This window comes from Spinacia oleracea, chromosome 3 (genome assembly GCF_020520425.1).
Source record: "Spinacia oleracea cultivar Varoflay chromosome 3, BTI_SOV_V1, whole genome shotgun sequence".
Classification (NCBI taxonomy): domain Eukaryota; kingdom Viridiplantae; phylum Streptophyta; class Magnoliopsida; order Caryophyllales; family Amaranthaceae; genus Spinacia; species Spinacia oleracea.
This window is the reverse complement of record NC_079489.1, coordinates 117542134-117614222: the sequence shown is the minus strand read 5'-3', so window position 1 is coordinate 117614222 and position 72089 is coordinate 117542134. Positions and strand designations below refer to the sequence as shown.

The following is a 72089-nucleotide window of genomic DNA, read 5'->3' as shown; positions in this document are numbered from 1 at the left end:
GTAGCGATTCCTTGCTCGGAGCGCGCTGGCCTGCGCAGCAACACGCGACATAGCACAAGGCTGCGCGCAGCGTGGCCAGCAATGGCTCCGTTTGCGTGTGGCGTGGCTACCTGTGGCGTGTGGCTGTGTGTGCCTTGTGCAACGATCGATCGAGCGGGGCGCGCTGCCTCGTGGCTTGATGGGGCTTGGGCGCAAGCCCAAGTGCCTCGTCTTGCGACGATTGGTACGTTTTGATTTTAATTTTGAATTTTCAGTTCGGAAATAATTTTAATTAACTTTAAAATTAATAATTTAAATTGTTTTCTCGGGATTTTAATTTTGAATATTATAATTATTATAAATTTTAATTTATACTAATTATTTTACTAAAATTAAAACCTTGAATTAATTTAAATTCGACTGAAAATAAATTAAATAAATAGATTCAATTATAATTTTATATGAGCTTTAAATTTTAATTAAACTTGTATGTTTCCGGTTAGACTAGAAATACATTTTTATGTTTAAAATTAGTAAAGCATATAAAGTTATTTGTTTAAGTGGGAGCAATTTTAGTCATAAACTCTTGATTAGGTCTACAAATCCCTTAAGGTTAAACAACTTGATTAAAATTAATAAGGACTGAATAATTGGTAGATTATTGGTGCCCTTAATTAATTGCTGCAAATATTTATGTGATGCATAACGTGTTTTACTAACCAGCTATGTGGGCCATTCATGATAATGAATGGGTGAATGGTATATATTGTATATGTACTGTTTTGCAGGTTATGAAGTGACTAGTATGGCCCAAATAGGATAGGAAATATGGTCTGCGTACCATTAATTTGAATATAATTGGTCTAAAGTACCAAAATTGTTTTTCAATTCAAATATGGTCTGCGTACCATCAAATAGTTGTAATTAGTTTAATTATAGCTTATCCTATTTGAAGAAAATGGCGCCTCCCACGGAGATTTTCAAGACGGACTTTGAAGTTGAAGCTTCAAGATGAAGTCGGGCCATACTAGATCACATTTATCTTATGCATGTTTTAAGTTATTTATTGCTTTTAAATATGTCTTAAATATGCATGAGATCAAAGCTTGATTATGTTGCATGATTAAGGATTTTAGTTCACTTAAAATCTAACCAACATAGTAAGAGCCTTAAGTTCCAAGCTTATAAATTGAGTTAAAAGGTGCCATGCCAAAATAACACTTACTTGGATATCCTTTCTTCATCGATCTTAGTAATAGTTTTCCGCCATAGCGAGGTGTTACTTATCGATACTAAAGGGGTAAGGTACACAAATAATTGTGAGTACATGTTAGTTTTGGTGAAACTCGACGATATAAGTAAGGAGTCCTTTTATGTCGTGGCAAAATCGATAGGTTTACCTAATAAGTTCTTAGACGTACCTATCAACCAAGAGTAGTTTCTAGACTATTGGCAAAAGGCTTTTGCTTACCTAAAAGATTTTAGAATTGAGTCTAAATACATAATGTGCTTAATTCTTCAATGGATTTTAGGATCTTGGAATCATTTTATTCACACCTGCCGGAACACATAACTTGAATAAAATGCTTAATGAACATTGAAATATGCATGTATGCTAGAATTTAAGTTTATTAAGAGAAACTGTGAATGGTTATTTATTTGTTTAGTCTTTTTCAATTGTAGTTTTAATTATGGGAAACAACAATTCATTCAACATTCGATCAATTCTCGAAAAGGAGAAGTTGAGCGGGAAAAACTTCCTTGACTGGCAAAGGAACTTGCAAATAGTTCTTATGCAGGAAGAAAAGGAGTATGTCCTGGAAGAGGCGATTCCCGAAGCCGCAGGCGAAGGGGTCACTCAGGCAGCCCTTAATCGTTGGATTGATGCCAACAAGGAAGTGAAATGTCTAATGCTTGCAACCATGAGTGCAGATCTACAGAAAACGTTCATCAACTCAGATGCTTTCACGATCATCAGTGAGTTAAAGAACATGTTCCAAGATCTGGCTCGGGTCGAAAGATTCGAGACTCATAGACAAATTCTTGATACCAAGCTTAAGAAAGGCGAGCCCGTAAGTCCACATGTTCTCAAAATGATTGGACTCATTGAGAATATGAGTCGGCTGGATCAGCAATTCTCTCGGGAAATGGCTGTAGACACCATGCTCCATTCTCTTCATAACGGGTATGATCAGTTCAAACTGAACTACAGTATGAATAGTCTGGACAAAACGATCACTGAGCTTCACGGTATGCTGAAGACCGCTGAAAAGACGCTCAAAAGTGATAAGCAAGATGTGCTTATGGTGCGTGGGGGTAAGTTCAAGAGATCTGGAAAGAAGAGGAATGCTAAGAAAGGTGGCAAGAAGGCCAGCCCAACTAAGCAAACTGGCGCCAAGTCTGAAAAGAGGAAGGTCAGTCAACCCACTTCTGAATCCGAATGCTTCTACTGCAAGAAGAAGGGGCATTGGAAGAGAGATTGCTTGAAACTAAAGGAAGATCAGAAGAACGGAACAGTCGTTCTATCTTCAGGTATTTTCGTTATAGACTGTACACTTGTTAATTCAACTTCTTGGGTATTAGATACAGGTTGTGGCTCACACTTATGTTCCGATTCTCAGGGACTAAGAAGAAGTAGAAAGTTAAGCAAGCGTGAAGTCGACCTACGAGTGGGAAATGGAGCAAGGATTGCTGCATTAGCTGTAGGAACTTATTATTTGTCGTTGCCCTCTGGGCTAGTTTTGGAACTGGAAGAGTGTTTCCATGTTCCAAGTCTTACTAAAAACATCATTTCTGTTTCTTGCTTAGATGCTAAGGGATTTTCCTTTTTAATAAAAGACAATAGTTGTTCGTTTTATTTTAAAGAGATGCTTTATGGATCTGCTAGATTAGTCAATGGACTTTATTTATTAGATCACGACAAACAAGTTTATAACATAAATACCAAAAAGGCCAAAAAGGATGATTCAGATCTCACCTATCTGTGGCATTGTCGATTAGGCCATATTAACTTGAAACGCATGGAAAGACTTCAAAAGGAAGGAATTCTAGAACCATTTGACTTAGAGGATTATGGTAAGTGCGAATCATGTTTACTTGGCAAAATGACAAAGCAACCTTTCTCTAAAGTTGGAGAAAGAGCAACTGAACTATTGGGTTTAATCCATACAGATGTATGTGGACCAATGAGTACAAATGCTAGAGGTGGTTTCAGCTACTTTATCACTTTCACTGATGACTTCAGTAGATATGGTTATGTCTACCTAATGAAGCATAAGTCTGAATCCTTTGACAAATTCAAGGAATTTCAGAGTGAAGTAGAGAATCAATTAGGCAAGAAGATTAAAGCACTGCGGTCTGATAGAGGCGGTGAACATCTGAGCTATGAATTTGATGACCATCTGAAAGAATGTGGAATTCTATCAGAATTGACTCCTCCTGGAACACTACAATAGAACGGTGTGTCGGAACGGAGGAACTGAACCTTGCTAGACATGGTTAGGTCAATGATGGGTCAGGCCGAACTTCCAATAGAATTTTGGGGACATGCACTAAATACAGCTGCACTCACTATAAATAGAGCTCCGTCTAAAGCTGTTGAAAAGACTCAATATCTGTTATGGTTTGGAAAGCCTCCAAAAGTGTCTTTTCTTAAGATTTGGGGATGTGAAGTATACGTCAAACGATTAATTACAGACAAACTTCATCCAAAATCTGACAAATGTATCCTTGTGGGCTATCCAAAGTAAACAAAGGGGTATTACTTCTACAATACATATGAGAACAAGGTGTTTGTTGCTCGAGATGGTATCTTTTTGGAAAAGAATCACATTTCCAAAATGACAAGTGGGAGAAAAGTAGACCTCGAAGAAATTCGAGTCGAACAACAAACTCTAAAGAATACTCAAGATGACATTCAAGATGAAACTCAGAGATCTTTAGAAGTATCTGGTGAGGATCATGGTCAATCTAGAGATGTGACCCCGCGTAGATCGCAGAGATATAGATCTCAACCGGAAAGATACTTAGGTATTTTGACGAATGAGAGCTATGATGTTCTATTACTTGAAAGTGATGAACCTGCGACTTACAAACAAGCTATGACGAGCCCTAGCTCCAAGCAATGGCAAGAAGCCATGCAATCTGAATTAGACTCCATGTCAGAAAACCAAGTATGGGATTTGGTCGATTTGCCAGATGGCTACCAAGCCATTGGAAGCAAATGGGTTTTCAAACTGAAAAGGGACAAGGATGGGAAACTTGAAGTTTTCAAAGCTAGATTGGTTGCAAAAGGTTATAGGCAAGTCCACGGTGTGGATTACGATGAAACCTTTTCACCGGTTGCAATGCTAAAGTCTATTCGGATAATGTTAGCAATCGCTGCATATTACGATTACGAAATATGGCAGATGGATGTCAAAACTGCTTTCTTAAACGGCGTTTTAACAGAAACTGTGTTTATGACACAGCCTGAAGGTTTTGAGGATCCAAAGAATGCTAAAAAGGTATACAAGCTAAAGAAATCAATCTACGGATTGAAGCAGGTATCCAAGAGATGGAATATACGTTTTGATGAAGCAGTCAGTGACTTTGGTTTCATCAAGAACGCAGACGAATCTTGTGTATACAAGAAGGTCAGTGGGAGCAAAATTGCTCTCCTAGTATTATATGTCAATGACATATTACTTATCGGAAATGACATTCCTATGTTGAACTCTGTCAAGATTTGGCTTGGGAAATGTTTATCGATGAAGGATCTAGGAGAAGCACAGTACATATTGGGCATCAAGATTTACAGAGATAGATCTAAAAAGATGATTGGACTTAGTCAAAGCACTTATATCAATAAGGTGCTTGATAGGTTCAAGATGGCAGACTCCAAGCGAGGCTACCTACCCATGTCTCATGGAATAACTCTAAGCAAGACTCAGTGCCCAAAAACACTTGATGAGCGCAGACGAATGAATGAGATTCCATATGCATCATTGATTGGTTCAATAATGTATGCTATGATATGTACACGCCCGGATGTTGCGTACGCACTCAGTGCTACGAGCAGATACCAGTAAGACCCAGGAGAGGCACATTGGACTGCTGCCAAGAACATTATGAAGTACCTGAAAAGGCACAAAGATGACTTCCTGGTCTATGGTGGAGATGATGAATTAATTGTTAAAGGCTATACGGACGCAAGTTTCCAAACCGACAAAGATGATTTCAGATCACAGTCTGGATTTGTCTTCTGCCTCAACGGAGGAGCAGTAAGCTGGAAAAGTGCTAAGAAAAGCACCATAGCGGATTCTACAACTAAAGCGGAGTACATTCTGCACATGAAGCAGCAAAGGAAGCTATATGGCTAAGGAAGTTCATAGGTGAACTTGGTGTAGTCCCCTCCATTAAAGGACCAATAGCCCTGTATTGTGATAATAACGGAGCTATTGCACAGGCAAAGGAGCCTAGACACCACCAAAGAGTCAAGCATGTACTTCGTAGATTTCACCTTCTACGAGAGTTCGTTGAAAGAAAAGAAGTCGAGATAAGAAAGATTGGAACTGATGACAACATATCAGATCCATTGACTAAACCTCTGCCGCAGGCGAAGCACAACTCGCACACTGCAGCTATGGGAATCAAGCATATTGGAGAATGGCTTTGATGTCCTTATTTAATGTTTTAAAGTTTTAGAGTTTAATTCTTTGTAAAATATTATTGGTTAATCATTCACAATAAATGAATTGAATTCATTTTTCCATTTAATTTGTGGTTTATTAAATGATGAGTCCTTTCAATTTGACGATATATTCAAGATAGACTGTCAGGACCAGTCCTGTGATTAAGAAATGTCTATCAAGTGAACTTGAATGTCAAAGGTTGAAAATGGTCCCTGGTCGGAGTTTTCTATAAAATTGGACGCATAGAAAACGTTAGACGACTAGAATGCAAGATGACTAGTAGTTCTGTTTCTTGAACTATGTGGACATGGCAATGTCAAAATCATTTGCATAGATACTTACTTTGGGAAGACTAGTATCGGATAGACCTATGAAACTTTACTGTAAGAGATGAAAATCTGTCATAAGTAAATTTCATTAAAATTATTAGACACTAAATCCTCAATACCTGAGTGATTTGAGATTACGTGTTTGAGAACTGGTTACTTTGACGTTGACCAACCGTCGCACCATAAAAGGAGGATATAAAGGCAACGCTCAGGTAATCACCTATCAAACGAAGTCTAATCTCAAGATCGCAAGATTGGGATTGTCATCCCATAAATCGGGATGAGATGCTTAAAAGTTGTACAAGGCCACTCGGAGAGCTAGAAACTGTAAAATGCATGGCCGTGCTCGGATGAATCATAGGCTATGATTATCTTTTTATTTGATCAGTTGAACTCTGAAACCGAGAAACACCTCTGGACATAATAAGGATGACAACTCTTACCTTATGTTCAAGAGCAAGCATCGAGAGACAAAGGAATTAGGTAAATGCACACTTGGCCCTAAGGACAAGTGGGAGACTGAAGGAAATAGTGCCCTTGGTCCAAGTATGCATATAATATTAAGTCTAATAAATGCGGTTCAGTATTAATTAACAAGTTAATAATTCAGTGAGATCAAGTGAGCTGAATGCCTGACTAGAGGCCGCTTCAGTTCAAGTGGAATTAATTATATTAATCCACAGCTTACTCTTGACTGAACCCGTAGGGTCACACAAATAGTACGTAAACGGATCAAGTATTTAATGGCATTAAATACTCCATCTATGGATATTCGGAATCGACGGATCTTGGTTTCAGTGGGAGCTGAGATCGTCACAGGCAAGAAATGAATACTCCGGAAACGATGATATTGCCGGAAACGGAAATATGGATCGTATCGGAAATATAAATATTATCCAAGTCGTAGATGTTGCCGGAAACGGAAACATGGTACGTATCGGAAAATATTATCGGAAATGGAAATATTGCCGGAATCGGAAATATTGCCGGAAATGAAATATTGTCAGAATCGGAAATATTATCGGAATCGGGAAATAATTCCGGAAACGGAAATATTATATTTGTTCGAAACGGAAATTAATTCCGGAATCGAAAATATTAAATATTGTTCGTATCGGAAATAAATTCCGGAATCGGGAATTTAATCGGAAGCGTATCGTACGAATGAGCATCGGACGAGGCCTGCCAGACGAAGGCCCAGCACGAAGCCGGGCCATCGCCAGCAAGCCAAGCGCACCACACGAACAGCCAAGGCCACGCCAGGCCCAGCGCAAGGCCAGGCCCATCAGGCCGTGGCAGCGCGCGCATCTGCGAGCAGTGGGCTGCGAGCATTGCTGCTGCTCGCGTGGGCTTGTAGCTCACGTGGGCCGAGCGGCCGTGTGGGCTGTGCGCGGGCATGGCCTGCACGCTTGCGGGTCATGCTCGTGTAGAGTTTGTGTTCGCATACGAAACCTAAAGAGTATAGGATTTGTTTAATGATTAAATTCCTAATCCTAAAAGATAAATTAATTAAATAAGAATTCTACTAGGATTCTAATTTAATTAATTTGTATCCTAGTAGGATTCGATTACTTATTCCATAGCCTATAAATATGAGTTAAGGGCTCATAATTTATATCGAGTATTCAAGTATTCAAAGTGATTTTGAGAGCAAAATTCAGTCACATAATTGCCTACAAATAGCCGAAAATTCCAAGTACCTTAAGGGCGATTCTAGTTGATCAAGCTTAAGCCGGATCCGGACGTGCTGTGGACTATCTACGGAGGGACGACACCTCGAGTCCTAAAGACTTGTTCTTGTTCGGTTCGGACGCAGCTAGGGAGGGCACGCAACAAAGTGTATGCATCTAAACTATGCTAAATGATTATGTGTAAATAATATGCTTTCCTGGATTTATGGTTTTTCCGCATGATTTATGTTTTGTCATATGAATCATAACCTAACAGCGTGGGCCGCAAGGCTTGCGCGGGTGGTGCTCGTGCTCGTGTACGGTTGTGTGCAATACAAATCCTAAAGCTATTAGAATTTGTTCTATGATTAAATCCTAATCCTAGTAGATAGATTTTTTTTAATAAGAGTCCTAATAGGATTCTAATTAAACTAAATTGGTATTCTAATAGGATTCTAAGTCATTTTCCATAACTCTATAAATATGTGCCTAGGGTCACAAATTTATACACGTAAGATTCAAGTATTCAAAGGTAAGATTTTCGCAAACATCAGCCATACACTCTTGCCCTATTAGCCGAAATTTATAGTACCTTAAGGGCCATTCTAGTTGGTCAAGCTTAAGGCGGATCTGGACGTGCTGTGGACTATCTACGGAGGGACGACACTTGGAGTCCTAAAGACTTGTTCTTGTTCGGCTCGGGCACAGCTAGGGAGGGCACGCTACAAAGTGTATGCATCTGAATTATGCTAAATGAGTATGTGTAAATAATATGTTTCCTGGCATTAAGGTTTTCCGCATGATTTATGTTTTGTCATATGTATCATAACCTAACAGTGGTATCACGAGCCTCTTATTATTTTTATAATCTAAATTGCATGAACATGGTTAAATTTTACAAATTTGCAAGGAATTAAAGGGGTGATTAGTTTTCGTAATTAATTGCAAATTGCGTTTATTTAATTATATGTACGCAGTTTTTCGGCAGAATATTCGTTACTCAACCAAATCGAGTGATTTTTGTGTCAATTTCGCATGTAAAAGGCATTCTAAAATTTTGACAAAAATAATGGTTTTGGGCCGAACCCAGAATTCCCAAATTCGAAGCCTAACTATGACTTTTCGGAGGTTTAAGTTTTTCAAACGCAAAAGTTTGTAAATTTAAGATGTTAAATTGAATATTTGCGATTCTTGTTGATAAATCTTGAGTTTTTGATTGACCTACAATATATGTTTAACAATTATGAATGCCTAGACTTGTTAATTATACAACCTAATTTGTAATTATGATTAATTTGTTGAAATATGAATAATTTAGAATTGATTTATTTTTCATAATTAATTAATAATTTAATTAGGTATCCATGATTAAAATCCACCATAAAAATTGTTAATTTGTGTTAAATTTTTAAATTTTTATGACCTAAATTTGAATCCATGTTAATCGGAAATTAATTGATTAATAAATTTTCGATTTTTAGCCCTAAAATTATGAAATTAATATGTTTTATTAATTTGTCAATAATTTTAAATTAAAAATTTTAATTTTTTATGAAAACGCCCATAAATGTTGCACGCACAAAGCAATGGAAGCTACGTGTTACCCTTAAGGGGTTTTGTATAGTGCGAGCACGAGACGACGAGCAAGGGAGCTCGTCCCCCGTGCGGTACGAATGCAGCGAGCAACGAGCGTGGCATGCACAAGGCAATGTGCCTAAGGGGTGTGTGCTACGCGTGTGGGCGATGGGGCAACGGGCGAGCAAGTGCAGCGAGCAAGGCAAGCACGCGTGGGCAGCGATGGATGCTGCGCCACACATGCGTTGCCTCGCCCAGCACCACGCCAAGGCATGTGCCAAGGCAGCGACGAGCTGTCCAGCAAGCCATGCCCAGCAGCGCGCCAAGGTGATGGGCGAGTGGGCTGCGCGCAAGCTTGGCTCGCTGGGCCTGACGCATTGGTGCGTAGTTGCTTGGGCTTTGCGGTACGATCAATCGAGTGACAAGGGGTTTGTTTCTTGTTGGACTTGACGAGGTATGGGCGCAAGCCCATGGCCTTGTCTTGACCCGATTGGTTCGTCTTAATTTTAATTTGTAATTTTCAGTTCGGAAATAATTTTAATTAAAATTTTAAAATTAATAATTTATATTGTTTTCTCGGATTTAATTTTGAATATTATAACTATTATAAATTTTAATTTATACTAATTATTTTACTAAAATTAAACCTTGAATTAATTTAAATTCATTTAAATCAACTGAAAATAAATTAAATAAAATGGATTCAATTATAAATTTATATGAGCTTAAAATTTTAATTAAATTTGTATGTTTCCGGTTAGACTAGAAATACATTTTTATGTTTAAAATTAGTAAAGCATATGAATTTATTGGTTTCAGTGGGAGCAATTTTAGTCATAAACTCTTGATTAGGTCTACAAATCCTTTAAGGTTAAAACAACTTGATTAGAATTAATAAGGACTGAATAATTGGTAGATTATTGGTGCCCTTGATTAATTGCTGCAAATATTTATGTGATGCATAACAATGTGTTTTACTAACCAGCTATGTGGGCCATTCATGATAATGAATGGGTGAATGGTATATATTGTATATGTACTGTTTGGCAGGTTATGAAGTGACTAGTATGACCCAAATAGGATAGAAAATATGGTATGCGTACCATTAATTTGAATGTAATTGGTCTAATGCACCAAATTTGTTTTTCAATTCAAATATGGTCTGTATACCATCAAATAGTTGTAATTAGTTTAATTATAGCTGTTCCTATTTGAAGAAAATGACGCCTCCCACGGTGAAATTCAAGACGAAGTTTCCAATCCATTTTCAAGACGGACTTTGAAGTTGAAGCTTCAAGATGAAGTCCGGCCATACTAGATCACATTTATCTTATGCATGCTTTAAGTTATTTATTGCTTTAAATATGTCTTAATTATGCATGAGATTATGGCTTGATTATGTTGCATGATTAAGGATTTTAGTTCACTTAAAATCTAACCAACATAGTAAGAGCCTTAAGTTCCAAACTTAAAAATTGAGTTAAAAGGTGCCATGCCAAAATAACACTTACTTGGATAACCTTTACATCAATCTAGTAATAGTTTTACGCTCAGCGAGGTGTTACTTATTGATCCTAAAGGGGTAAGGTACACAAATAATTGTTAGTACATGTTAGTTTTGGTGAAACTCAACGATATAAGTAAGGAGTCCTTTTATGTCGTGGCAAATTCGATAGGTTTTCCTAATAAGTTCTTAGACGTACCTATCAACCAAGAGTAGTTTCTAGACTATTAGCAAAAGGCTTTTGCTTACCTAGAATATTTTAGAATTGAGTCAAAATATATAATGTGCTTAATTCTTCAATGATTTTAGGGTCTTGGAATCATTTTATTCACACCTGCCGGAACAATAAATTCGAATAAAATGCTAATAACTTGTTTAAATTGCATGAATGCTTTAATTTTCAAGTTATTACCCATGATAAATGTTTAGACTTTGCATCAATGTATGTTTTAATTATTGTTTATAATTAAATATCTTGTGTAGACACCTACTTTTGTCCCCATTCCCGAAAGGGAAAGGTTCGATGATGAAAGCATAAAACTCCACTTGACAACGCATCTCCTATAAAATAACGAATCTCAATTCCCCTTTTTATTTCACCCGAAACCTGCTATTTATAGAAACCTGCTAAAAATAGTAACTGCCGTAAAAGGTAGCTTCTAAAAGTGGCAAGTCATAAAAGATAGAAACCTGTCAGAATTAGGTGTTGCACTCCAACATAAATCCTAAATGAGATAGAAAACTGCGAGAATCCTATTCCTAATATGATTCGGAAATAAGAGTTACGTATTAATTAAAATCCTAACGAGCCTAGAGTTCGTAACGGGCCCAGATGCATTCCGTCATGAAATTGATACGCACTAAAAGACTCGATTAAGTCTCAAACTCTACGGATTTCAGGAATCCGAATCTGACTGAGAAAACAGCCCAGACCCTATTTTCAACGCCTGGCTCTGGGCGCTAAAATCTTTGGCGCCCAGGCCTGGGCGCTGAAATCTTCGGCGCCCAGCCCTGGGCGCTGAAAATACCTGGGTACGTGTTTTTTCCTAATTCTTTGTGGATTAGAACTCTGCAATTCTATCTTTCCACGAACTCTTCCCTATAAATACAGCCCCAAATTCGACGTGAAAAGGACACACACACACAATTCATATTCTGAGTATTGACTCCAACCCTTAGCCTAAGCCTCACGCTGCGAAACTGTTCACGCGTTCTGTCGCAATCGATCCGTAAATCGAACAGAACGTATCCTGTCCCAAAATTGAGATTCGTTAAATAAAAAGGAGAAATAGCTAAGTCAAAGTGGTTAGTTTTCTGAGAACCGTGATGCACCTCTCAAGGGTGCGTCGTAATGTGCCCCTTCTCGATGATTTAATCGCTTTCCTCGCCCTTTTTATGAACTGTTAAACTAACTAAATTTGATTGTTCTATCACGCCTAACAAATATAATATTTTTGGGAAATTGGATTATCATGATAGGTCCCTTAATGCAATCTAAATCAAATAATCGCGATCGATCTAGTATTATATGTTGCATATTGCTAAAATCAACTCAGATTAGTTTAATAGTTAACGCATGTCCCTTCAATTATTTATGCTGAGCTAGTAAGGATATCCTGCCTCTGGAGTTATCGACGAGCGAAGTACTCCTCTCGATAGTTACAGTCCCCCGAACCCTCAATCTCTACCTTGCGGGTGTATGTTGAGAGATCCCCACACCAGGGATCACAAGGGAACCTACGGCCGTCGTGGTCAAACATAATTGCACTCCCTTTATGTCACGATAACCGGGTTTTGTCAGTTTTTCTCATTGTCGTTAAAAACTGAATGGCGACTCCTATATTACTAGTCAATTGGGTGTAAACTCACAGGAAATCCAATTACACTTGATTGAATAAAAAGAATCGTCACACCCACGAGGGACGAGGTCACGCATTAGCCTCGTGCTTTTTCGACCCCCTTACAGTGGCGACTCCACTGGGGATAGTGAAGGAAATACTCGTGCTTGTAGGTAATCAAAATAGCCGAAGGGTGAAACGATCCTACCCCGCGTTTATTTCCCCATCAAGTTCGGACGACCTGAAAATCAGCATATTAATGTGAACGGGAAAAACCGCATAACGAATCTCGGCTCCCTCGGGAGTTGGGACTAAGGATACCTTTTTTCGCCAATAGGGGGGTGCATACGCCGCGCATGTTGCCCACTCGGTACTTGTGCAGGTAGTACACCTATCCCGAACCCAATCGCTCGCTCATTAGGTCCCTCTCGCCTGCATGCCCCCTTGGCTTGCACTTGCGGGTTGGCCTCTTGAGCGAAATTCATCTGTTGAAGACACTACCTCGACCGGGGCATGTGTTGGATCTACGATAGAAGCGGTACCAAGCCAGGCGCAAATAACTACCCATAGAAGCCTATCATAAACTAAATGACATGTTATTATCGCCTCATGATGAATGTTAGTTATGTGTAGCGAAATATGTGATTGTGTGTGACAAACTATCCTAGAAAACCAACGACCTTAAAAATTGCCCAAACATTCATAGACTAATTTGCCAAAGAGTTATACCGAAATACGTGTTCCGCAAACCCGAATGATCGCCACAAAAAAGCGACGCTCGGGATGGCCTGTAACGAATCCCACAAACGCTGCACAACGCGTAAAGGACGTTATTAGGCAAGCACGCAAATCGAAGTCGCATAAACAGAAGTAGACTTAAACGGAAAATGAGAATCAGCCAGGGACGCATTTTCAACGCCCCTGGCTGGGCGCCAGAATTTCTCACGCCCCGCGCTGGGCGCTGAAGTTGCTGCTTGGCCTTCTGGTCAGGCGCAGCAGCCTCCGTGCCTGCGCAAAAGGAAAATACGTAGCACAAAAAATGTTCGTAAAAAGAATTGCTACGAGGGCGAAAGAAAAGCACTCGATTTCAAAAGCGACTCGTAAAAAAATTAATAACTCTTTGCGTCATTGTTAGGCCTCCTACGACGACAATGCTCGGCACTAAAAAACCGAACATGCTAACAACTATGAATGTCACACGGGCAAGTGTTTCGAAAATCTAAAGAATGACCAAAAGAAAAAAAAACCAAAAAGTGTACCGACTAAAGAAAGAGTGAAAAACCAATATAGAGAGTCGAAGTCTAGACTAAGTAATGCTTGAAACTTTGGGAACCTAAACTTTAGCTTATCTTATGCCTAGGACTGGTCCTGCCACTTGGTGCCGATCAGAAAATCAACGGTTAGTGCGTCTCGAAGATACATCCCCAACATCAGGTTTAGTGACTCCAAGCTCCGTCCGTCATCCCTCATTTCAAGGATCTCCGCTTCCCCAACCTCGATTCACACCTTCAAACATGTCCATCGAAGATTTGCAAGAGCAGATGGCTCAAATGACCCGACTCATGGGCCAACTGAAAATGGAAAATGAAGCCTTAGCGTCTGCACAAGCCAAAAATGACCTCGATAACGAGAAGAGGATTGAAAAAATGGTCCTACAGCAAACCATGGGGAGCAAATACTTCTCCCTCGATCCTGAACCTTTTCCTGGAAAACTACCAGAAAAGTTCAGTTCATCTGACTTACCAAAGTTCAAGGCCACGGACAACCCCCGTGATCATCTACTGAGCTTTGTGAATGCCATGAACTTGAAAGGCGTGGATAAGTCCATGTACTTACCTGCCTTTCCTTTGTCCTTGGAACCTGTGCCGCTCAAATGGTACTATCACCAGGACCCTAAGATCTTCCCCACTTGGGAAGACTTTGTCAATGTCTTCATCAAGCAATACTCGTCGAACATGGATTTCCAAGTCACCATGCGCGAGCTGGAAGTTCTCTTCCAAAAGAAAAATGAGGGTTTCACGACCTACTTTGCTAGATGGAGGGACCAGGCGGCCCAGCTAATCAATAGGCCTCCCGAAACAGAATTGGTCCAAAAATTCATTGACAACCTGGACCCGGCTTACAGACAACACCTTAGGTACCTGGGACTTGACACTTTCAAAAGAGTTTATGATGTGGGAATAAAGATCGAGGACGACCTCGCGAAAACCATACAAAGCAAACCCAAATATAAAAACAACACCTATAATCGGGGTAACACATCCCAAGCCCAAGAAGTCCATGCTGTAGAAGAGACTCCCGCCCGCAGAAGCCCTGGAAGATGGGTCCGAGACCGAAAGTTTACCCCAGTCGGGTCGACTTTGGTACAAGACTTTGAAAGACTAACCAATCAAGGAAAGATGAGACCTATAGGCCCCACCCGTGACCCTCCTGTCAAAAGCAAATATTGGGTCGAAGGTACTTACTGCAAATTCCATCAAGGAAATGGGCATGACACTGAAAACTGCTGGAATCTAAAACATACGATCCAGGACATGATAGAGGATGAAGTGATACCTCTCCCTAACGTTGGCAAACCCAACAACAACAAGAGCCCACTCGGCTCTTGTCACATCTCTCTCGACCAACCAGAGAATTTCGACCCCACGGTATACATCACGCCTCAAGGTGCACCACTCGCTGTGGTCCCTATGGATCGAATCGAGAGAGAAGTGTGCGGTGTGTGGAATGATGATGCTGAAGATATTTACCTATCTCAAGTATCGGGCCAGGACTTCTTCACCGAAACTTGGCCCGGGTATGCTCTCATTGACACCACCCCTCAGGAGCCCGAGGTCGACAACCTCACCCGACCCGGAAGAATATACCAACCGGATATTCACCCACCTCCTATGGACGACATCCCGGTTAGGCAAACTCCTGAGAATGGACGGCACGCCACCGTCGCAGAAGTCATTGAAAATCCTCTCCCGAAACAACTAAAAAGAACCAAGGCCGAGATTACCATCTGGGATCCCATGTGTACTTCAAAGGAACATCGCGAAAAGCTCATTCGCTCACTCGACCTCATCTTAGTACCTACAGATATCACACCTGACTCATTGGTTAGCCATGTCACGAGAGATGCCGGAGAAAAAGCCATAGTTTTCACTGACAAAGACTTGCCCAAAGAGGGGGGTGCTCACAATAAAGCCCTTTACCTAGTGGTTGGATGTAAAGGACAAAACATCCCCCTAGCGCTCGTAGATAATGGTTCAGCGGTTAATGTCTGCCCATTGCGAACCGCCCATTGCTTGGGGCTAGGAAATGATGACTTCCAAACCTCCACGCAAGGGGTACGAGCTTATGATAACTCCCGAAGGCCTGTATTGGGAAAAATCAACCTTACCATACAAATCGGGCCTGTGGCACGCACCACGGAGTTTCAAATAATCGACATCAAGCCCACTTTCAACCTCCTCTTGGGGCGACCTTGGCTCCACGACTTAGGAGGTGTGGCTTCTACCTTGCACCAAATGGTTAAACTTAACCATAACGGGGTAATACTAGAAATCCGCGCCCCTCCTCTCGACGTCAGTTGTACTATGGTTGGAACGGCCGAAACTGCAGACGACCTTTACGGGTTTCAAATGGAAGAGATCCAGTTCATCGAAGATTATGATCCAGCATTCCTAGACCCGCATGCATCCCGAGTCATCCCTAGAATGCTGTTAGCTCAAGGTTATTTCCCAGGAACCCCACTGGGCATAAGGAAGAAGGAATACACATTCCATCCTTTTACCAACAAATCTACTCCCTTTGGCTTAGGCTATGAACCAACGGAGGAAGATATTGCTGACCGCCTGTCTAGGCTACGCCTTAACAAAACCAAACAAACCACCCTCCTTTCCCCGTATCAAAGGACCCTTAACGGGATGTTCGTTCGGGAAGGAGAAGAACACCCATGCTGTGATTTCCCTGAACCCTTCGTTCAGGATAGCTTGCTAAAAGCCGGATTTGAAATTTTCCATGACTGCCACACCTTGGATGAGGCACCCCACCTCACCAAGACTAAAACAGCTGAAATATTAGACAACCAGGCTCTATGGACATTGTTTAACGAATCGAGGCCTATGGAGAACGAGACTGTGATGACTACCGTAGCTTTACAAGATGAAGGTTTTGATCCAACCCGGTTAATCTCTCCCGCATCAACACTAGAAGAGATCGAGAACGGATGGGTGAAGACATATCAGTGGGTCAATGCAAAAGGAATGGAATTCAAGATGAGTACCGGTGAAGGACCGAAGTTTTATGAGACTAAACCCCAGGCTTGAGCCACATATAGCACCATTAGTAAAAAAGCGCCTAGTAGTTCTTTAGATTGATAGAAAAAATAATAGAGACTTTAGATGGTCCTAAGGCCCCTTAGAATATAGGTCAGTTTTATTTCAGTGTGTTTTCCTTACTTTCGGAATCAATTAAGGCGTAATCTTTCTCCTAATTTTTTTTATTCTAACACTAAATAAACACCAAATGTACTTGCAAAATACAAAAATAAAGAGGCGGCCCACTCTAGGCCCAACAAACAAAGCCCACTCGGTTTTGAAATAGTGCCATGGGAACCAATTCCCGAAACCCACAAAATAAACCACGCTATCCCATTTATATCCCCAAAAACCTAAAAAGCCAACCAGTGTCATCATAAGAGTCAATCCATGCAACCCAAAATCAAAGGAAATCAAAATCCAAAACAATGCAAATGTTACCAAAAAAACAGATTCATAAAACATAATTCCATCATACCCTTCACTAACAACACGCACTTCAACCCACCTCAAAAGCCTACACAAAGATCTTCATAACTTCCGCACTCTAACCCCATTTTCAAAACTGTTTCGAGTCACGAATAGAAAAAATTAATCCGGACGAAAACGTATTTCACGCTAACAGTCAAAAAAGCCTCCAAAATAGCCTCAAAATTGACTTTAAATACGAGCAAAATATCAAGGCACAAAAAAGAAATAAATGCAAGAACATGTGAAGCAAAGCGTCAAAAATTGACCTCCCAAGTCATTTTCAGCGCCCAGGGTTGGGCGCCGAAATTTCTGACGCCCCAGCCTGGGCGTTGAAACTCTCTGCCTGACAAAAATTTTCTTTTCAGAAGTGCTCGTCATTTTATCCGCACACAACGGAAAAATAACGAACACTTGGGGGGTACAGTACGTATCCAAATAGGCTTACCAAGAATATAGCCATACAAATTAGTCGAATTTCGAATTTCATATTTTACGCGACTTACGGCAAAAAAAAACAACGGCAGACGAAAATAATGATAATACTTCACTCATTTGACCGGTTAAGTAATATGCTTCCACCTCAGGGCACATCTACCGAAATCCGGCATATTAGAACTTATTCTAAAGCTAGAACTACGCGCGACCTGATTCTGACAAGATACGTAGGCAATCTTACCAAGGATTCGGTCCGATATAAAAAAACACATATTCTTTGTGCAAAAAGTGTTAGACACATAAAATATAAAAAAAGAGGAGAAACAAAAGTAAATGAAAAATAAAAATACGCCTTTATTGAAAAATAATAAGAAGGAAAACAAAGTGCTAAGAATAAAAACAAACACAAACTGAAATAAATAGAGGGCACCTACACCCTAGCAAGAACTACACTACTCTAGTTCTTCCGGATCATCAAATAAAGTCTTGTAGAGGGCAATGTTTGCAGGATCCACCCCCACAGTCTTCTGCGCTGCCCCAATATCAATCTCCATAAGAACCGGCTCCTGGACACTAACTTCCAAAGATGCCAAGGCTTCAGAAACATTCTCAGTTATAGACCGCTCAGCCTCAAGGGCACAGGCAATGGTGGGAGAAGGATTATTATCAACTGGACTAGCCACTGTTTCTACAGGCGGCTGAGCCTTCCTAACCCATACATTGTTCCGGCAACGATCTCCGCGAGAGGTTGCATTTCTTTTAACAACATCAGGCCCCTTCATGTTAGGCATCTTTTTAGGCCTGAAACTGGAACGGGGAGGAACTTCCTTTCGCTTTCGATCAGGACGAGCTTTCACAGTCTTAATACTATAGGTACGAGGTTTGGCAGAATCAGGACCCTCATACTTAACACGAATACGAGGTATCAAAAGCTCAGCCGGCTCCCCATTACGAGCCTTGGCCCTCACATCTTTATCATCGGAGCTCATCCACCACTTGTAGTTTTCAGAAAGACCCACAAAGCCATTTGTAGCTACAGCTCAACGCGGGAGACCATCATAATACTTAGCCCACGCTAGGACCCGTGTTTTTGAAAAGGCCGCTACCTTAGGTGGTACCGTATCAGAAAAGGGGATAGTCTGCCTTAAACCATATTGACGCATGACTCGGTAAGGGAAAATATAAATGGGACGAGATAGACCCAACAAGGAAACATAAACCAATACATCAGAACCCCCTATCTTAGTAGTCAAACCCCACCATGGTACCACCCACTTAATAGAACAAATGCCATAAGTAAAAAAGGAGGTCCATTCGGCCTCGTCCTGGCCTTGGTGCAAGTATTTTCGGTTACCCAAGGCTATAGGGCGATAATGTTTAGGATCGGCAGGAGCTTCCAAAAGTCTAAGCCGTTCCGCAAGCCAAATCTGCAGAAACAGGGTACGATCAAATCAAAAGAATGAAAAGAAAAAAAAAACGGTCCCTGGGGCGCTGAAACTCAGCCCCAGGCAAAAGAAATATATGCAAAAGGGGCGTATGCGTGCGCAAAAAAGAAAATTGATTACCTGCAGTAATAGGGGGCTTCCCTTAAAATGTTCAGATTTGGCATCCTTCTTCAGCTCATCCGCACTCAGCAAGGTCTCGGCAACAACCAACGGCATGATAGAATAGAAACTTTCCATCTGGCTAATCAAGGGGATCAACCTTATGTCACCGAACTCACCATTGTTATTCTATAGCAAATAGTGATTCAACAAGCAAAATACAAGGGCTCGAATATTCAATTTCTGTTCGGTCATATTCTTACTAGGCCTAAAGTGATGTTTTACAAGTTTTGCCAAGTGAACCTCGTCACCTACAACAATTTCAGCAAACATGTTATCATCTAGTCCTAGGAAAGTCCCTATGGTTGTTTTACCCTCTTCAATAGTGTCAGGGGTAACAGGAGTAGCATTAGTAGGATAACCAAGGATCGCAGCAAATTCATCTGGCAAAGGACATATTTTGTTGCCCCGAAAGGCAAAAACATGATGATCGGAGTCCCAAAAGCTTAGGGCAGCATGCAGAAAGTTATAATCAATATTAATTTGTTGTAAGCCTAAAAGTGCCTCTAAGTGGTATTCTTTTAACAAAGCCTTTTCTGTGGGAGTAAGGGCCCGTAGCCAACGCCTAACAGTCCGTTGGAGTGAGAAAGTAGGGATCGACATGGCAAAAGCAATGAGTAATTAAAACACAGCAAAAAAGAGAGAAAGAATTTGAGAGTGGTGGAAAATAGGGACGTACCTAGCCCCTATATATAGCTGGACGCACCCAGTGACATCCTGATCCCATTCGGAAACGTGTTAGGAAATCCGAAAGTCAAATATCACCAGGAAAAGACTTTCAGCACCCACGGCTGGGCGCCGAAATGTTTAACGCTTGGCCTTGGGCGCTGAAAATGCAGCCAAAGGCCCAGATTTCACAAAACGCGGAACAGGAAAGGACTTAAGACCGTGTTGCTAAACACGAGGCCCTATTGCAAGTAGGATCAAGCCCAAAGCACCCTTAGCTCCCAAATAAGCAAAAAAAAACATTAAAACTTGGTCGAAACTTAGACTCGTCTCAGAAAATGCTTATGTACACTTTTCAAAAAACAAGTTAAATATCATGGTCATTCTTCGAAACACCATAAATGTGTATCGTTAAGTCGTTGGTTTTCCAAATAAAAAAATGTTTGTCTGTCAAAGGATTAATCCGGGCCAAGCTAAAACCGGATGTCGCCTGAAAACTAAAGTCGCACTCCACGGCTTCGCTAAAGTAGCACACTACTATAAAAGGTCGCTCGCGCATACGAGCATGACCCCAAACATGATTACAAGATGTGAAAAACGACCGACGAGCCCCAGTGCTTGGGGGCTCGCGAAAAATAGACTCCAACAAGGAGCGCACGATCAAAATCACATTCCCGGACTGCGCCATACACCATATCATGTTTGGATATCTAAAAAAAAAACAGGTTCGACCTCAGGGAAAGGTCGTCATTGACACTTGTGCACGGTCCTCTGATCGAAGACCAAGTCGAGCCGTAAAAACTAGCTCAAAATCACGAGAGCAGACGGTCGCAAGACAAAGGTCCGTCTGAACACGTTGTCAGCCCACATTCAGGTTACAACTAAATTCGAGCATCCCTCGAAAGAATTCGCTCTTGCAAGAATGAATAAAAAGAAATTCTCAAAAGAAATCACAAAAAAACCAAAGAAATAGGAACTTGCCCATCTTCAGTTGGCAAGACCGCGGCACGCGAATCCCAAATAAAAAAGACGAATTCAGGTTCGCTCACCTCCAGCGAGCGGGGCGTCCACCCTTAGCGGACAAGGCTCGCCCACCTTCAGCGGGCGGGGTCTGCGTCATTAGCCGCGCAGGTCCTTAGTTTTCGAAAAATAGAATCTTCAAAAAACAAAATAAAACAGGCTCGCCATCTTCAGCTGGCGGGGTCTACGGCGCAAACCACGTAGGTCCTTATTTTCAAAAAAACACAAAACAAATTTCAAAATAGATTCGTCCACTTCTATCGGACGGGGTGTCCACCCTTAGCGGACAGGCTCGCCATCTTTAGCCGGCGGGGTCTACGTCACAAACCGCGTAGTTCCTTATCTTCAAAACTTCAAAAACAGATTCGTCCACTTCTATCGGACGGGGTGTCCACCCTTAGCGGACAGGCTTGCCATCTTTAGCCGGCGGGGTCTGCGCCACTAACCGCGCAGGTCCTTAGTCGCTGCAGCGATAACTTTTTATGGTTTTCCCTTTTCCAAAAATTAAAAAGATTGGTTTTTCGTTTTTTCCAAAAAAGAGCGATGTGCTGGATTTTCCTTCGTTTTACGTCCCATAAAAACAATGGGGTTTTCTCGTTTAGCTAGCCCTGAAAATGAGAATCTTTAAAAACATTTTTACCTCGTGATTGGGCTTGGCCAGGCCCAATTACACTTTATAGCTTTGATTTCGAAAACATCTGTAGCTACTCCCAATGACAAAGTGAGGGAGTTTCTACACCTCTTTAGATACTTCCAATGACAAAGTGAGGGAGTATTCTATACTATCCATTGATAAATCCCAATGACACGTGAGGGATATGTCGACATTTCAAGTGATGACCCTTAAGTCAAATGTTATCACTCGGGGGCTCGTGAGACCCTCGCAAAACAGGTCACATACACCATGGCTTGTGTGACGCACTCCGTCTAATACTTTGTCCATCATCTTACCCCAAGACTCAGTCAAAGTAGGGGCTAACTGTAGACACCTACTTTTGTCCCCATTCCCGAAAGGTAAAGGTTCGATGATGAAAGCATAAATCTCCACTTGACAACGCATGTCCTATAAAATAACGAATCTCAATTCCCCTTTTCATTTCACCCGAAACCTGCTATTTATAGAAACCTGCTAAAAATAGTAACTGCCGTAAAAGGTAGCTTCTAAAAGTGGCAAGTCATAAAAGATAGAAACCTGTCAGAATTAGGTGTTGCACTCCAACATAAATCCTAAATGAGATAGAAAACTGCGAGAATCCTATTCCTAATATGATTCGGAAATAAGAGTTACGTATTAATTAAAATCCTAACGAGCTTAGAGTTCGTAACGGGCCCAGACGCATTCTGTCATGAAATTGATACGCACTAAAAGACTCGATTAAGTCTCAAACTCTACGGATTTCAGGAATCCGAATCTGACTAAGAAAATAGCCCAGACCCTATTTTCAACGCCTCGCTCTGGGCGCCGAAATCTTCAGCGCCCAGGCCTGGGCGCTGAAAATACCTGGGTACGTGTTTTTTCCTAATTCTTTGTGGATTAGAACTCTGCAATTCTATCTTTCCACGAACTCTTCCCTATAAATACAGCCCCAAATTCGACGTGAAAAGGACACACACACACAATTCATATTCTGAGTATTGACTCCAACCCTTAGCCTAAGCCTCACGCTGCGAAACTGTTCACGCGTTCTGTCGCAATCGGTCCATAAATCGAACAGAACGTATCCTGTCCCATAATTGAGATTCGTTAAATAAAAAGGAGAAATAGCAAAGTCAAAGTGGTTAGTTTTCTGAGAACCGTGATGCACCTCTCAAGGGTGCGTCGTAATGTGCCCCTTCTCGATGATTTAATCGCTTTCCTCGCCCTTTTTATGAACTCTTAAACTAACTAAATCTGATTGTTCTATCACGCCTAACAAATATAATATTTTTGGGAAATTGGATTATCATGCTAGGTCCCTTAATGCAATCTAAATCAAATAATCGCGATCGATCTAGTATTATATGTTGCATATTGCTAAAATCAACTCAGATTAGTTTAATAGTTAACGCATGTCCCTTCAATTATTTATGCTGAGCTAGTAAGGATATCCTGCCTCTGGAGTTATCGACGAGCGAAGTACTCCTCTCGGTAGTTACAGTCCCCCGAACCCTCAATCTCTACCTTGCGGGTGTATGTTGAGAGATCCCCACACCAGGGATCACAAGGGAACCTACGGCCGTCGTGGTCAAACATAATTGCACTCCGTTTATGTCACGATAACCGGGTTTTGTCAGTTTTTTTCATTTTCGTTAAAAACTGAATGGCGACTCCTATATAACTAGTCAATTGGGTGTAAACTCATAGGAAATCCAATTACACTTGATTGAATAAAAAGAATCGTCACACCCACGAGGGACGAGGTCACGCACTAGCCTCGTGCTTTTTCGACCCCCTCACATCTTGCACTGCAGTAAACCCTTTTAGAAAGGTAACAGTAAATTTCCTCGATTGGTAGTGAATCCAAGAACTATTCACGGAAATGAGAGAAAATGAGAAATTTAAAATGTACGTTTCTTATAGCGACTTTTATGGTTGTTTTCGAGTATCAAAATCGAATGGCAAACCAATTGGTGCTTGTGAATTCAAAATACACTGTAGTTTTGAGATCATAAAGCATTGAGCTTAAACGCTCAACTTTACCAATGGTTAACAACCTAACATCTTTGTCCATTTAATTCTCGAACGAGTCTAGTCCCTAGACATTCGAATAGATCGATGCTTAGAGAACTTTAGAAGCTTCTGGTAAGATCATCTAGTTGAAACAAAATATTCAACATAAATTAAAATGGTAAGAACCTTGTTGGAGTGACATTGGACATGTCTAAACAAAATATAAAAGTAAACACTAAAGAATACAATTCTTAAGACTATAAGAAAGGGTACAAGAAATAGGAAAACAAGGAACAAATGAAAGAAATTTTACGATTTCGTTTCTACCTATAAGTTTATGTTTAAAGAGAAGTGACCTAGCAATCAAACTTCCTTGGTATCATATACCGCTTGAGGTTCTTACTTCGGTAATAACTCAAACTATGGAAGCTAGGCTACACTAATGGCCTACAAGTGGGAAATGAAGCATGACAATGCTACATTAGTTGTAGGGTCATCTAGTTTGTTTTAAGTCCTTTCAAGGCTGGAACTTAATGGCTATTTTGTTCCATAATCAACATACCTAAATTTCTGCTTCAAATACAGAAAGACTCACATTCAGAAGAACAAAAACAATGCTTGTTTGTTTGTGTTATTTGAATGAAATGGTCATTTACGGGTTGAGTCAATATGCTTGATTAAAACAAACAACTCTTTAACAATAGAACTTTACTAGGTTCAAATCAACCTATTGATTTGAGTTCCACAAACCTTTAGCATTGTTACTTAGACCATATCAACAAGTTAACATTTAAAAGCTCTATTTTGATGGACTTTTGAAAGTTGATTGATTTCTAGATCAATTTAAGACAAGCTAGTCTTACTTGTTGAAAGTAACAAAAGATATGAACTATTGTTAGAACGCCTAGACGATAAAGTTCAAAGCTAAAGAAAGATTTATGACTTTATTATTTCACCTAGATTTGAGTTAATATGGATTTATTTACTCAAAGTGATATAAGTTTGAATCCGTTTTGCTAGTTCAAAGATTCAGAAGTATAAAATCCACATGGCAAGAAATCATAAAGATCTAGGTTAGATCATAACGATGATTACTTTAAGACCAAATATGATCATCTATGATTGTGTGTTGTAATTTCACATCTAGCTCCATAAGATATGGCATATCTATGTTGGAATGATCGAATTCAATTAGTACTTGATTCGATCAAAGATGAATCATATAGACTTTTTCTATAATTTCTAAAACAAAATGCTCAACTACCACCAAACTAAACCAAATTCGTCAAAGCTATTGAAAAGTAATTTCGGAATATCTTTTCATCTAAAGAGTTCCTAAACTCAGTGGGAGCTTAGTGTTTGTTATTCAACAAACTAAAGCCCAAGTATAGATATATGTTTCATTGTGATTTATTCAAATGAGACACAAGGGTATTGTTTCTACCACAAAATTTTGAGAACATAATGTTTGTTTGCTCGAAATAATGTCCTTTTGGAGATTCGTTTCCAAAATGACAAGTTGGAGAAAATAGACCTCGAAAGTCTTTGAGGCGAACAACAAAAATAAACGGAGATTCCGGAGGCTTTTCGAAGTTCTTCAGAAAATCCGAACACATATTCTTAAGGACTTTAGAAGTGGCTTTAAAGAATAGACATCTCTTAGAAGACTTTACAAGTGCTTCAAGGAGAACAGAATATTCAAAGGACTTTCAAAGTATCTGTTGATATTCTATTGTTTGATGTTCTATACCCAAGTAGGCATAGAGTTCAAGTCACTGAAACTATGAGATTCTTCTATTAGATAGTGAAGAAATATGGAGTTCAGGTCACTGAAGCTATGCGATTCTTCCATTAGATAGTAAAGAAACCTACAACTTGCAGTCAAACTATTATCATGTAGATTAATGAGTTTGTGACCCGTAAGAAAGCTATGATGAAACCCATATTCCCTAAAATGGTTAGAGGCCATATATAGACTCAAATGTTTTAAATGGTTAGAGGCCATAAAACATACTAAATGTTTTGATGACAAAATTGAAATTTTGTTGATTTGCAAGAATAGTTTCACACCTATTGGTTGCAAGTTTGTTTTAAGGATAAAAACCATCAAACATGGAATTGTGTTCACACACAAAGCTAGATTAGTTGCTAAAGGTTAGAAGCAAATTCACGGCGTGGATTGTGTTGAAGCCTCATGCAAAATCGTAATGCTTAAGTCTATAATTCAAGCAATGATTGCATATGGCAATTGGATGACAAAACGTATTCCTCGATCAAATGTTGGAAGAAAACTATGTACATGGCATGTCATAGGATTTGTGGATCCAAATAATGCTTGAAATGAATGCTAGCTTATGAAATCTAAGTACAGATTTAAGCAAGCAATTGGGAATTGGAATTGTATTTTAGTGAAGCTAATAAGTATTTTAGTTTCATAAAATGTACATGATTCTTATAGATATATAAGAAGTTTAGTGGGAGTACATAAAACTTAATTGGTCCTATGTGTGTCATACACATATCTCTCTATTGTGAAAATAACATTCAAATGCTAATAACTTAGATTTGAAAATTATTCATCAATGACGGACCAAGGCGAAACTTAGTGCATATTGGGTATTAAGATCCATTGACAAAGATCTTATAATATTGTTCTGGATTAAGTAATGGCATTTACTAAATGAAACACGAAAGACTCCATTGGAGATATTCGACCCCATATGAATAAATCTAAGTAATGTATGTTTGAACTATGTATAAGCATTTACTAAGTTAAACATCAAAGAGTCTAAATGAGATTCTTCACCTATATTATATGTCAAAGAATTTAGCTGGATTTAGTATCTACTGGAACTAGAATGAGCTAAAGGTACATGAATAGAATTCAATTGGGAATTATTCTGCAAACGAATTTATCATGTGTGATATAATATGAGGATCGCCAAAAATGTGTCGTATGGCTTTAGGCATGACGAACATATACCAATCTCTATTGATCTAAGTAAAGATCAACTAGATTGAGATCAAGAAAAACTTATGGTACTTGAAAAGGTACATAAGAGTAGCTCTTGATTCAAGGAAATAAAGATATGCTAAATATTGATGCTGCACGCATAAACACTGGCAGAGGATCAAGCAAGATTCCTTTGGAGTTAACCATTTACAAGGACGAGCTAAAGAGCATCATGTTTTGAAATGGCAACATGGATTGGAGACCATGAGTTGTTGCGTGGGAAATTAAAATAATAATTTCTATGTTCTAAGATACAGCTGGAAAGTCTTCCACGTATCTGTGAACTGCTTGGATAGGTAAATCCAAACAAAGCATCAATGGAAACCTATACAATTGAAGTAAAAGTACTTATTGCCTAAGAAGCAATGAAACATAGTTGTTTACATAAAGAGTTCTTCACTGAACTTGGGTAGATCACATGTCTGTTGACTTAATGGTTCTTCATTGCAAAATGCGTAGAACCACTATTGAAGTAAGAAAGACTAGATCACACAATAAACAAACTCTCTTATCATCCTATCTCAAAGAACATTCGATGAAAAGGATATTAAGATTGGCAAAGCATGATAACTAAACCTATGCAACAAGTGAGAGGCAACACTCACATTGTAGCACTGGAAATCAAGCATAGCTTAGAATTCCATGAACTATTTTAAAAATGGGTTTGAGGCCCATGGTTGTAAAACATTGGGGTTGAATATTTATCATATATGAAATGTATTTTCATATTCCATTTAATCTTGGTTTAGTATTAAATGATGAGTCCCTTCAATTTGACGAAATATTCAAGATAGACTGTCAGGACCAGTCCTGTGACTAAGAAATGTCTATCAAGTGAACTTGAATGTGAAAAGTTGAAAATGGTCCCTGGTCGGAGTTTTCTATAAAGATGGACGCATAGAAAACGTTAGACGACTAGAATGCAAGATGACTAATAGTTCTGTTTCTTGAACAATGTGGACATGGCAATGTCGTAATCATTTGCATAGATACTTACTTTGGGAAGACTAGTATCGGACAGACCTATGAAACTTTACTGTAAGAGATGAAACTCTGTCATAAGTAAATTTCATTAAAATTATTAGACACTAAATCCTCAATACCTGAGTGATTTTAGATTACTTGTTTGAGAACTGCTTACTTTGACGTTGACCAACCGTCGTACACCGTAAAAGGAGGCTATAAAGGCAACGCTCATGTAATCACCTATCCAACGAAGATTAATCTCAAGATCGCAAGATTGGGATTGTCCTCCCATAAATCGGGATGAGATGCTTAAAAGTTGTACAAGGCCACTCGGAGAGCTAGAAACTGTAAAATGCATGGCCGTGCTCAGATGAATCATAGGCTATGATTATCTGTTTATTTGATCAGTTGAACTCTGAAATCGAGAAATACCTTTGGACGTAATAAGGATGACAACTCTTACCTTATGTTCAAGAGCAAGCATCGAGCGACAAAGGAATTAGGAAATGCACACTTGTCCCTAAGGACAAGTGGGAGACTGAAGGAAATAATGCCCTTGGTCCAAGTATGCATTTAATGATAAGTCTAATAAATGCGATTCAGTATTAATTAACAAGTTAATAATTCAGTGAGATCAAGTGAGCTGAATGCCTAGCTAGAGGCCGCTTCAGTTCAAGTGGAATTAATGATATTATTCCACAGCTTATTCTTGACTAAACCCGTAGGGTCACACAAATAATACGTAAACGGATCAAGTATTTAATGGCATTAAATACTCCATCTATGGATATTTGGAATCGACGGATCTTGGTTTCAGTGGGAGCTGAGATCGTCAAAGGCAAGTAAATGAATACTCCGGAAACGATGATATTGCCGGAAACGGAAATATGGATCGTATCGGAAATATAAATATTATCCAAGTCGTAGATGTTGCCGGAAACGGAAACATGGTACGTATCGGAAAATATTATCGGAAATGGAAATATTGCCGGAATCGGAAATATTGCCGGAAACTGAAATATTGTCAGAATCGGAAATATTATCGAAATCGGAAAATCAGTCCGGAAACGGAAATATTAAATATTTGTTCGAAACGGAAATTAATTCCGGAATCGAAAATATTAAATATTGTTCGTATCGGAAATGAATTTCGAAATTGAGAATTTAATCGGAAGCGTATCGTACGAATTAGCATCGGACGAGGCCTGCCAGACGAAGGCCCGGCACGAAGCCGGGCCATCGCCCAGCAAGCCACACGCATCAATCGCACACAGCCAGGCCCAGCGCAAGGCCAGGCCCAGCAAGGCCTTGGCGCGCACGGAACAAATCTGGGCTGCGACATTTGGGCTGCGAGCGAGTGCAGTTCGCGTGGGCCGCAAGGCTTGCGCGGGTGGTGCTCGTGCTCGTGCTCGTGTACGGTTGTGTGAAATACAAATCCTAAAGCTATTAGAATTTGTTCTATTATTAAATCCTAATCCTAGTAGATAGATTTTATTTAATAAGAGTCCTAATAGGATTCTAATTAAACTAAATTGGTATTCTAATAGGATTCTAAGTCCTTTTCCATAACTCTATAAATATGTTCCTAGGGTCACAAATTTATACACGTAAGATTCAAGTATTCAAAGGTAAGATTTTCGCAAAAATCAGCCATACACTCTTGCCCTATTAGCCGAAATTTATAGTACCTTAAGGGCGATTCTAGTTGGTCAAGCTTAAGGCGGATCCGGACGTGCTGTGGACTATCTATGGAGGGACGACACTTGGAGTCCTAAAGACTTGTTCTTGTTCGGTTCGGGCGCAGCTAGGGAGGGCACGCTACAAAGTGTATGCATCTGAATTATGCTAAATGATTATGTGTAAATAATATGTTTCCTGGCATTATGGTTTTCCGCATGATTTATGTTTTGTCATATGTATCATAACCTAACAGTGGTATCACGAGCCTCTTATTATTTTTCTAATCTAAATTGCATGAACATGGCGGCTAATAATGATTTTATTTGATGACAAATCATAACATTTGTAACCACGATTATTAGGGGGTATCCCAAGAAAACACATGGGGTAGACCGGGCTTGAAGTTTGTAGGTTGTGGATGGAAATAAAGGATAACATAAACACCCGAAAACCCGAAGATGAGAGTATGATGGATCCTTTTGATAAAGAACTTGAAGAGGAGATGAGAACCCCAATTTTTTTAGTTGGAAGAATATTGTGGAGATAAGTTTCCATTTGTAATGCATGATGCCAAAATGAGGGGGGTAGGGAGGCATGGACAAGAAGAGTGCGGATTATGTTGTTAATGGGACATATTTTTCTTTCGGCTTTCCCATTTTGTGAAGAAGTATGTGGACATGTGTAGACACCTACTTTTGCCCCCATTCCCTAAAGGGAAAGGTTCGATGATGAAAACATAAATCTCCACTTGACAACGCATCTCCTATAAAATAAACGAATCTCAATTCCCCTTTTCATTTCACCCAAAACCTGCTATTTATAGAAACCTGCTAAAAATAGTAACTGCCGTAAAAGGTAGCTTCTAAAAGTGGCAAGTCATAAAAGATAGAAACCTGTCAGAATTAGGTGTTGCACTCCAACATAAATCCTAAATGAGATAGAAAACTGCGAGAATCCTATTCCTAATATGATTTAGAAATAAGAGTTACGTATTAATTAAAATCCTAACGAGCCTAGAGTTCGTAACGGGCCCAGGCGCATTCCGTCATGAAATTGGTACGCACCAAAAGACTCGATTAAGTCTCAAACACTACGGATTTCAGGAATCCGAATCTGACAAAGAAACGGCCCAAACAGCAATTTCAACGCCCAGCCCTGGGCGCTGAAATTGCCTGGATCCTATTTTCAACGCCCAGAGCTGGGCGCCGAAATCATTGACGCCCAGGCCTGGCGCTGAAAAATACTTGAGTACGTGTTTTTTCGTAATTCTTTGTGGATTAGAACTCTGCAATTCTATCTTTCCACGAACTCTCCCCTATAAATACAGCCCCGAATTCGACGTGAAAAGAACACACACAATTTATATTCTGAGTATTGACTCCAACCCTTAGCCTAAGCCTCACGCTGTGAAATTGTTCACGCGTTCTGTCGCAGTCGATCCATAAATCGAACAGAACGTATCCTGTCCCATAATTTGAGATTCGTTAAATAAAAAGGAGAAATAGCAAAGTCAAAGTGGTTAGTTTTCTGAGAACCGTGACGCACCTCTCAAGGGTCCGTCGTAATGTGTCCCTTTTCGATGATTTAATTGTTTTCCTCGCCCTTTTTATGAACTGTTAAACTAACTAAATCTGATTGTTCTATCACGCCTAACAAATATAATATTTTTGGGAAATTGGATTATCATGCTAGGTCCCTTAATGCTATTTAAATCAGATAATCACGATCGATCTAGTATTATATGTTGCATATTGCTAAAATCAACTCAGATTAGTTTAATAGTTAACGCATGTCCCTTCAATTATTTATGCTGAGCTAGTAAGGATATCCTGCCTCTGGATTTATCGACGAGCGAAGTACTCCTCTCGGTAGTTATAGTCCCCCGAACCCTCAATCTCTACCTTGCGGGTGTATGTTGAGAGATCCCCACACCAGGGATCACAAGGGAACCTACGGCGGTCGTGGTCAAACATAATTGCACTCCCTTTATGTCACGATAACCGGGTTTTGTCAGTTTTTCTCATTGTCGTTAAAAAATGAATGGAGACTCCTATATTACTAGTCAATTGGGTGTATACTCACAGGAAATCCGATTACACTTGATTGAATAAAAAGAATCGTCACACCCACGAGGGACGAGGTCACGCATTAGCCTCGTGCTTTTTCGACCCCCTCACAGTGGCGACTCCACTGGGGATAGTGAAGGAAATACTCGTGCTTGTAGGTAATCAAAATAGCCGAAGGGTGAAACGATCCTACCCCGCATTTATTTCCCCATCAAGTTGGGACGACCTGAAAATCAGCATATTAATGTGAACGGGCAGAACCACATAACGAATCTCGGCTCCCTCGGGAGTTGGGACTAAGGATACCTTTTTTCGCCAATAGGGGGGTGCATACGCCGCGCATGTTGCCCACTCGGTACTTGTGCAGGTAGTACACCTATCCCGAACCCAATCGCTCGCTCATTAGGTCCCTCTCGCCTGCATGCCCCCTTGGCTTGCACTTGCGGGTTGGCCTCTTGGGCGAGATTCGTCTGTTGAAGACACTACCTCGACCGGGGCATGTGTTGGATCTACGATAGAAGCGGTACCAAGCCAGGCGCAAATACTACCCATAGAAGCCTATCATAAACTACGTGACATATTTAATTTTCAAATCCATGTTTGTAATGTAGTTAGGTGTAGCGAACTATGTGACTATGTTATGATTGTGCGTACGAATAATGCTAGACAAATAATGCTAGAAAACCAACGACCTTAAAAATTGCCCAAACATTCATGAACCAATTGGCCAAAGAGTTATACCAACATACGTGTCCCGCAAGCCCGAACGATCGCCACAAAAATAAGCGACGCTCGGGATGGCCTGTAACGAATCCCACAAACGCTGCACAACGCGTAAAGGACGTTATTAGGCAAGCACGCAAAATTGAAGTCGCATAAACAAAAGTAGACGCAACAGAAAACGAGAACCAGCCAGGGACGCATTTTCAACGCCCCTGGCTGGGCGCTAAAATTTCTCACGCCCACTGCTGGGCGCTGAAGTTGCTGCCTGGCCTTTTGGTCAGGCACAACAGCCCCGGTGCCTCTGCATAAGAAAAACATGCGTAGCAAAAAAAAACTTTTCGAAATTTTTTTTTGCTGCGAGGGCGTATGAAAAGGCACTCTATTTTAAAAGCGACTCGTAAAAAAATAAAATAACTCTTTGTGTCGTTGTTAGGCCTCCTACGACGACAATGCTCGGCACCAAAAACCGAGCATGCTAATTAAACGACCTTGAATGTCACATGGGCGAAGTATTCAAAAAAATAAATGTTCGAATAAAGTCTTCAAGAAAAAATAAATGTTCAAATAAAAAAATAAATAAATCCGAGTCTAGACTAGGCTATGCCAAAGTACAATCCAAATCCTAAGTCTTAGTTGTCTTATCCATATAATCGGTCCTAATGCTTGGTGTCGTTCTGCAAATAAAAAGGTTAAACCATATTGAGTCTCCCTTCCTAACATTTAAATCAGTAAGCACCCATAATAATTGTCATCCCTTGGTAAGGATCCACGGCCTGAACACTCTCTCTCACCAATAAAAAGAATATATTATAGTACTTGCAAAATGGAAACAGTCACATTCTGGAAATCATTCCCCCATAGTCGCACAACCCCCAAAGTGAACCTAAGGTATCAATACCATTGGCAAAAAATTAATGGCCTCAAGGCTTATGATCACATTGGGTCACGACTATCATAGTCCTCTCGAGCCACTCGCTCCTTTAAATACTCCTAAGTACGGACTAAAAGATTTTCCATGAATGCAACATGACCAACCATGAAAATACCCAAATCGGCATACCATAAGGCTACCATTGGGGTAAAGCAATACACACTAAGAGAGAAGCCGCACTAATGATTCTAGTCTTGCAAAAATAAAAATTCGATCTCCCCAATTAACTACCTTGCCAACATTAAGCAAAACGGCGCATGACAAATGAACACCCAAGGGTTAAAATCTAAAGTGTCAACCAACGAAAGTTATGGTCCAATTAGCCTAAGTCTGAGAGTCGCTTGGTCAAGTATTATAGGCTTACGCCACGTCATTATTTTGAGTCTAGGCCACCTCCTTATATTCATACACGGGTTATAATCAGAAAGATTAATGAAAGTTCGAGTCTAAATCACAACTTCCAGTTAAATCCCGAAAACTGGAATCTGAAAAGAAGCAAACAAATTATTTTCGATGTAATTCTTTCGTTAAATTTCAATAAGGTAAAAATAACATTTTGAATCTACGCTATTTGCACATTTTAAGAAACGACTAAATACGCTTACAAAGTAAGACAATTTAAAAGGTCCACCCTAGGCCTACTAAAATTAAAGGTCCACTATAGGCCTACCAAACGAGGCTCACTCAGTCTCGCCTCGTGACACAAAGACCACAACCATCTACCTTTTAGCCCAAACAAAAAATTTGAAGGATTTATGTTGGGGAGAAATCCCGAGAAAAAGAAAAAAATAGAAAGAGAAAAGGGAGAGAGAAAGCCATGAAATACTTAAAAAGAAAGAGAAAAGGGAGAGCGAAAAGAGCGAGCCATGGAATACTTATCCCGTACCTCCCAAAGTGCAACATTTACCCAAGTAAACGAAGGAAAAGAACTGAGTCAACCAATCATGCCACAAAAGCTACATAAAGTTCTACGATGTCTACCCTTTCCAATCCTTATGCTCTTAGACGTCTTCGCTCTGGGGTCCCCGTTCAGCTCATTTAACCCATCCATGTTCTCATTGCCATAAACCAAGAAACCATTACCTCGACTCTTGTTCTTGGACTTGTTATCAACTGCAAACCACGTACGGCCATTGACACGTGCGTCATGCCCATCATTTCCAAAGTCCAAACCTGCTCTTACACCACCATTAGCATAATGACCATATAACTTGGATACATCCTGTTGATATACCCTTGAGCCGTCCCCATGCTACTCATCGGCCTTGGAAGATGTAATCCTCATGCTTGACCAATACCTATACAAATTATCCTATGTCATTCAACCCATCTTTCAAACCGCCTTGAGTCACGAATAAAAAAGGAAAACAAATGAAAAGTGCAAAAAAATAATAAAATGCGAATAATAAAAAAGAAACTTTGCAAAGCGCCTCTAAAGTTAGTCTAAAAAGAAAAAGAAGCATTTAGAGCACCAAAAAAGGTTCGCCAGAAATTATTTTCAGCGCCCAAAGCTGGGCGCCGAAATCTTTAACGCCCCAGCCTGGGCGCTGATTCTCTCTGCTCGCCAAATTTTGTCTAGAAGTGCTCGTCATTTTATCCGCACATGCACGGAAAAATAACGAACACTTGGAGGGGTACAACACGTATTCAGATATACGTACCACCAAAAAATACATGTACTAGATATACGTACCACCAAAAAATACATGTACTCAAAAAAAATATATAAAACAAATTTTTGGCTTACGGCAAGGCAGCAGATTAAAATAATAATAGACTTCACTTATTCTACCGTTTCAAATAATATGTTTCCACCTCAGAACGTACTTGTTTAAAATCGGCATTCTAAAAAACCATTTTCTAGGCTAAGAACTACGCAAGACCTGATTCCAAATTAAATCTATTTAAGGCGGATACATAGGCAATCCATGATTCGGTCCAACCAATATTAAAGCCTATAGAAAAACAAGAATAAAAATAGAGGCCCCTTATTGAAATTTAATTACTTGCAACCCAAGTCGAAAGAAAAGTCAAACGAAGAATCCAAGTCAACAAGATGCCAAAACGAGCACACATCGAAAAATAATAAAGGCACGTACCCTTGCCAGAAGATGCACTCACACTCCTAGGCACTTAGCCAAGACTCAAAAGACCGCTTTGCCTCAATTGAATGGGGGCTAGCGCAAGCGTCCATGACCTCTAAAGTACTCGACTTGACCCTCCCTAAAGCGAACTAACTCACTTAAAGACCTTCTTTCACCACTAGACATAGTCGTTCGCTTAAAGACCTTCTTTCACCACTAGACACAGTCATGATCGCCAACAAGTAGTAAAGGCAGTAAGCTTGCAATAAAAAAATTGTTCTACGGCATCGCCCCATCGTTCCTTCGAACTCAGGGCACCCGTTCATGGTAATTCGAATGCTTCCTAATCTCCTTTGAAAAAAAAATCAGACATTGTCAATAGGACTTGGCACTTAACCAAGGCTCACCCTACTCAGACATATGACACGGGCATCTAAAATCGAAATCTAAAAGCATCATTAATGGGAAGACATAATAGCAACTGGGGGCTAAAAAATTGAAGTGAAAGAGCTAGGGAAAGAACTAAGTATACCTTGACCTTTTGTACGGACATACACCAAGTAAATCTAAGTCAAATTGAAAACGGTTTATATTCCCGCAATTCTGGAAAAGATAGGCCCTAAATGCCTTAAAGCATATGCCAAACGGGCACAAGTATATCTTGACACCTGCACCCTGGCTTCCAGCAAATCCTTAGACAGCATTCCAAAATCGTAACAGTATTTTGATTCACTCATGTAATCCTGTAAGAACCCTTCTATAAGTCAACCTACTTAGGACACCTCGGATTGTACACAGTAGGACTCGGATTTCAAATAATTTTCAAAGGCTTCTTCGAACATAATAAAGTGTCATTGGTTTAATCTAAGTATGCGTTTTGCAAGTAAGTCAAAGATATTTCTAAATATGATTATGGGTAAAGAAAGGCCCCTAGCTTTTGGTCAAGGCACACTTCAACATGTGATTACCTTGACCATGGCAATGTCGCAAAATACGACATTTACAAGAGAAGTAGCAGGTCACTACTCGAACGTACCTCGCGCTAAAACGAGTCTAGTTCAAACTATTCATGATCCATGTCACCATGAATGCATAAAGACGTATGCAAAGCATTATAGCACCAAGCCATTCCCGTAGCTACAATTGGGGGCTTGAGAAAAACACTCTAAAAATGCTCGAAATGACGATTTTATCGCAAATTCTCGACGCTAATGCTATACATACATCACAGGGGCACAATCCTAAGCTTTAATCGTGCAAAACGAACCTTAGAATGGCTACAACCTCTCTCAAATTCTAAGCGCTACTTAGAATATATAAAGTCACCCCTCTAACAAGGGTAACTGAAAATCGCAAGTCACCAAAACTCCGATCAAACCACTGCACATAACGCTCGCCCTATAAAGCGCCCGTTACACAGTCTACATCGTTCCAAAGCAAAAGCGAAAGAAAAAAATACTGTCAAAGTTCTGCCCAGAAATCATTTTCAACGCCCAGAGCTGGGCGCCGATATCTTTAACGCCCCAGCCTGGGCGCTGAATATCTCTGCTTGCTAAATCTTGTCCTGATATAAAAACAAGAAAGAAACATCTATGAATCCTTGCATCGAACGAAGTAATAAGTCGTGCACGCCCACGCAGAAGGTGCTACACTTGTTCGAGCACCTGAACGACTGAGCGCGATAAAGTACTCCAATAATAATGATATCCCAACACTTGGAGGAATGTTCTAAGACATGCCGTTAGGCCACACAAGCCTACGTTGCACCATAAGTTCAAACATCCCACAGTACAAGTCTAAAAAAAGTAAGGCACATTGCACTAATGCAAGCACGACCAAGAGTAAGAGGCAAAGACTACTTATCGCCCAAATACAAGCCACACGACTTCTACATTAAGGATTAGAGGTAGCAAAACATTACCTACCACGGAAGGGATAGCTCGCACCTATACGAGCGAAACCCCAAGGCATCTTTCTCGAAAGAACCTACAAAAATCGTACGCCAAAAGGAAACATCCCAACATGCATACTTGGGGGCTCCAAGCTACGAAACAACCATAGCAAAATAAAAAAATCCCGAAGCAAATGTTTGAACAAACGAAAGGGCACGATGTTTAAGCCCACCTCGTGAATGGGCCTGAACCCTATCAAGCTTCTAAGCAAACTATTCAAAATCAGTCATTGCTAAAAAAAAAAAATATGATTCAGGCAAACTGATTAATGGACCGCACACAACGGCCATTCTATGAACGCTCGTTCGCACATACATATCATCTTTTCTAAGTATCGAACATTTACGAACGCGTTCAAAAGAAAAAAAGAAAACGAACGAACGAACAAGAGGCCAACTGTGTCATCAAGAAAGCTCGCCAGGAATTATTTTCAGCGCCCAGCTCTGGGCGCCGAAATCTTTAACGCCCAGGCTTGGGCACCGAAAATGATCCCAGGCCCTCTTTGACTTCTATAGGGCCCTGCCATATTCATTTGACTTGAAAGTTGCCGATTTCTTTATTGAAAGTCGCACCTCACGGCTTTGTTAAGAATAGCACACCACTACAAAGATCGCTCGCACTTACGAGCACAATCCCAAACACGATCAAGGACATTACAGAATGCGTATCCCCAAGGAACCTCTTTGACAAGAAATGACCGTCAAGCACGAATGCTTGGGGGCTTGAAAGAAAATATATAAAAAATAATATTCCCAGACTACGCTGTATGAAGTCCCATGTTTGGATGTCTCAAAAAATAAAACCGGTTTACGACCTCAAGACAAAGGTCACCATTGACACTTATACATAGTCCCCTAATCAAGGACCCAGGTAGTGGCAAGATTGAGCCATAAAGACTAGCTCGAAACCATGAAAGATGATGACCACAAGACAATGGTCCGTCTAAACACGTTGTCAGCCCACGTTCAGGTTACAACTAAAATCGAGCATCCCTCGAAAGAATTCGCTCTTGCAAGAATAAATAAAAAGAAATTCTCAAAAGAAATCACAAGAAAAAAATGATATAGGGACTTGCCCACCTCAATCGGGCAAGATCGTGGCACGCGAATCCCATATCGAAAAGACGAATTCAGGTTCGCTCACCGCCAGCGAGCGGGGCGTCCACCCTTAGCGGACAGGGCTCGCCCACCTTAAGCGGGTGGGGTTTGCGTCACTAGCCGCGCAGGTCCTCAGTTTTCCAAAAATGAAGTTTTCAAAATTCAAAGTGAAACAGGCTCGCCATCTTCAGCCGGAGGGGTCTACGGCGCAAACCACGTAGGTCCTTATTTTCAAAAAATAAACACAAAACAAATTTCAAAAGCAAGATTCGTCCACTTTTTCGGACGGGGCGTCCACCCTTAGCGGACAGGCTCGCCATCTTCAGCCGGCGGGGTCTACGTCACAAACCACGTAGGTCCTTATTTTCAAAAAGCACAAACAAATTTCAAAATAGATTCGTCCACTTCTATCGGACGGGGTGTCCACCCTTAGCGGACAGGTTCGCCATCTTTAGCCGGCGGGGTCTACGTCACAAACCGCGTAGGTCCTTATTTTCAAATTTCAAAAACAGATTCGTCCACTTCTATCGGACGGGGTGTCCACCCTTAGCGGACAGGTTCGCCATCTTTATTCGGCGGGGTCTACGTCACAAACCGCGTAGGTCTTTATTTTCAAATTTCATAAACAGATTCGTCCACTTCTATCGGACGGGGTGTCCACCCTTAGCGGACAGGCTCGCCATCTTTAGCCGGCGGGGTCTGCGTCACAAGCCGCTTAGGTCCTTAGTCGCTGCAGCGATAACTTTTTCTGGTTTTCCCTTTTCCAAAAATTAAAAGGATTGGTTTTCCGTTTTTTCCAAAAAAGAGCGATGTGCTGGATTTTCCTTCGTTTTACGTCCCATAAAAACAAGGGGGTTTTCTCGTTTAGCTATCCTTGAAAATGAGAATCTTTAAAAACATTTTTTACCTCGTGGTTGGGCTTGGCCAGGCCCAATTACACTTTATAGCTTTGATTTCGAAAACATCTGTAGCTACTCCCAATGACAAAGTGAGGGAGTTTCTACGCACCTTTAGATCCTTCCAATGACAAAGTGAGGAAGTTTCTATACTATCAGTTGACAAATCCCAATGACACGTAAGGGATATGTCAACACTTCAAAGTGATGACCCTTAAGTCAAATGTTATCACTCGGGGGCTCGTGAGACCCTCGCAAAACAGGTCACATACACCATGGCTTGTGTGACGCACTCCGTCTAATACTTTGACCATCGTCTCATCCCGAGACTCAGTCAAAGTGGGGGCTAATGTAGTCACCTACTTTTGTCCCCATTCCCGAAAGGGAAAGGTTCGACGATGAAAACATAAATCTCCACTTGACAACGCATCTCCTATAAAATAAACGAATCTCAATTCCCCTTTTTATATCACCCGAAACCTGCTATTTATAGAAACCTGCTAAAAATAGTAACTGTCGTAAAAGGTAGCTTCTAAAAGGGGCAAGTCATAAAAGATAGAAACCTGTCAGAATTAGGTGTTGCACTCCAACATAAATCCTAAATGAGATAGAAAACTGCGAGAATCCTATTCCTAATATGATTCGGAAATAAGAATTACGTATTAATTAAAATCCTAACGAGCCTAGAGTTCGTAACGGGCCCAGGCGCATTCCGTCATGAAATAAATACGCACCAAAAGACTCGATTAAGTCTCAAACACTACGGATTTCAGGAATCCGAATCTGACAAAGAAACGGCCCAAACAGCAATTTCAACGCCCAGCCCTGGGCGCTGAAATTTCCTGGATCCTATTTTCAACGCCCAGAGCTGGGCGCCGAAATCTTTGACGCCCAGGCCTGGGCGCTGAAAATACTTTGGTACTTGTTTTTTCCTAATTCTTTGTGGATTAGAACTCTGCAATTCTATCTTTCCACGAACTCTCCCCTATAAATACAGCCCCAAATTCGACGTGAAAAGAACACACACAATTCATATTCTGAGTATTGACTCCAACCCTTAGCCTAAGCCTCACGCTGTGAAATTGTTCACGCGTTCTGTCGCAATCGATCCATAAATCGAACAGAACGTATCATGTCCCATAATTTGAGATTCGTTAAATAAAAAGGAGAAATAGCAAAGTCAAAGTGGTTAGTTTTCTGAGAACCGTGACGCACCTCTCAAGGGTGCGTCGTAATGTGTCCCTTTTCGATGATTTAATTGCTTTCCTTGCCCTTTTTATGAACTATTAAACTAACTAAATCTGATTGTTCTATCACGCCTAACAAATATAATATTTTTGGGAAATTGGATTATCATGCTAGGTCCCTTAATGCTATTTAAATCAGATAATCACGATCGATCTAGTATTATATGTTGCATATTGCTAAAATCAACTCAGATTAGTTTAATAGTTAACGCATGTCCCTTCAATTATTTATGCTGAGCTAGTAAGGATATCCTGCCTCTGGAGTTATCGATGAGCGAAGTACTCCTCTCGGTAGTTACAGTCCCCCGAACCCTCAATCTCTACCTTGCGGGTGTATGTTGAGAGATCCCTACACCAGGGATCACAAGGGAACCTACGACCGTCGTGGTCAAACATAATTGCACTCCCTTTATGTCACGATAACCGGGTTTTGTCAGTTTTTCTCATTGTTGTTAAAAACTGAATGGCGACTCCTATATTACTAGTCAATTGGGTGTATACTCACAGGAAATCCGATTACACTTGATTGAATAAAAAGAATCGTCACACCCACGAGGGACGAGGTCACGCATTAGCCTCGTGCTTTTTCGACCCCCTCACAACATGCAAGACGAAATAAAATCCCATTAAGTTTACAAAAATCCCAAAAGGCCCATTGTCGAATTCCCTCCCATTATCACATTGAACATTTTTAACGTCCCTTTCAAATTGAGTGCGGATGAATGCTCTAAATGTTGAAAATGTTGAAAAAAACATGTGATTTTTTGACAAAGCAAATGTCCACAAGAAATTAGAGAAATCATCCAACAACAAAATATAATATCGACGGCCCATAGAGCTTAAAACCGGAGAAGTCCAAAGATCACTATGGATAATGTCAAAAGGCATAAAAGTGTAAGAATTCGAAGAAACAAAAGGCAATTTAACATGTTTTCCAAGAGGACAAGAGGGAAAAACATGCATATTGTGAGTTCGAATACACTCAATGAAATTATTCTTCTTAAGGGAGTCAAAAACAGGAGCTCCCGGGTGGGAAAATGCCATAAAGTAGGTGCTAAAGCAGCAAAAGTGGATGGTGATTGAGCAACATGTTGGGTTATTGGATAGAGGTCTCCCCGACTCTCACACCTCAGTAGGCGCGTCCCCGTCGGAAAATCCTTCACAGAAAACCCAAACGGACCAAATTCCACAGAAATTGAGTTATGAGAGGTGAATTTTCGTACTGAAACTAAGTTTTTCACAATTTGAGGAGCATGAAGCACATTATTGAAGGAAAATGGGGGGTTCGGGGATGAAAATTTGGTATGACCGTACCCATGAATTGGAATTGAATGACCATTACCGACAATAATACCACGATTTTTGCTCTATTAAAATAAGACGAAATGCTACCTTGTGCGGAGGTCATGTGGGAGGTGGCACCGGTGTCCATGTACCAATTTGGATCCGGTGGAGTGATCCCGAGTGTGTACATGGCTGCCTCTATGTCAGTTGGGCTTGGTGCAGTAGCCTGGTAGGCCGAATGTTGGGGCATTGGGCCCAGAATCCCTGCTTGTTGCTGCTGTGGTCTAGACGGCAGATTGGGCCTGACCCAATTGTAAGTGGGATATGGGCTAGGGGGAAGTGTCCGTGGAAGAAACTGCCAAGGAAACTGCCATTGTTGTTGGCTGCGAGTTCCACCGCTGCCCGTGTTCTGACTGCCGGCGTTATGGTCTGACCCACCACCACCGCTGGAGCCGCCGCCACGCTGGGCCTTGCCGTTGTTCCGACCGCCAGATTTATTGTTCTTCCTGTTGTTATTTCCACGGTAACTATTATTATTATAATTATGATAATTATTATAATTACCTTGAGAATTGTTGTTGGCACTGGAACGCTCATCTGATGGCGGGTCATGAGCAACAAAGGGCTGTACCATCCTCTTGTTTCGCCTGTTCTCGGAGGTTTTTCTCAGCCAACCCCAGTTTTGAACGGACCGTTGTAAACTTTGGCAGGTTCTTTTTGTTTTGAATGATCATTGCAAAATCTTTATACGGCTCATTCAAACCTTGAAGGAGCTTAAACACCAACGCATGATCATTGACGGGAGCCCCAACATTGGCAAGTTGATCGACGATACTCTTCAGTTGGTTGCAGTAGGCGTTTGTGGTGGAGAAATCAGCAAGCTTGGTGGTGGTGAATTCGTTGCTGAGAAACAGAGCCCTAGAATGCTTATTATCATGGAAAAGATCAGCGACGCTTTCCCAAGCATGTTCTGCCAAATCATCGTCAATGAGAATGGAGTTGAGAATAACAGTAGAGATTGTGGCATATATCCACTGTAGGACGGGGGCGTCAAGGCGGTTCCATAGGGGGAGGTCAGTCGCCTTGGCCTTTTCATACGCTGCTTTCTTTCCGTCGTCCTTTGGAGGAATAATACGCTCTAGCACGTCATGTACCCGAGCCTGGATTTTAAACAATGCCACCCACGGATTGATATTATCCCGATTCCATATCCAATGTGATAGGGATGAGAGATTTCCCATTGGTGATAGCCAAAGCCGGATGAAATTTGGGAGTTTCAGCCATGGGAACAGCAAGGGAAGGAGAAAGGAGGAAGATGAAGGAATGATGTAGGGCTGCGGAAGCAAAAGGAACGGAGGAAAATCCCTAGTCAATCTGATACCATATTGGAAGATAATTCCTAGACTTATTCCGATGACAATAACTGTCATATATACAAGGCTTTACACGTATATCATTAGCCTATAATTAAGTAATCCCTACTGGATCGATATCAGTACTAGCATGAATGAAAATACTAAAACTGAACCTAGGAATTATCAAATTGTTGAAAATATTAATAAGAAAAGTCTTGTTTATAGCATAATTTATCAATAAATCAAGCAATCCGATCAAAAAAACAAACTTTTTGATTGGATGGGAATGAATGAAAAAATACTGAGCCGTCCCAGCAATCTAGCTATAATTACGTTAACAGAATAATTACAAAATATTTACCAAATAAATATACTTTGACTAATATATTCTATCAAAAACAATCTGGAAGGATGTGGTATAAGCATCGTAGTGAATACCTTGTGAAAGAAGGATTCAAAAACCACCATATTAATCCTTGTGTTTTCATTAAGCGATCCCAGTCAGGATTGCTATCATTGCAGTATATGTGGATGATTTAATTATCATTGGAACTCCAAGAGAAATTGAGCAAACTGCAAAATACTTGATGAAAGAATTTGAGATGAAATATCTGGAAAAACCAAATTTTGTCTTGGACTACAAATTGAGCACTTGAAAGAGGGAATTTTTGTCCATCAATCAAATTACACAAAAAGGGTTCTAAGACGCTTTTACATGGACAAATCACATCCAGTGAATTCCCCTATGGTCGTTCGATCTTTGAATATGAAAGATGACCCATTCAGACCTCGAGATGAAATGAAGAAATTCTTGGTCTTGAAGTACCATATCTAAGTGCAATGGGCGCTTTAATGTATTTAAATAACAATACTAGACCTGATATTGCTTTTTCTGTGAACTTGTTAGCCATGTATAACAATATGCCAACAAAGAGACATTGGAATGGAATAAGGCATTTATTCCATTATCTACGAGGAAAACCAGATCTTGCATTGCTCTACTCTATCAGTCAAGAAAAGATGCCACCCCCATTGGATATGCAGATGTTGGATACTTATCAGATCCACAGAAGGCCAAGTCACAAACTGGATATTTGTTCACTTATGGAGGTACTACAATATCCCGGAAATCAAATAAACAAGCATTGACAGCTACATCATCAAACCATGCGGAATTGATTTCTTTTTATGAAGATGGACGAGAATGTGTATGGCTCAGGTAAATGATCAGTAATATTCAAGAAGGATGTGGGATGAAATCAATAACAGAAAATCCTACCATCATCTACGAAGACAATACTGCATGCATCACACCGGTAATGGTACAACAAAGGAGATCAAACAAAACACATATCAAAAAGTTGTTCTTCACACATGATCTCAAAAAAGAAGGAACGATGAACGCCCAACAAATTCAATCGTGTGACAATCTTGCAGATTTGTTTACCAAATCTCTTCCTTCAAAGAGGTTTGAGTAGTTGGTACATAATATTGGATTGCGTCGTCTTCTTGAGCTATATTAAATTTAGGGGGAGTATTACATGCATTGCACTCTTTTCCCCTTCGATCAGGTTTTTATCCCACCGGTTTTTCTTGACAAGGTTTTTAATGAGGCAGTATGCCAAAGCATATAATCACAAAAGTTGTACTCTTTTCTCTAGCTATGGTCTTTGTCTCTTTGGGTTTTACCAAGCAAGTTTTTTTTTTGAGACATCTAGTACATCGATGGACATTCAAGGGGGAGTGTTAAGAGTCAAAATATTTACACTATGTGAATGTCCAACTTAGAATTTAATGTATGCGCAAAATTTCTTGCCTCCTACACCTACTCTAGGTAAGCTAGCTAGTAGATTAACAATGAATAGTGGTATCACCACTATAAATACCAATGCAATTCTGATCATTTGTGACAACTGAATACGAGTAATATATATGAGTTTTGCAAACTTCCTATCTATTAGTAAAAAAGTAATGTTTATCAAACCCAATCACTCTATCTCTAGCACTAACATCGAATTACTTCCATTTTATTTTATTTTAAAAGAATAACAGTAAGCATAAAATTAGGATATAGTAGTCGCTTAAACACTATACCTTACCTAATCTAAGGAAATGAAATACGAAAACTTGCTGTCAACAAGAGGATTTATATATGGATTTTTGGATAAAATCACTTTTTCAAGTTGCAGTTTTTGAAATAACCACCTTATATGTTTTTTTAAATAACCAGCTTAAACTTTGAAAGTTAAGGAAATCACCACCTAAATCTAACGTCCGTCCAAATTTCCGTTACTAGGCCCCAAAAACAACAACTATGTTATATTTCCCTCCTCTTTTCCTTCCTTCTTCTTCTTTATAAGCACTTCCTCTATTAAAACACCTCTGTCGGAAAAATAAATCTGCAAATTAAATCTATTTCTCTCCCAATTTTTCAAGTACAATTCATCAGCAAACAATTTTCGGCACTTTCCCCAAATTATCAGCATGGTCCGCGTAGGCAAACAGGTAATTTGTGCAAAATTAAAATTAGGGTTCTTAAATTGTAGAATTTGGTGGGTTTTTCAATTTAGGGATTTAAACTCTATTGATTACAACTTTTAACTTTGTTAATTCATAGAAAATTGCCCAAATTCATAGTTTAATCAACCAAATTGCATTAATTTTAATAAATCAATTTTTTAGGGTTACCAAATTAACAAAAGCGGATCTTTTTTTACTAATTAATCCGCAAATTCGAGATTAAGGTTATAGTTTAATACCTTAATCGTCCTTTTCCCACCAACTAAAGCACACACATGGAATTTTTGGTCCCCCCTTGTGACGTCCGACAAGATGCTCTTGGTCCCCACAAATGGATGCTTGGTTCAACTTGGATTCTTGTTGCAGAAAGTGACAGAGATGGAGGAGAGAGAGATTTGAATTGTGTGGTTGAGGTCAAAAAGCACAGAGAATAAATGAGGGAGGAGGGTTATTGTGGGATCTTTTAAGGTGATGACGTGTCACGCGTTTCTCGGAGGTATCAAGTATGAGCTGGCACGATCCTCCGACAACCTGCAAAACAAGAATATTCCCGTAGAATATTCCCTCCGATGCTTAAGTAAGTATGAGATAGAGAGAGAAGTAATTTGTAGAGAGAAGACAAAGAAAAGATAGTTTCAGGTTGGTGGGAATGAATTGATTGCCCCCCTTACCTTGGGATCTGAGCTATTTATAGGGCTAGGGTTTCTTGGGAGTTGATCTCACAACCTTAGCTGCAAGATGTGTTGCCTACTTGGGATTTGGGACACGTGTCCAGGGGTCAAAATGGATGGACCCTTTGCAATTTGGGCCTGGCCACACAGAAAATGGGCTTTTGATAAAAGACATCGTTCTTTTATTGCTTAAGTATGTAGGCTTGAGCCATCTTCCAGGCCTTGGACCCATGGGTCACCTGGAGGTTGGTTGTACTCACCACTCAGCCCTTGGGCCTTATTGTGGAGATATCTAAGCCCACGTCATTTGCCCCTCATGAGGAGTGAAAACGGACGTTAGTTTTTATTGCTCTTGGGTTATCCAGTATGGTAATGACGCGTGGCAGGGGTAATCATTTCTTACCCCTCTATAAATAAGTGACTGCTTCGATTGATTTTCCCCCTCATTTCTAAAAATCATTTGAGAGACACAAGAGAAGGCGATTTCCGGTGTCCAGCAACCACCAGAAGGCACTGTAGCACCACCGTGGTCTTCGAACCCTTGTTCTTGAAGTTCTTCATTTTAGGGGAATTGAATTTCTTTAGAAGTCTCCTTTTTGATCCAACAGGTAATATTACTTTTGAGGAAACGTGTTTGTTGATTTTTTGTTAATTTTGTTCTATTCTCCTGTCTATGATATGTTGACCTGGTCAAAAAATTGAGGACGACGACCTGTTATTTTGACGTCTTCATTTCTCAAGTTATGCCCCTGTCTTGAGCCAATTCTTCATCCTGTGCAGGATATCATGGTGCGAATAGATGAAGAATCATGTTTCGAGGGGGAATCTTCTTCTCCCATGGAGGAGGATGCTCCCATAAATGAGCGTGCCGAGGGGGCGCCAGCGGGCCTGTCCAAGAGTGAAGAAGGTGTAGGGGGTCTTTTTTTGCGTATGTATTGCAATTCCCTACAAGGGGGGCGATTTTTAGAAACCATTGTATTTTTGTACCTCAAAGGAGTCGCCACCAAAAATTGTTTAGGGTCTTGTTTGGAAAGACCGCAAATGACTCTATTAGGATACGACTTGAATCTTCGAAACGGATGAGTGAGATCCGGGCACGGGAACAAGATGCTTATTCCGCGAGCTTTAGAAATTATTCGAGTACGTGACATAACATTTTCGAAAATACCCTAGTTTAGACTATGTGGGTTTGATTTTAGAGCAAATAGAATCTCTAATTGTATGGTGGTCACTTTGCTTTAAAGGTAATTTAAGGGAACCTAAGATCAGTTTGTCCAAGAAATTATCTTTGTTAAGCGTGATGTAACCTTGCATTTTATTGTATGTAGCATGTGCGGTGATGAAAGCAATAAAGCAAATAAAGCAACAACACAATTGTAAATAAGTAAGGAATTAATAAATACAAGACCCCCTAGAAACGGACTAGGAAGTAGGTCCACATTGCCTAGAAGGACTAGGCAAGTAAAGATGCGGAATTGAAATGCGGAATTGAAAGTGCGATATTGAAATTGCAGAATTGAAAGTGCGATATTGAAATTGCGGTATTGAAAGGTGAATAATTGAAATGGAAATATTGAAAGGTGCATAATTGAAATTGCGATATTGAAATTTGTACTTGGGCACATGAGATTCGAACGCCAAGCGGCTCCTTAAAAATAAGTGCGCCCGACACGAATTCAAAGCCAAAAATCTCAACTTGGGAGAAGTTGCTCATCCCAAAGTATCCTAGATTTTGCATATAGAACTTGAACTTGAAAGTTTGAATCTTGAAATATTGAACTTGAAATAATTGAACTTGAACTTGAAATATTGAACTTGTACTTGAAATATTGAAACTTAAGAGACTTGAATCTCAAAGATCGGGCCTTTTAATGTTGAAAAGGTTAGATATTTGATGTGCTCTTATTTTGAAAGGATCCTAGTTTAGGGAAGTAGTCATGAGCAACCCTAAACATTGTGGGATCTTGAAATTTGAAAACTTGAATTTGTATATTGAAAAATGGAGTCTTGAATCTCAAAAGATTAAACCTTTAGAAGCTAAAAAGATGTCATTTTTTATTACTCCATACTTGAAAGTGATTATAGTTCAAAGAAGTGATTGCAAACAACTTTAAACATCCTTGAATCTTGAAAGTTTGCATTTTTGTATTTTGAAAAGTTTGGATTTTGAAATTAAAGATGTATGATTGTTGTAAGTGAAATTTTTAGTAGTAAAAATGCCAACTTGCTAATCATTTTTGAAATAGGAAAATCAAAGAAACATGATTAAATATGGTGGGATTCGGAATTACCTATTTGGGTTTAGGCAAGAATTCCTTTAGAGCTCCCAATTGCTTAGAACTTGAAGTTTGTATGTGTTTTTGAAGGATTTTTTGGACTTGAATTTGAGGCGTAATTTTTGTATTACGACATTGTATATTGAATCTCCCCTTCCCTAAATGCTGGAAATTAGGGGGTATTTATAGGAAAAATGGCTGGAAAACGCCAGCCATTGCCATCGCAACACGCCAAACCAGCGCTCGGCGCTGGTGACGTGGCATGAGTGCTGCCAAAACAAGGACGCGGACTCCATCCTTGATTTGTCTTGTATTGATGTACCTTCATACGAATAGTACGATGCTTGGCACGTAGTGTTTGCTTGGAGGTTAAGACTCGATTTTGCGTCTTAAAACAAGCTGTTTCGGGTTTTGAATTCCGGTTGTACGGGACGGGGCCCGGCTTACTCGGTTTTGTGGGTTGGCGCCCGAATTTGACTTGCCTTATATGATTTTGAGTGGGAAAGGCTTAGTAAAACCAATGGAGTGGTCTACTAGATGAGATTGTACTTGAATTTTGAAATTGGTTTTTGAAAATTGTATTTTGTACCGAGTTCCGGGAGGGGAACGACCTCGGAGATTGGATTTTGGATCTTGTATTATGGAGATGTTCTTAGCAATTGGGATTTCCGCACGGAGTTTCTCCAGCCGCCTAGTAAGGATAATGGTATCGTCATCATCTCAGAGGGGAGACACAAATTAGGTGTCTACAGAAGGTCACCTTCATCCTTGCGACATCTTCCCCCTTCAGACGTGTCTGCATTATCTAACCGAGCAGGGAGCTGATTATGGGGCATCTTTGAACTTGGGCTCTGAATACAAATTCTGCATGCCAGCCGACATGGATTGCACCGGCTTTGGTTTGGTGGAGGGGAGTTTGCCGTGTACAGCTCCTTTTTAAAACTGGGCATGAGATTTCCCCCTCACCCTTTTGTGGTGGAGGTACTGGACGGGTTCAACATAGGGATGAACCAGATGTCTCCCAACTCCTGGGCCGGCGTGTTTGGATACATTGCCAGGTGTGAACTTGATGGCATCACCCTTCTTTCCTAGCGTTTCTCAGAATAGCTTCAATGTCCAAAGTTCCTCAGGCCGCCGAGGGTTGCCTAGCCCTTAGTTATAAGGGAGCATACAGGACGGTCATGGGCAAGGCGTCCAAATGACACTATTGGAAAGAAGTGGGTTGTTATTAGAACTACTGATCTGGAGATGTGTAGCCGAATGAGGCGGTGGACGCTTCAACCCAACTTTGTTTGAAGAAGTGGTTCCTTTCCTCCGGTTTCTGCCGCCCTTTAGAAACGGATTTCGTCCCTTTTCAAGGCCAAGCCGCTCACAGTAGGAACCAAGACGGCCTATATACCTGAGGGGTGGTTGCCTCATTTGGATCAGTTGGACGATCCTATCTTCCTCTCGGATGTGGTCTTGTGTCCGTATATGCCGAGAGGTAATACTTTGTAACCAGAGTCTTTCGTTGTCCCCCCTTTTTTATGTTTTCTTGACGTCTTCCTCTTTTTTCAGACGAGGCCATGGAGAAGCTGGACGACGCAGCCAAGGGCCGAGTGGACATGTCGTCCTGGCTGGCTGAGGTGCTTGATGCAAGTACCTTCCAGGCACTGCAACGTCAGAAGGCCGCTAAGCAGGCCGACCCGGAGCAGGCCGTCCAGCAGCCTGTGTAATATCCCGGTTTTAACACGTGTTTTTATTAAAAGCTAATTATAATTATTAGCTTGACTATATTGTAAAATTATCTTTATTAAAATATATTGTATAATTATTTGTGTATAGCTAGTTGGTGTTTGTGATTTACATGATTTTACCAAATAACGAAAAAAAAAAAAAATCTTGTCTCTTACTATTTCCTGTTGCGTGGCATTAATTAGAGATAGCAAATGTTTTGCTGTCAAAATAATGAAACCCCAACACTATTAAAGTGACAACATCCAAATTGGGGTTTTAAAAATGTTCTTGATCTTGATCAAAGCTATCTTACTCCGTTCTTATGTTTCGATTTCTTCAAAAAGATGTTAAGCATTTCCAACCAACTTCCGTCAACCTGCCACCACCTTCTGCCGGTGATCCCTTCGGTGCTGCGCCACCACTGCTCAACCACCTATATCGGCTTCCCTTTCTCCATCGTCCACCGTCCACCATCCACCGCCGAGGTGTTGGAGCTGCTACCCCAACTTTCTTTGTTCTTGTTTCCTCTGCCACTTCTATATATGTCGTTGTTGCTATTGATGGTTGAGCCTTCTTCTCAGACTGCAAAGTAAAAGTCTATCTTTAAACCCATTTCTTTGTTTATTCTCTTCATTAAATAAAAGCCCAAAGTTTTAGAAGTCATAATCTTCTCTTCCTTCAATTCACGTAAAGCAACTCCTTTATCATACTTAAAATGAGTTGATTTTAATTACAAAAAGGGACTTTTAAATCAAGATTTTATTCATTTGGTTACTAATATTGGGATTTTAGTGTTAATTAGGACGATGAACTATAAAAGTTTGAGAATTGTGAATAAGGTACTTGGATAAATATTATTGTTGGAGTTATAGTTTCCTAAATGAGATTATGGAGGAAGGCTCAAGTATTTTAGTCCTTACTTCATATATGGATGATTCTAGTTATTGGTTTATTGTTTAACTATGGAACGATGAACATGGGAAAATGGTGGATTATATTAACAGAGGATCATTTTTGGAATATAAGATAGTGATCGAGGTAATTTTTATGTCCAGCATTTAAGTCTACATACCTGTATGTGTTAATGTGTATATGTAGATAAGTGTGTGCATACTTGTACATTGAGAGTATTACTCCCATTGGTTATTTTAATTTTCTTGTCTGAATTTAGATTGATAGTTGAATTGTATTGGATGATATGAACAGGTATTAGTCTGTGAATAAATGAGTAGTTTATGATTGAATAATAGTTTATAAACAATGATTGAAATGATTGTAACCTAGAAAAAGTCATTTGATCGACACTAGTGTTTGTGATGGAATATTTTGAGTTGGATAAATGGTTTTTAAAATGTACTAAGAAAGTATAATAGAAATTGTGAGGAGAAACTTTTTGAAGGTTGGAGCTTGGAGTTTGAGGTGATTTTGGGATTTATGGATATATTGATTTTTGTCGTATGGAAACTCGAAATTAATTACCGCCGTATGTGGCAAGATGATAAACCGTCCTCGTCTCTAGTGTGACTGTTCAGGGACTCCCGGGTCACGTAAAAGCTAGAGTTGGGGGGGTGTGCACACTAGAGGTTATTGAAAATAGTTGGCCAACGAAGATTGAATGTACTGTCAGGGGCTCCCGGGTACATTTCAAATAGACTGTCAGGGTCTCTCGGGTCTATTTATTGTTCAGTAGATTGTCAGGGGCTTCCGGATCTACTTAGGAATGGAAATTTTCAAAAATTTGGAATAGAAGGGTGGTGTTTATATGATTAAGAGAAGAGATTTAATACCAAACTATTAGTAATGTCAAATACTCAACTAAACTACTAACCTCAGTTTGTTTCATCTTTTGTTATTCAATGTCCCTTGGAACAATATATCTTGAATTTCATATATATTTGCTATTTGTGTATTATTTTTGTTCCTTAAATATAATACTAAGTTTTGTCAATGTTGTATTAAAGTAGACTTATGGTACTTTGCCTACATGAATAGTTCTTGTTTGTGTTTGTTGCTTGTGTTGTTTTCCTATTTAAGATTAAACCCCGTGCGTTTTCAAATATAACTTAATTTGTTTTCGAACAATAAATGCTAATATATGATATGTGTAAATGATTTTCAAAATAAAAAACTGTTTGACGGGGTGGAGTAATATTACTGAGTTTTCCACTCATTTTGGAATTTTTGTTTGTTTATATTCTTCATTTTGTTAAACAGGTTTATCGAGGCTTAAGCTGAATTCAAAAGAAGCTTGATTGTATTCAATGGATTTAAATTATGTGTTATATATTAAGGTTGTATTCATTTAGTATATGAATTGGTGTAAGTTTAATTGTGAGGTCAAATGTTTACCCACATGTCTTAGGATAGAGTTTAATAAGGTTAATTTTCCCGCTGCGTGTTAAGAGCTAATTGTGATATTTAAGGGTTAAGTGTTTTCTTTAACAGCTCGAAAGATTGGGCTGTTACACATGGTATCATAGCCGACCTGCGACTGTATGCCGAGCCATTTTATGACTTGGCTACATAACAGGGAAAAAGATCTTTGGGATTGATTGGTTGTTATTGAGGTTATTATATGCTAAGGGTTGAGCATTGAAATTTGGAACTGAGCTTTCATGTGATATAGTTGATAAAGGTTTGTATTGTAACTACTAAGTTGAGGATGCTAGTATGAGTTTCGAGTATTCATGAATATTAGGTTGGTGATATATTGGAGATATACATATGAGTTAGCTAACGGTTTATTTGAGAAAATAGTTATTTAGATGATCAATTAAATTGGTTATTGTCCATGTGAGATTAGACTTACTTTGATTTGGTGATAATTATAAAAAGGATTTTTCGTTGGTTTATTATTTTCTATTAACCTTAAGTTTTCTTTCTTGAATTTGTTCCCGGCGATGATGATGAATGAGGCATTCTAGGGGCCTTGTATTTATTTTGGGGTTTTTGCTTTTGAGGCGCCTCGCTTAATGACGCTATGTGCATAATTTGTAATTATGACTGACTTATTGGAATGACTAGGCGTCTTTAAACGTTTTTGTTCTTTGTTTTATCTTATTTTCCGTTCCTGTTTATTAGTTATGATGTTGGTTAGTTCAACATTTATAGTCGATTTATAGCCGACGCCCCTAAATAGGGACGGCAATTATTTGCCTTGGTCGATCTTTATTGCCAAGGTCTTTAGCTACTTCATATAGCTGTTGAAAAATGTGTATCCCCTTTGTTCTAGGTGATCAGCCTAGTGAGGGTACTAATCTGGGCCACTTCTTAGGTCTTTAAACGACTAGTCTTTAATTCTTAAGAGAATGTTATTGTCTGGGCCTCTTTAGGAGATTGGATAACGTATTTGACACAAATAAAGATTCCCTAGCAAGGCCGGCTTGCAGGGAGATTTTTCATTTAAAATTCATTAAGCCGTGCTACATGATGCGTCTATAGCGTGGATGTCTTCATTCTTACAAAATGTTCATTCATTAATCAAGATAACATAGACGTCAATTTTAGAAAAAGTATTTCTTCAGGTTGTCCGCATTCCAGGTACGTAAAATCGGACACCCCTGCATATCTTGGATCCGGAAGGTTCCGTCTCGAACTTCCTCATAGATCTCGTATGGACCTTCCCAGGTAGGGGTGAGTATCCCTTGTTCATTAGCGCGTCCAACGGCTTCCATCTTCCTTAGCACAAAATCTCTAACCTTTAAGATTCTTCTAGAGACCCTTTTATTATACTCTCTAGTCATTCGGAGTTTGTATAGTTGCTGGCGTAGAGCCGCATTCCCTCTGGTTTCTGGTAGGAAATCCAAGGCCTCCTTCATCATTTCCCAATTGGTATTTTCATCAAATAACATGACGCGCAGAGTTGGTTCACACATTTCAATTGGTAGGACGGCTTCAGCTCCATATGCTGGCCCATATCCCACAAATGTCTTCTTGAGGTAATCCAGGCTCCGAGTTTTCACTTGGCTGTGCAAGGTGAAGCACAGGCTTCTGGTTATGAAAGATTCCCTCTACCTCAAAAGGGCCCACAACATGGAAAAGAGTTTCTTGATTGTCCTCGAGAGCCCTTATGCGAGCCTCAACTTCCTCAACACGTTCATAGAGCTCTGCTACACCTGCTGCTAGTGAAGTCATCTTGAATAGGATTCTAAGAGGAGGAGTCCGAGCACCTATTTAGCACATGATTTTGAACCTTAGAACTTGAACTTCCCGACACATGATATGATATGCATGTAATGAATGAGACCTAGACTTGACTCTAAGTGCTACTCCGAAGATTCGGGATTTTGGATTTTTGTACTTGTATTCGGGGTTTGCAACCCGTTGGAAGTGTTTGAGAGGAGCCTTCATTCTTTTGTGGAAGTTGACTCTTTGTACTAGAACTTGGAATATCGAAAGAATATTTCGACATATTGGACCTTGGACTATTTTAGGGGAATTTCAACCCGTTGAGAATTTTGAAATTGGACTTGTACTGGGAGATTGAGTTTTGTATTATTTCAAGGGAATTTCAACCCGTCAATATTTTAGGGGAATTTCAACCCGTCGGACTTGGAATATTTGAAGGGAATTTCAACCCAATTGAAAGGGAATTGATTTTGTATTATTTAAAGGGAATTTCAACCGGTCAATTTTTTAGGGGAATTTCAACCCGTTGATAGAACTTGGAATATTTTAGGGGAATTTCAACCCAAGAATAGGATGCGAAATTTGAACTTGTACTATTTCAGGGGATTTTCAACCCATTGGAAAGTTGGACTTGTATTATTTCAGGGGATTTTCAACCCATTGGAAGTATTTGGAAATGGGGTTTGTATTATTTCAGGGGATTTTCAACCCGTTGGAGAATTGGAACTTGTATTATTTCAGGGGATTTTCAACCCATTTGACAATTGGAATTGTATTATTTCAAGGGATTTTCAACCCATTGGAAATGTTTGGGATTTTGAATTTGATAGTAATGGAAAGCAAGGATTTGTAGCTCGAAAATGATTTTGAAGTTTGAATTTGATTCGAAGTTTGAACTTTGAAATGGAAAAGACACACTTTTGTATATAGAATGTTAAGCTTTGAATATGGAAAATCCGGCATTATGCCGCCATGAATTCGAGACATTGAATTTGGGAATTTGAAAGTCCGGCATTATGTCACCGTGGACTTGGAATTATGCCATCATGGATTTGGAATCGGAAGCTTCGAATGTAGGACTTGAGATTTGAAAGTTTGGAATTTTTGAACTTCGAACTTGAGGTTTGGAATATGGAATGGAAAAGTCGGCATTACGATGGTATGAATTTGGAACTTGAAACTTTGAGTATAGGACTTGAAACTCGAAAGATGGGATTTGAGGTTTGAAAGATTGAGTCAAAAAGGTTGGCATTACGCCGGTCATGAGTTTAGACATTTGAACTTGAGGTTTTGAAATTGGAATTTGGCAACTCGAACTTGAGGTTTGAAGACTTGAATGTTTGAAGTAGAAAATCCAGCATGACGCCGTTGGATTTGAGTTTTGAACTTGGAATTTGAAATTTTGACTAGAAAATCCGGCATTATGACGCCGTTGGATTCGAGTTTTGAACTTGAAATAGGAGTTTTGACTAGAAAATCCGGCATTATGGCGACGTTGGATTGAATCTTGACTTGAAACTCGAAACTCGAAATTTGAATTGGAAAATCCGGCATTATGACGCCGTTGGATTGAATCTTGATTTGAAACTCGAAACTCGAAATTTGAATTGGAAAATTCGGCATTATGACGCCGTTGGATTTGAATTTGAAAATTGAGGTTTGGACTAGAAAATTTGGACTTGAAACTCGAAATTTGGACTAGAAAATCCGGCATTATGACGCCGTTGGATTTGAGTTTGAATTTGAGACTTGAGGTTTGAAATGGAAAATCCGGCATTATGACGCCGTTGGACTTGAACTTGAATTTAAAATTTGAGGTTTGAAATGGAAAATCCGGCATTATGACGCCGTTGGATTTGAACTTGAATTTGAAATTTGAGGTTTGAAATGGAAAATCCGGCATTATGACGCCGTTGGATTGCATTTTGAATTTGGAATTTGGAATTTGGACTCGAAAATCCGGCATTATGACGCCGTTGGATTGAGTTTTGAATTTGGTATTTGTGCGTGAGGCGCGTTTGAGGGTTTTGAATCAAATGGAGTGGCACCCCTAAACGACCTTAAATCGGCGATTTAGATGCATGAGGTTTGAATGATGCTCCTAGGGGGTTGGTTTCCTAGTTGGAGGCTAATTGGTTTTGGCAAGCTAGAACTCGAGGTTAGCCATTCACGCGTGCAAAGACGCCCACACAATGCACAGTAGCACGTTGTCACACTAATCATGAATATGAATGCGACATGCAAAGTTCTCAACCTAAGGTCAGTCTAAGTTTTGTATGATGCAAGTGGTCGGCTTAGGGTGTCAAAAAGGTACTTGACTAAGAGACTGATCCGGTGACAACTTGCATATCCGCCTAAGGGACGTGTGTGTCGGCAGACGGCCTCCATACTTGACATCGGGAATGTCAAACAAATGCCAAGTTTCGGTAGCCGCGGAAATGGTCACACACTTTGGTCGGGAACCGTATGGAGAGTCACCATTTCGTTGCCCCCGGGGCTAGCCCGAATGTAGAACACATCCGTTTTGGCAAGGTAGAAATTCATTTTGCACAATATGGTTTTCAAAAAATGCATGAAATGCCTAGAAATTAAATTTTGAAATCGTACTCGAATTTGTATTTGTAAAGCTCGTTTTTCGACATTCGTTCACGAGGTTTGGGAGCGTCCTTCCAGATTCAAAAATAGACTAACTCCCAACACGAAAAGTTGAGCAAAAGTGGGCGACAAGCCAATGTGAGCCACTGTCCTGGATGCAGGAAATGGCATTGGGCGCAGGTGGCTGCGCCTTGCGCCAGTGCTGGCATCCAGTACTTAAGCGGATCAGTGGCTTGCTGCTCGAAATCTGCTCGCATTTTCGAAATTGAAATTAGAAAATTCCCCAGTTGAGTCGCCAGAATTGTAGGGGGTCTTTTTTTTGCGTATGTATTGCAATTACCTACAAGAGGGGGCAGTTTTTAGAAACCATTGTATTTTTGTACCTCGAAGGAGTCGCCACCAAACATTGTTTAGGGTCTTGTTTGGAAAGACCGCAAATGACTCTATTAGGATAAGACTTGAATCTTCGGAACGGATGGGTGAGATCTGGGCACGGGAACGAGATGCTTATTCCGCGAGCTTTAGAATTATTCGAGTACGTGACATAGCATTTTCGAAAATACCCTAGTTTAGACTATGTGGGTTTGATTTTAGAGCAAATAGAATCTCTAATTGTATGGTGGTCACTTTGTTTTAAAGGTAATTTTAGGGAACCTAAGATCGGTTTGTCCAAGAAATTATCTTTGTTAAGCGTGATGTAACCTTGCATTTTATTGTATTTAAAATGTGCGGTGATGAAAGCAATAAAGCAAATAAAGCAACATCACAATTGTAAATAAGTGCGGAATTAGTAAATACAAGACCCCCTAGAAACGGAATAGGGAGTAGGTCCACATTGCCTAGAAGGACTAGGCAAGTAAAGATGCGGAATTGAAATGCGGAATTGAAAGTGCGATATTGAAATTGCGGAATTGAAAGTGCGATATTGAAATTGCGGTATTGAAAGGTGCATAATTGAAATTGCAATATTGAAAGGTGCATAATTGAAATTGCGATATTGAAATTTGTACTTGGGCACATGAGATTCGAACGCCAAGCGGCTCTTTAAAAATAAGTGCGCCCGACATGAATTCAAAGCCAAAAATCTCAACTTGGGAGAAGTTGCTCATTGCAAAGTATCATAGATTTTGCATATAGAACTTGAACTTGAAAGTTTGAATCTTGAAATATTGAACTTGAAATAATTGAACTTGAACTTGAAATATTGAACTTGTACTTGAAATATTGAAACTTAAGAGACTTGAATCTCAAAGATCGGGCCTTTTAATGTTAAAAAGGTTAGATATTTGATGTGCTCTTATTTTGAAAGGATCCTAGTTTAGGGAAGTAGTCATGAGCAACCCTAAACATTGTGCGATCTTGAAATTTGAAAACTTGAATTTGTATATTGAAAAATGGAGTCTTGAATCTCAAAAGATTAAACCTTTAGAAGCTAAAAATGTGTCATCTTTGATTACTCCATACTTGAAAGTGATTCTAGTTCAAAGAAGTGATTGCAAACAACTTTGAACATCCTTGAATCTTGAAAGTTTTTTGTATTTTTGAAAAGATGTATGATTGTTGCAAGTGACATTTTTAGTAGTAAAAATGCCAACTTGCTAATCATTTTTTAAATAGGAAAATCAAAGAAACATGATTGAATATGGTGGGGTTCGGAATTACCTATTTGGGTTTAGGCAAGAATTCCTTTTAGAGCTCCCAATTGCTTAGAACTTGAAGTTTGTATGTGTTTTTGAAGGATTTTTTGGACTTGAATTTGAGGCGTAATTTTTGTATTACGACGTTGTATATTGAATCTCCCCTTCCCTAAATGCTGGAAATTAGGGGTTATTTATAGGAAAAATGGCTGGAAAACGCCAGCCATTGCCAGCGCAGCACGCCAAACCAGCCCCCGGCGCTGGTGACGTGGCATGAGTGCTGCCAAAACAAGGACGCGGGCTCCGTCCTTGATTTGTCTTGTATTGATGTACCTTCGTACGAATAGTACGATGCTTGGCACGTAGTGTTTTCTTGGAGGTTAAGACTCGATTTTGCGTCTAAAAATAAGCCGTTTCGGGTTTTGAATTCCGGTTGTATGGGACGGGGCCCGGCTTGCTCGATTTTGTGGGTCGGCGCCCGAATTTGACTTGCCTTATATGATTTTGAGTGGAAAAGGCTTAGTAAAACCAATGGAATGGTCTACTAGATGAGATTGTACTTGGATTTTGAAATTGGTTTTTGAAAATTGTATTTTGTACCGAGTTCCAAGAGGGGAACGGCATCGGGGATTGGATTTTGGATCTTGTATTTTGGAGATGTTCTTAGCAATTGGGATTTCCGCACGGAGTTGCTTCAACCGCCTAGTAAGGATAATGGTATCGTCATCATCCCAGATGGGAGACACAAATTAGGTGTCTACAGAAGCCCCCACTTTGACTGAGCGTTCGGTTAGGAAAGCGCAAGTCAAAGTATTTTGAAAGGGACGGAGAATGATCAAGATGTTCTGCAATCAAGACCACTCTTTGTACGCCGGTACTTGCACAAAACAGGCGTTAGAAAAAAAAGGATAGAGTCTACCTCCGTTCGGCTGTGACGACTCCGGTTTGTACTTGTACTGTTCTTCCGCCATCGGTTCGGACGGAGCTTGGCATCGAAAATTTTGAATCTTGAATTTTAAAATCTTGAATTTTGAATTTTTGAATCTTGAATTTTTGAATTTTAAACACCCGGAGTTAATCCGTTGGGGATGTACTTTGCTAGGGATAAGAGCTTTTTACCGGCCCTTAAGATTTTGAAATTTCGGCTGACTTTCTTGGAGCTTGGGTCCGTTGGGAGTGGAACGCCTGAGTCGTTGTATTTTTTGGAATTTGTATTCTTGAAATATTCATCTGTTTGTACTTGGAGATACGGGTGTATACCCGCATTTTCGAAAGATGCCCTGATGCGACACTTGATGCTTGGTGCGGAAGACTGTAGCAGTAAAGGACGTGCAATCAGCACGGGAGACCGCATGCGACAGATTCTGCGCATGCAGCAGGCAGCGCCCAACGCGGGCCTCGGCGTTTGGCGCGGGGTCGAGCTATAAAAGCTCCCCTTGCCATGCCATTTTGAGGCACACTCTCTTGAATTCTTTGCTCTTCTCTTTCAATGGTCGATTAAGGTCTTCCCTTGGTCTTGTTCTTGCCTTGTCCATGTAAGTATTTCATGTTTTTGCTTATGAAATAACTCTAGGATTGCATGTAGTTTTGATTTTCTTGTACTTTGAGATACTTGTTAGTATGATGCTTGCATGATAGTAGGCTTCTTGAATCTTGTAGAAAATTGTTTGATAGCCACTCTAACTTGAACGGTTGGAACTTGTAGATTTGAATTTTTTGAAAATTTTCTTGAATGTTGTACCTGGTATTTGTAGACAGTAGTCTCACTGGTGACCTTGCGGGGTCTCAAGAGAGAATAGGCTAGGATGCCTAGATATTGTTTATAGAGTTTTGAAATGCTGGCTTCGACATGGGTAGCCTAGGCGTTGGTGTTGAACTTGTGTACCTGCTTCGGCGTGAATAGCCTAGGCGTTGGTGTAAAATTTGTATACCTGCTTTGGCGTGGATAGCCTAGGCGTTGGTGTAGAATTTGTATACCTGCTTCGGTGTGGATAGCCTAGGCGTTGGTGTAGAATTTGTATACCTGCTTCGGCGTGGATAGCCTAGGCGTTTGTGTAGAATTTGTATACCTGCTTCGGCGTGGATAGCCTAGGCGTGGGTGTAGAACTTGAATTTTGAACTAGAGGTCCCTGGCTGAATTAGTACTGCCACTGGGGATTTTTTGAATTTTTGACTTTGTACCGGCTAGTATAGGATAGCCTCTGATTTTTTATTTTTGCACGGGCTAGTATAGGATAGCCCCCAGTTTAGAATTTTGACACTTTGTACTCTACTTGATTTAGTATGCCTCGTCATACTCGGAGGAAGCTCGCCGAATTTTCGGTGGTTCGAGCTGCTGAGGAGGACGCTTCGGACGATGAAGCGGCTGCGATAAATGCTCCGGATGGGGGTATGATTCCCCCGAGAGCACCCACTTTTGTTGGTACTGGCTGGAGTCGTTCCGATCTGGTGTTTCAACCGGAGTTTCACTTGTCTCAGCGGCCTCGCGCTGGCTTGGTGAGTCTTGTACTTTGCTTTGAATTTGTATTTTGTACTTGTATGGGTTTTGAGCTGATTCGTTCATCTGTAGGCTGATGGAGAGCCGTTTCGCACATTCTGGTCCTTGGCGGAGCTTCAGAAGGCTTTTGCAGCCATCCGTGCGGACGAGGAGGCCATGGAGATCTGGTTGCAGACGGGCCTGGTTGACTTCTGGCGTGCCATGGGAGGTACTTCGAGGAGAATGGGGATCAAACCCCGGCTATGGGCTTTGTTAGAGCGGTGGTGGGATACCACCAACACTTTTCATATGGCATGGGGGGAGATCACCATTACCCCTTTTGAGTTTTCCATGATTACGGGTTTTCCTTTTTCTGAGAGGAATGTGACCCATGATTCGGAGCTGACGTGGCTGCTCTGTGGAGTGTGCTGGAGGTATTGAAGACTCCTTGTACTTGTATGTTTGTATTTGAACTTGACTGATGTTTTGCTTGCTTTTGAAAGATTTGGATATATGAGCACTTTCCGACTTTGGCGCCAGATCGTACTGGAGATGCGGCTTACCCGTATGCTGCTTCTTGGATAGGAGCGGTGCGCAGGAGGGTGCCTCTGGCGGCCTCCCGCAGAGCTTGGAGAGTTCTACCTGCTGATGAGGTAATAGTTTTGTACTGTTTTGCTCTTTTGTATTTGTATTTGTACAGGTGCCTGAGTTGTCTGCTTTGCAGGTGGTGTGGCGCCCTTTTACCAATGCGCCTGTACCTGCCTCGGCTGCTCGCGCCCATTTCTTGTCTGGACGGCGCGTTTTGCTCCCAGGGGTGTACCGCCACATGTGGATGTGGGGGAGCGAGTGTCCCTTCAGCACAATTCAGGGAATAGGTTTGTCCCCAAGGACCCACCGGAGTCCATGCTGGCGCCGGATGAAGATCTTGCCCGGCTCTATGTGAATGCTAGGGGCGATGCTATTTGCTGCTCTTGGAGGGAATTTGTACAAAGGAAGGGTAGCTATGACGACTTCCTGAGGAGGCTGGCTCCACCAGTACACTTCGTACTGCCGGTGAGCTTTTGAACTTGTATTCTTGTATTCTTGTATGATTGGATGATTGTATGATTATATGTAGGAGGAGGAGGTTGATCCTGAGGACATTCCCCATGCTGATAGGATCCTCCGCTATGAGAACTCGGACGGGGAACAGGTGGAGGTGACCATTCCTGTAGCTTCTCCTCCGCACCGGAGATCGTATGATGCTGTACCTGAGCATTATGCCGTTGTAAGTACTGTTGCATTTTCTTGAAACTGATTGTAATCTTGTATTTGGGAATTGATCTTGAATTTTGTATGCAGGCGCCTCGGGTGAGAGTGCGTCGCTGGATGCTCTTGATTGATTCCTGGAAGAGGTATTGTGCCAAGCTGACCCAAAAGCTTTCTGGCCGGGATAGAGAGGTGCATATCTTGATTTTGAAATTTGTATTCTGGAAACTTGAGCTTGGATGTTGATTCTTGAAATTTGTATTTTGTATAGGAGCGCCGTCGAGATCGTAGAGGATCCGTTGACAGGGAGCCAAAGGGAGAGACTTTCTCGAGGCAAAAGGGACCGAGCTTGGACCTAGGACAGGGGTCCGGTGCTGGTGTTCGTCAGAGGCATTCGGATGCTGATCGGGAAGCTGCCCCTTTTGTACACGCTGATCCTACCAGGCATTCGTTTGGAGGTGCAAGCAGTTCGAGGCCCTTTGTTTCTCCTCCCGGTTACTACTTCGGAGGGAGTGGTCCTCAGCCTTGGGGTGCGGATTCATGGGCTTACTATGCGGAGATGGAGAGGATGCGTCAGGCTCACATGTTTGCGCTGTACCAGTTCATTGCGATGCCGCCGCCTTATCAGTATCCTTCTCCTCAGTAGGGAGTTCATCTCTCTCCTGGCACTCTTCGTATCTCGGAGCAGGATCCTAGTACCCCTGGAACAGAGCTGGATCGGGATCTGGAGCGCCTTAGGAGGCGAAACAGGGACAAGGAGCCTGTGGTGGACGTTACAACTGATGATGACTCGGACTAACCCTGCATGGTAGCGAGTTCTAGCTTGCCTGGGTTGTTTTTGTATAGGCTGGGTTGTATTTGTATGGATTTGTATGGTTAGGAACTTGAATTTTTGTATGGTTGTATGGTTTTGAACTTGAATTGGTTTGGAATTTTTTTGAAGATTGGCTTTTGTATGTTTGAATGTTTGAAATTGTATGCGTTGTGTGTGCCTTGAAATTTGTAGCTATATGCATGCATGGAAAATTTGCAAAGAATTTTGAAAAAATTTGCCCATTTTTTCGGGTGTATATACCCACTATTAGCCCCCACTTTGACTAAGGTTTTTTGGTGAGCAAAAGCGCAAGTCAAAGTATATTCAACTTTTGCTATGCATATGCAGATTCGACTTAGGACGCCGATCTAGGACTTCGAATTTTGAATAATTGAAACCGAAATCTGCCCGAAGCGTTGATCCGGACTGCTTGAAATTGCGCGGCTTACGGCTTTGGAATCTTGAATAATGGAGGTTTTTACTTTGCTGTCCGAAATACTAAAGAGTGTGTACTTGGAGTCATAAAAGAGGACGGTGGCCTCGTCCTTCGCTGCAGGCCCCTGCGCCTAGCGCAGGACATGGCGCCTGGCGCCAGTGTGCTGTCGTGCAAGCCGACTCTTGTATAAATAGGGAGTATTTCGGAACATTTCTTGCATCAATCCTTCCCTGCTATTCCTTGTATAATTTTTCCTCATGAAAAAGAAGAGAGAAAATGGCTATGTCCTTTGAAAATGCCTTGAACTCGTGGCTTGGTTCGCTAGGCAAATTGGAGAAAAGGGAGCTTGATGGCATGCATCTTGGGGTGCTCGCCTCATTCCGGTTTTTAAAGCTGGATGTGCACTTCATTCTTTCTGCTTTGGAGGCTTGGGACCCAAATCATCATGTCTTCCGCTTTGGGAATAATGAGGTATGTCCCCTTCCTGAAGAGTTTAGCGCCATATTGGGGTGGCCCATTATGCCGGAGCCATGCATGCCCAGTGTTGAAGAACACTTTTTCTTGGGTTTTGAAAGATATTTGGGCTTGAAGCAGCCACTTTTGAGTGCTTTTGTATATGGCAGAGGGGTGGATTTGTCCCTCCTTATCACCTACTTTGCTAGGCTTGATGTTCCCAAAGTTTTCCGCTTGAGGGCCTTGAGTTTTTGTATCTTTGCTCGCTTCCTCTTTTCGAAGCAGGGGTTTGGCAATGGTGATGCCTCCCTAATAGAAATTGTAGAGAATTTTGTTAATGGTCGGGACCCAATGCCGCTTGTGATTGGCGAAACATTGTTGGGCCTTGACTTGTTGAAGTCGGACCCCTCTTCTTTGCCATCGGAAAGTCCGGTGTTACTCCAAGTAAGGATTTGGAGCTTTCTTGTATGTTGAATTTGTACTTGTATTTGAATTTTGAATTTTGAAATGTATTTCTTGTATACTCCCCAAGGTTTGGCTTATGGAGAGGCTCATGCTGGTGGCACCACCGGAGAACATGGAGAGCTGTAATAGAAAAGAGTTCACTGTGCGGCCCATGATGTATGGCCGACTTTCATTGGATGAGTGGCGAAGAGCACTCTCTGGAATTGAATCTTGTATAATGTGGGTAGTTCCTTGGTGGGGAATTGCTGCCATGAGACATGCCCCTGATTCTACTGCTTTGAGGGTGCCAAGCCTCACAATGCTGGTCTTCTACTCGACTGCTCGAGTGATGAGACAGTATGGTTTGAAATAGGAGATCCCGGACTGTGCTGAAGAGAACCCGAAACCTGTTGCGCTGAATGCCAATCGACTTGAAGTTTGGAGGCGATATTGGGTCGCCAAACCATTCCTGAGTATCCAGTTTCCACCTGAGTTAGTTACTCTGTCTGCGGGGTACATTGTATGGATGAGAGGCCTAAGTCAGAGGGACATTTCTATCTCCGGACCAGCTAGAGTCCGGGGTTCTAGAACTAGATGTCCTACATCAACTGCCTATGAGGAAGGTGACGGGAGCGTGGCCCATCCGGTGCTTGACCGTTCGGAGTCCAAAGGAGGTTCGTCGTCCTCCCGTCTTGGAAGGCTAGCAAGTTCCTTCTCCCGCCGCTTGGGCAAGGGGAAGATTGATGATTGTTTGCGGGAGGAACCAGGGGATAGTACTCAAGGTGCCAGGACTCAAGAGCATAGTCGCCCGACCTTAGATCTTTGTAGGCTAAATGTGTTTGAAATTGTATTGGAAGGAATTGTGTTTAGAATGTGTTTGGAAGATGTGTTTAGAAAATGTGTTTAGGAAGTGAAAAGGCTTTGGACTTTGCTTCACTTGATCCTGACTTTGTATTTGAATTAGCTTTGAAGGCCTTAGAGCCAAATAAAGAGTTATTGTGTTAAATTCCTCTTGAACATGCTTTGCTTTGAATTGGCACATTTGGAATAAAGACAACAACAATTGAGTTTTGAAATTTGATTTGATTTTTAGGATGCCCTTAATTGAGGAAATTTTGAATTTTTTTTGTATTAAAGTGGCCGGGCCTCGAAATGAGGTTGCCTACGTGTCCCGTTAGGGAATCAGGTCGTACGTAGTTCTGACTACCTTACAGGACTTTGAATTGGATTCTTGAATTTGAACATGGAACTTAGACATAGAACTTCTTGAGTTGATCGAGGTTGGTCAGAGATCTGAATTCTGTTCCATCGACGTCTGTTAGTTCAACTGCTCCCCCGGAGAGGATCTTCTTGACAATGTATGGGCTTGCCCAGTTGGGTTTGAATTTTCCCCTTGGGTCCATGGTGCTTTTTCGAAGGGCTTTCAGGACAAGATCGCCTTCTTTGATGTTTCGGGTTCTGACCCTTTTGTTGAAATGTCTGGCCACCCGGTGTTGATAGACTTGTACATGGTGAGCGGCTTGAAGCCGACGCTCATCGAGCATGACTAGCTCTTCATATCTTGCTTGTACCCATGCAGCTTCTGGGATTTTTCTTTCGAGGACTATCCTTAGAGAAGGTATCTCCAGCTCGATAGGTTGTACTGCCTCCATTCCATAGACCAATGAAAATGGGGTTGCACCAGTTGAAGTGCGAATTGAAGTTCGATACCCCCACAATGCGAAATGCAGCTTCTGGGGCCAGTCCTTGTAATTGGTAGTCATTTTCATGATGATGGTCTTGACATTCTTGTTGGCTACTTCGACTGCCCCATTGGTTTATGGGCGATAAGGCGAAGAGCGATGATGTTGAATCTTGTACTCGGTGAATAGATCTTCACACTCTCCTTGAAAATGGGTTCCCTGGTCACTGATGAACTCGTGAGGAATGCCGTATCTGCATATGATGTTTTCTTGTATGAACTGGGCCACTTTCTTGGAACCCAGCACTTTGAATGATCTGGCCTCGACCCATTGTGTGAAGTAGTCGATAGCAACCAGTATGAACTCATGACCCCCGGTGCCTGCTGGAGTGACTTTGCCGATGACGACGATACCCCAGGCTGAGAATGGCCACGGTGATGATTTAGAGTATAGCAATGATGGGGGAATGTGCTTCAGATTCGCACACTTTTGGCAGGTAGGACATTTCTTGACAAAGAAGTACCAATCCCGTTCGAGGGTAGTCTAGTAGTATCGAACCCTGATGATCTTGAGGGCTAGCATCTTCCCGTTCATGTGGGTGCCACAGACTCCAGCATGTATGTTGTCCATGACTCTTTGAGCTTCGTTCTTGTCAACACATCGGAGGTTAGGACCGCCAAGGGACCTTTTGTATAGAATGCCGCCTTCTATGACGAAGTTGGCTGATTGTAGTCGTAGAGCCCTTTGATTCTTGCTTGAAAAGTGAGGGGGATACTCTGAATTTTGCAGATACCTTTGAATGTCTGTAAACCAAGGTTTATCTCCGTCTTGCTCGACGTCGTCAATAGCATGGACATATGTTGCTTCTTGACGTGTTTCAATTGTAAGCGGCATTTCAGCAATGCCATTTGGAATGTTGATCATTGAGGCCAGCTTTGCCAGTGCATCGGCGGATTGGTTTTCCTCTCTCGGGAGGTATGTATAGTGAAGCTCTTCTATTTTCTCAGACAGCTGCTCAAGATAGGACTTGTATGGAGCCAAGCTCTCGCTCCTTACATTCCACTTGCCGGAAATTTGATTGATGATTAGGGAAGAATCCCCGTATACTCGAAGTTTCTGGACACCCAATGCTAAGGCGGCTTCCAGGCCCATAATGCATGCTTCATATTCTGCCGCATTGTTTGTGACGTTGAATTGCAGTTTTGCTGATATAGGAATGTGAGTGCCGTCTGGGGCTACTAGAATTACTCCAACACCACACCCGTTCTGATTCGAAGCACCGTCGAAATGCATTGACCAACTGTCATCACTGGTCATTAAAATTTGCTCGTCGGGTAAGTCGTAATCCTCCTCTTCTGCCTCGACGGGACAGTCGGCTAGGAAGTCTGAGACTGCTGAACCCTTGATAGACTTCTGCGGGATGTATTTGAGATCGAATTTCGCTAACATGACCAACCACCTGGACAACCGTCCGTTGAGAGCTGGTTTTTTGAATAAATACTTGAGAGGATCCGCTTTGCTGACCACATGTATTGTATGGGAGAGCATGTAGTGCCGTAGTTTCTTTGTGACCCAAACCAAGGCGATGCTGAGTTTCTCGAGCTGAGTGTATTTGGTCTCATACTCGATCAGCTTTTTGCTTATGTAGTATACGGCATTCTCCTTGCCTTCAACTTCCTGGGCGAGCATAGCCCCTACTGCTGAATTTGTGGTTGTGGTAGAGCTTGAGGGGAATCCCTTGCATGGCTGGCTTTTGTACTGGTGGGTTGGAAAGGTAATCCTTGATAGTGTCAAATGCATGCTGACAGTCGTCATCCCACACTTTGGGCTCACTTTTTCGGAGCTTTCGAAATACCGGTTCACATATCATTGTGAGTCTTGAAATGAACCTACTGATATATTGTAGTCTGCTGAGAAAACCCCGAATTTCCTTTTCATTCGTTGGTGGTTGCATCTCGAGAATTGCCCTCTATGCCCCGAGAGCTGATAACATATCCGAGTAACTTGCCTGACGTTACCCCGAATGCACACTTTTGAGGATTGAGCCTCATGTTGTATTGCCTGAGCCTGTTGAAAATCTTTCGAAGTACTGAGGTATGCTCGTGTCGCTCTTTGGATTTGACGATCATGTCGTCGACATATACCTCAATTTCCCTTTGAATCATATCGCTCATGATAGCTGTGGTTGTTCTTTGATAGGTTGCTCCTGCGTTCTTCAGTCCGAACGGCATAACTGTATAGCAATATGTACCCCACTGAGTGATGAAGGTTGTCTTCTCCATGTCCTCCTCTACCATGGGAATCTGATTGTAGCCTGCATACCCGTCCATAAAAGAGAGTAAAGCATGATTTGCGGTGTTGTCGACCAGGATGTCGATGTGGGGTAATGGAAAACCGTCTTTAGGATTGGCCCTGTTAAGATCTCTGTAGTCTACCCACATTTGTACTTTGCCATCTTTCTTTGGAACTGGGACGACATTTGCGATCCATTCTGGATACTTTGCTTCTCGAATAAACCCGGCCTCTAGCTGCTTGGAGACCTCTTCTTGAATTTTGAGGGAAACGTCCGGTTTCATGGGATGGAGTTTCTGCTTGATGGGCTTTGAACCTGGAATAAGGGGAATTGTATGTTGACCGATGCTTGGATCAAACCCTGGCATATCATGATAGGACCATGCGAAGACGTCTACGTACTCTGAAAGTAGCTTGATAAGATCATCCCGCTCTGCTTGAGATAGAGTTAAACCAATCTGAACTAGCTTTGAATCACTGTTGTTAGAAAGGTTGATTTTTTCTGTTTCCTCAATTATGGGCGTCCTGTTTTCATGATTTTCGATAGCTTTTAGAATTTCAAGTTTCTTGTGAAGCAAAGTTGTTTGGATTAGGATTGTGTTTTGAATTAGAACTCGAAGAGTAAGTAGAAATTGAAGTGTTATTGAAATCAGCAATCATTACATCGACTGTTTTGACTTGAAGCTCGGCCTTTAGAGGCTCTTGATTGATGCAAGACTCTAGTTCTAGACTCTTAGACTCATTACTGGACTCAGATCCAGACTCATCCTTCGACTCGGACTCGCTCATCATAGATCCTTCGCGCACAGTAATCTTGAACATCTTGCCATTTGGAGCAGATATCTTCAGAGACTTTCTCCAGCCATTGACCATCTTCTCACTTGGAGTAATTAGCTTAGATGGGTCAAAATCTTCGATTTGAGTGATCATTTGAACCATGGTGTCTTCGGAAATGGTTGGGGTTATTTCCTGGCCAAACAATAGACCGAAAGCTAACGAATCAAGGCATTCAGGGGTAGCCTTGTCTTGTATTGGAGGAGCATCCTCTAGAAAGTGACAGTCTTGAAAGATCTCGAATCCGGGGTAAAGGATCCCCTCTGAAGAGTCATAGAAAGGCTCTGGAATGTCAAAGTACAGGTCATCCTCTCCTTCTTTTACGAATTGCCCATTGAGTGTAAGTTGATGAGGAGGTATTTTGAATTGATCATTGCCAGTTCGACGGGCCTTTAGGTTAGCCTTTTGCTGCCTGTCATCGATCTTAGTTGGCTTGCATCCCAGACCGCAACAGTTGGTTTGTCCTTGGGCCTTGAAAGGAGATTCGGTAGGCGGTGGCAGAGTAGTGCCCAAGAAGCGCCCACGCTTGATCATCATGCGCTTTGCCATGGGAGTAATTTTGGACTCGATGGCTCCAACTTCAGCATTGGATCCCCAAAGGTCTTCATCATTGTCATCATGTTCAATTAAAATCAGAGCTTTGTCAGCTATCTTGGTCCTCGGATGGGACGCATGCAGGGTAATGATATTTTCTTGGACCTCCATTCGGACTTTCTGATGGAGTGAGGATGGCACTGCTTTGAGGTCATGGATCCAAGGTCTCCCCAAAAGGAGATTGAAACTTGCTTTGATGTTGAGCACTTGAAAGCTTACTTTGCGCTCGATCGGTCCTGTGCGGAGTAGTAGAGTGAGAGTTCTCATTGCTTCCCGGCGAGTGTTGTCATAGGCACGAACACCTTGGGAGGAACTAGAAAAGTCACTAGGGGTGAAACCCAAATTTTTGGCAGTGCGAAGAGGACACACGTTGATGGCTGACCCATTGTCCAACAGAGTCATGGGAATGATTTTGTCTTTGTATTCAACAGTCAGATAGAGAGCTTTGTGATGGCCTGCCCCCTCAAGTGGGAGGTCTTCATTTGTAAAGGTGATTCGTTCTTCCAGATTTGTAAGTAACCCGATCAACTCGTCAGGAGTGACTTTTGGGGTGACATTCAACTTGACAAGAGCATTGATAAGAGCAGTGTGGGTAGCCATGAGTTACCAAATATTAACCTCTGCCTTAGTGCGCTTCAATTGTTTGATTAAAGGGTTTTCCTCGGTGGGTAGAGGAATATTAGTTGTCGGTGTTGTTCTGTTGGCTGGCTCTTGAATTCGACCAGACCTAGTCATGACTTGAACACTGTTTTCTGCTTTAGGGCCCAAGTACCAGTCGGCGCTCACAATTTCTCGGCATTCATCGTCATAGATGTTTTCAATAGGAGGGTCCTGATATGTGTCTTCATCATCGCTGGCCCATATCCCACAAATGTCTTCTTGAGGTAATCCAGGCTCCGAGTTTTCACTTGGCTGTGCAAGGTGAAGCACAGGCTTCTGGTTATGAAAGATTCCCTCTACCTCAAAAGGGCCCACAACATGGAAAAGAGTTTCTTGATTGTCCTCGAGAGCCCTTATGCGAGCCTCAACTTCCTCAACACGTTCATAGAGCTCTGCTACACCTGCTGCTAGTGAATTCATCTTGAATAGAATTCTAAGAGGAGGAGTCCGAGCACCTATTTAGCACATGATTTTGAACCTTAGAACTTGAACTTCCCGACACATGATATGATATGCATGTAATGAATGAGACCTAGACTTGACTCTAAGTGCTACTCCGAAGATTCGGGATTTTGGATTTTTGTACTTGTATTCGGGGTTTGCAACCCGTTGGAAGTGTTTGAGAGGAGCCTTCATTCTTTTGTGGAAGTTGACTCTTTGTACTAGAACTTGGAATATCGAAAGAATATTTCGACATATTGGACCTTGGACTATTTTAGGGGAATTTCAACCCGTTGAGAATTTTGAAATTGGACTTGTACTGGGAGATTGAGTTTTGTATTATTTCAAGGGAATTTTAACCCGTCAATATTTTAGGGGAATTTCAACCCGTCGGACTTGGAATATTTGAAGGGAATTTCAACCCAATTGAAAGGGAATTGATTTTGTATTATTTAAAGGGAATTTCAACCGGTCAATTTTTTAGGGGAATTTCAACCCGTTGATAGAACTTGGAATATTTTAGGGGAATTTCAACCCAAGAATAGGATGCGAAATTTGAACTTGTACTATTTCAGGGGATTTTCAACCCATTGGAAAGTTGTACTTGTATTATTTCAGGGGATTTTCAACCCATTGGAAGTATTTGGAAATGGGGTTTGTATTATTTCAGGGGATTTTCAACCCGTTGGAGAATTGGAACTTGTATTATTTCAGGGGATTTTCAACCCATTTGACAATTGGAATTGTATTATTTCAAGGGATTTTCAACCCATTGGAAATGTTTGGGATTTTGAATTTGAGAGTAATGGAAAGCAAGGATTTGTAGCTCGAAAATGATTTTGAAGTTTGAATTTGATTCGAAGTTTGAACTTTGAAATGGAAAAGACACACTTTTGTATATAGAATGTTAAGCTTTGAATATGGAAAATCCGGCATTATGCCGCCATGAATTCGAGACATTGAATTTGGGAATTTGAAAGTCCGGCATTATGTCACCGTGGACTTGGAATTATGCCATCATGGATTTGGAATCGGAAGCTTCGAATATAGGACTTGAGATTTGAAAGTTTGGAATTTTTGAACTTCGAACTTGAGGTTTGGAATATGGAATGGAAAAGTCGGCATTACGATGGTATGAATTTGGAACTTGAAACTTTG

The 72089-nt window shown here is 40.9% G+C and overlaps 2 protein-coding genes across 3 annotated transcripts; one reads left to right on the top strand and one right to left on the bottom strand.

Moving 5' to 3' along the window:
• Window positions 1-41497: 41497 nt before the first annotated feature.
• Window positions 41498-42900, bottom strand: LOC110791525 (uncharacterized). The gene is made up of 3 exons (XM_056839577.1): window positions 42410-42900; window positions 41768-42306; window positions 41498-41532 (listed from the first exon to the last, which is right to left on the bottom strand). Exons 1-3 carry the CDS (start codon window positions 42898-42900, stop codon window positions 41498-41500), a joined length of 1065 nt encoding a protein of 354 aa, XP_056695555.1.
• A 7395-nt stretch (window positions 42901-50295) lies between these two features.
• Window positions 50296-63249, top strand: LOC130470485 (uncharacterized). 2 transcript variants are annotated; one of them, XM_056840702.1, is made up of 8 exons: window positions 50296-50786; window positions 60840-61053; window positions 61127-61467; window positions 61537-61686; window positions 61758-62086; window positions 62151-62300; window positions 62375-62473; window positions 62553-63249. In XM_056840702.1, exons 5-8 carry the CDS (start codon window positions 61937-61939, stop codon window positions 62925-62927), a joined length of 774 nt encoding a protein of 257 aa, XP_056696680.1. In that variant the 5' UTR covers window positions 50296-50786; window positions 60840-61053; window positions 61127-61467; window positions 61537-61686; window positions 61758-61936; the 3' UTR covers window positions 62928-63249. The 2 variants fall into 2 exon arrangements, 1 of the variants encoding a protein (XP_056696680.1); XR_008930923.1 differs by lacking the exons at window positions 62151-62300; window positions 62375-62473; window positions 62553-63249 and having other exon boundaries at window positions 61758-61918.
• The last annotated feature ends 8840 nt before the right edge of the window (window positions 63250-72089 follow it).

Bases quoted from the DNA above. Each gene is read 5' to 3' on its own strand.
- LOC110791525 (XM_056839577.1), bottom strand. From the start codon at position 42,900: ATGGGAAATCTCTCATCCCTATCACATTGGATATGGAATCGGGATAAT. The intron at 42,307-42,409 runs GTATAAAGATTT...CTCCGAGAACAG, and splicing joins CTTCAAGGTTTGAATGAGCC to GCGAAACAAGAGGATGGTAC. The intron at 41,533-41,767 runs GTAGCATTTCGT...TTTTCTGTGAAG, and splicing joins CCACATGACCTCCGCACAAG to GATTTTCCGACGGGGACGCG.
- LOC130470485 (XM_056840702.1), top strand. From the start codon at position 61,937: ATGCTGGCGCCGGATGAAGATCTTGCCCGGCTCTATGTGAATGCTAGG. The intron at 62,301-62,374 runs GTAAGTACTGTT...TTTTGTATGCAG, and splicing joins TACCTGAGCATTATGCCGTT to GCGCCTCGGGTGAGAGTGCG. The intron at 62,474-62,552 runs GTGCATATCTTG...TATTTTGTATAG, and splicing joins TTTCTGGCCGGGATAGAGAG to GAGCGCCGTCGAGATCGTAG.